This window comes from Schistosoma mansoni, chromosome 4, assembly GCF_000237925.1.
Source record: "Schistosoma mansoni strain Puerto Rico chromosome 4, complete genome".
Taxonomy (NCBI): Eukaryota; Metazoa; Platyhelminthes; class Trematoda; order Strigeidida; family Schistosomatidae; genus Schistosoma; species Schistosoma mansoni.
In genome coordinates, this window is record NC_031498.1 from 6,508,865 (window position 1) to 6,565,054 (window position 56,190).

At 33.7% G+C, this 56,190-nt stretch overlaps 2 protein-coding genes and 1 non-coding gene across 3 annotated transcripts; 1 reads left to right on the forward strand and 2 right to left on the reverse strand.

The window, feature by feature from the left end:
• Positions 1 to 4,528: 4,528 nt before the first annotated feature.
• On the reverse strand, positions 4,529 to 4,595 carry Smp_tRNA_01580_Gln_TTG.1.1. Its single transcript has one exon. It is a non-coding gene (tRNA).
• A 14,042-nt stretch (positions 4,596 to 18,637) lies between these two features.
• Positions 18,638 to 24,744, reverse strand: Smp_027500 (putative placental protein 25 (PP25); the record flags this gene model as incomplete). Its single annotated transcript, XM_018796658.1, has 2 exons — positions 18,638 to 19,286; positions 24,535 to 24,744. The coding sequence occupies 2 exons, from the start codon at positions 24,742 to 24,744 to the stop codon at positions 19,092 to 19,094; spliced, it is 405 nt and encodes a 134-aa protein (XP_018651778.1). The 3' UTR covers positions 18,638 to 19,091.
• Positions 24,745 to 24,944: 200 nt separating this feature from the next.
• Positions 24,945 to 51,748, forward strand: Smp_137060 (putative set domain protein; the record flags this gene model as incomplete). Its single annotated transcript, XM_018796659.1, has 16 exons — positions 24,945 to 25,068; positions 25,104 to 25,249; positions 25,287 to 25,455; positions 25,489 to 25,715; positions 27,999 to 28,094; positions 30,263 to 30,476; positions 31,438 to 31,562; positions 35,823 to 36,043; positions 37,598 to 37,772; positions 38,084 to 38,181; positions 39,664 to 39,698; positions 42,362 to 42,591; positions 44,519 to 44,842; positions 47,788 to 48,064; positions 48,384 to 48,930; positions 50,430 to 51,748. The coding sequence occupies 16 exons, from the start codon at positions 24,945 to 24,947 to the stop codon at positions 51,340 to 51,342; spliced, it is 3,921 nt and encodes a 1,306-aa protein (XP_018651779.1). The 3' UTR covers positions 51,343 to 51,748.
• Positions 51,749 to 56,190: the final 4,442 nt, after the last annotated feature.

The following is a 56,190-nucleotide window of genomic DNA, read 5'->3' on the forward strand; positions in this document are numbered from 1 at the left end:
AATTCAATTTCAAACTTCTAACGATGGCTAAATTTCATTTTTCTGAATAAACAATCTAATATATTCACGTTGAATTTTAGTGGTTTAAAGTCTTTCCCATCATTTTTATCTCGGAAACTGAATTTATTAATGGTATTTTTTTTAAAAATAATTATATTTGTTTCCAAAGGTAAATTTTCCGAAGTATAGGGTTTTGGATGAACTCAAATTGTATGAGGATTATGATAATTTTTACAAATTCCAAACATTTTTTGGGAGAAATGGAAACGCGTTTAAGGCAGAACGTTTTTAATCAACTAGAATAAGATTTGTATTGGTTCAAAATAGTAAATATAACTGATATTTACATTCATATTTAGTGAAGAGAAAGAAGGCAGAGACTATTACATGGAATATTCATTTGGCTTGCTTAAGGGGTCAATTTTAAACATAAACGTGGCACATATAATTAACAACTCTAAATTTGTGTGTATTTGATGCGAATAATTTGTGATTAAATATAGCTCACAATGTTGAGGTTACTTGTTGTAAAGTCAATATAAAATATGATTCGTCAGGGTCTATTACCAACTTTGTGAAGTTTTATTAGATGAATTCGATAATTCAGCTTATGAATGAAATAAAAAGATTGAATAACCACAAGATACATTTGTTTTTGAAGCTAAATTATGGATTAAACTAAGTAGTTTAAGCATTACACTTGGTGTGGAAGTGAGTTGAAAGAGAATAAGTCTCATCAAAAGGTATGAACCATTCTCTTCACCGTTTATAATGTAGGACTTGAAAGTTAAGACAGCATAGGCATGTCTTTTACGTGTAAACTTATAGCGGTAACTGTTACTGTTAAGTTCGTCTTATCAGGTTTAGCGTTCATCAATCTTTTTTACTATCATCCATCATAATTGGCATAAATATTATTAAATGTTCTCCTGTTGCATACTTAATTGATAAGTTATCTATGACACATCACATAGTTTCTTACATGACTGACATAAACATTTACTACACTCATGAGAAGTAGTTAAGATTCATTTTATCAAATAACTGTTAGTAATCAGAAATCGTTAACAAATAAAACCCTAATATTGTCATGTTCAGTTATCACATATGATCTTAGAGACTGTAGTTTACAAAATAAAATATTATTTACAAATCTCAATGATACCTGTTTATTTAATAATATGATATCTCTTTTGAGTACCTCATTGTGGTGTTTGTATGAACTAATGATTCTTTTGTAATTGATGACTATCTGATTTCGAATTCCCAATACAATACATTCATTCGTGTCTTCTTACTGATATACGATCACAACTCCTCGTTATAAATACCATACTCACTGAACACTGAATAAGATTCCAATGGTCGACACTCATTGTCTTCATTTTATTTATAATCTATTACGAAAATCATGTTATATCATCAACGAATTACTATTCTACACCTTACATGATTAACTCAATAGATCAGAGTTTCCTAGTGGAATCTCTCAAAACCAACGTTGAACCTTGTCACTTATAAGGGATTCAGCATGATAAGGTCAATGGTTTGAGGCAATAAGTTCAGTCTTAATAAGCTACTCAATACTCTGTTATTTTTAACAGGTTTACTAGTGATATCATTTGGTGAGGAAAACTTATTTTATATATAAATCTAAGGGAATAATCTGATATTGAAATACCTTCTTATGGATTACTTTCCTAAGCTATTTGAAATTTACATGTTTGTTGTATATATATATATATATATATATATATATATTATTAGCCTACTCTCAGTAGATTGATATTTTAATTTAATTCACACAAATCATGGTATGTATGTCATGATATGATAGGGCTCTTATTGAAAACAATAAACTATGTTTAATTACAGTTGATCCAAATGGTTTTTTCTAGCTAATAATTTTATTTGGATCCCTACGCATTTTTCGAAGTGACACTTTAAAGTAACAATCAGAAAACTGTTCCATCTTTAAGTGCTGTTGAAGAACAATAATTCCTTTTTCTCAGCCTCTCTTGTTTTTCAACAATACATTGAATGTATTCTGACAACTGAGTCGTTCATTTGATTTCTCACCTTGTGATCAATTGAATTTTATCTTTCTGAGCTGATCGGTTGAATCTAGATTAAAGTCGCCATGGTAACCAGATAGTGTCAAATAACCTTCATTAGCTGTAATTTAATAATTTGTATGACATGATGTCTAACTTAATCTTCACTTATTAAATGTTAATGTACTTAAGTGAATATACGAATATATACTAGCTACTGTTTCTAAAGGAATTGGCGTTTGCCTGCAAAAACTGCAACTTTTGGTATTAACATTAATAGAATACCTGAAAGTTTAGTATTACAAAAATCTACTATGAGTTATGATACGTCAATTTCCTAAGATAACTCAAATCTTACTGATTAAGCAATGTGCATCAATTCCACTACTATAAAATTGTCCAACAATATGTTTTTTTAATTGTTCTATTATACTTAACATATTTTATAAAAAAAGGGATATAATCTAATTGATTTAACCTTCCTTTAAATAAATCCCTATTATTTTTGATAATTCATCCATTCATAAAAATTACAAATGTTCAAATCGCATTATAAATGAATGTAAAATAGAAAACTAATTTATTTATTTATTTATTTAAACACATAAATATTGATACAACGGGGGAACCAGATATATATGCGCCACACAAAAAAACGTCATTTCGTTGTAATTGGGTGAGGGCTATGATAGTGCTCGGATGCCCAGACCGAAACAGGTGGTTTTCTTAGGGGTCCACACCCCGAGACTTTGACCCACAAGGCGGTGGAGCATCGTGAGGAGATGCAGTCCCATGATAGCCGGTGACCAACGATTGATTTATACGCCATTTGTCCCCTCAGGATACTGGAGCCCATGTTCACCATTGGTTTGGAGTCAGGGTTTTCTAACTCCCCTAGATGGACTTTCCGTGTCCACCGACCATATTAAAGCGCCGGACATTCGCTTTCGTCCTCTCAATTTCGTACACAAGAGTAATGCAGCGAGAAGGCAGCCAGTAGGTCTTACCTGAAAGAGGCTATATACGCGTGGCCATGTGAGAGCATTTCGAGAGGGAGAGCCGACTTTTCTCACTCTCGACCGTACCAGGGCATTTGGGGGTAATAATCAGTGAAAGAGAAAATAATGTTTTTTTCTTTTCTTGCTGTAAAGTGTATAATTTCCTCTGGTCATAAGTAATTATTCATCTATTCGATGAAAGAATTAAAATAAAAACATTTGTCATTGAGATGTGCGCTTGTATGTGTATACCTGTATATTCTTGTTGACATAATAAACTATTGAATATATATATCTTGACATAATAGTTTAACAATTAAAATGTCATTTTATTACCTTAAATTATAGGTATTTTCCTAAGAAAATGGAAAAGTCATTTAATTTATAATATTATTCTTTACAATATCAATATATGTGTTTATTTGTCAGAGTGACCTAGAAAAATATTTTAGATGATTAGTTAATTTAAAGAAAACAAAAAAAATTTTTCGGCTATTTACTAACAAATTAGTTTAGTCCGAGTATATATTTTATTTAAAAACAAAAGGAAGAATTCTAATATATACTTGAAATCATGGGTCAATTGAAGCTAGACCACCAAAGAAAACCTGGAAGCAAAGGACAACCGTTTCGTCCTACCGTGGGACTCCTCAACAGTGCGCATCCACGATACTGTCTCGCGAGATTCGAACCCAGAACCTACCATTCTCGCGCCAGAGCATTTAACCGAGTCCCATAATAGGACGAAACGGCCGTGTAGTGCTTCCAGGTTTTCCATGGTGGTCTAGCTTCAACTGACTCATGATCTCAACTATGAAAGTTCAATTATAATATCTTAACTACAAGGAAATATCCATGGTTAAAGATGGGTGACAGGATATGCACTATTGAAAAGGAAAACATTTACAAAATATCATTTTTTTGTATTTTTACAATTTCAATACATGTCAAAGAAAAATTTCTTACAATATTTCACAATTGGTGCTCAAAATTTGTTTCTGTTACAAAATTCATGATCATAAATAAGGCTACTATTATCACTATTGATTTATTTTTTGCTTGAAATATTTCGATCTTTTTTTGTTTTAAGTCTTAATATTTAAACTAAAGAGGGTTAAATCTAACTCGATATACTTGAATTCAGTCATAATCATAACATAATACTGCATTATCATTTATTTAAATTTTAATAACTCATTTGAAGTTATGATAAGATAGACTTTTTTAATTTCAAAATACGATATAGTTAGCTTGATATTCTTATGTTTTTCACTTACTTATAAACTTACTTCCGCCTGTCACCCTTCATGGAGGATTCGGGAACTTGTCGAGTGGTAGCTGGCTCGTAATCAGAGAAATTATGACAATAACCTATAAGTTTTGTAAGCAAAGATGGATAGTGGTTAGCAGTGGAATCCAATCTGCGTCCTATTTGGGACTCATCAGCTGAATGTACCTGCATCTCAGAGTTGATGTTCATTTTGGGACTCGAACCCAGTACCTTTCGCTTCAAACGCCATCGCGTTATCCACTCAGCTACTGAGTCCTGATAGCCACTTGCTTGTGAGAGACTGACTAGTTGCAGTCCTAAGCATCAATGGAAAGATTCAAACAAACAATACTAAGTGAATTTAAACTTCACCCCATCGCACAAGCAAGTGGCTATCAGGACTCAGTAGCTGAATGGATAACGCGATGACGTTTAAAGCGAAAGATACTGATTTCGAGTCCTAGAGTGAACATCAACCCTGAAATGCAGGTACATTCATCTGACGAGTCCCAAATAGGACGAAGCGCGCATCAAACTGGATTCCACTGCTAGCCACTATCCATCTTCGCTTATAATGCTTGTGAATTAAGGTTATATCGAGGCAATACGCACATTATGCACACATGACAATTAGAGACTGACCAGTTGCAGTCTTAGTTCATTTATTCGACCCGTTTCATATTATTACTGAAGTAATCCATAGCTATTGGGAATATCACTTCTAATATAATTCCATAATTAGTGATGAGCCAGTGATAAGTCTCTATGGAAATGTTGAAAGTTTTTCTAATAGACGAAAATATTGTGGAACATAGTTATGGCAATGTAAAAGTATATGAATGATTAATGCCTATAACGAATATAATTGAAAACAATAATACTGATGTAAGTAAAAACAACTTAAAATTCCCATTATTTTCCAATAGTTATTGATCAGAGAATACAGGGAAATAGAAAAATGAAGCTGAAAATAGAAAATAAAAAGACAGATGTATGATTAGATAAGGAGGATCAAACCATATCGATAAACGAAAATAATAGAATAGTCAAATGAATTATTCTTCAGTTTAATATTTTAAATCAGGCTTACCTCCAATTAAAATTATTGATGTTAATTATGATGAAATTATGAGATGATCAATTGTTTTAGACATTTACTTATCTATCATCAAGAGGCTTTTCAAACCAATCCTTTGACTACCAACATTGTGATATCTATTGTATGGTAATTATAAGAACTTAATCTTTCTTTAAAAAGTGAATTATGTAAATGAATGCTTGGAAATTTCATTGACGTGAAAAAATATTTTTCCACTTCATGTTATTTCTAAACAAGTGGATGCGTAACTGAAATGTTGTCAAAGCAAAAAAAAAGAGATTTCTGGATGTAAATAGCTAGCGAATACACTTGTTATACATTTTGCAAGATTAAGATGTAGATTTTCACAGGAAAAACAAAACTATCAAAATGGTTTGATAAATAATGACCAACACTATTTAGTTGGTTTGGCAAGAACAAATGTGAAATGTTGTGCATACATTTTATTACATCTAGTATCCATCTTGCTCATTAGTTAAATTAATGATAATTTCTTGATTTAGCAGTACTTACATTATAACAGTAAGAGATATTAAATTTCGATTATGCAATATTTGCACAGATTTCTGTTTAATATACATCCAAGTGGTAATTATTGTCCTGCTTTTTACAAATCTCAACATCAAGTATACGCTGAATAATACTATGTATCAGTTCTTGTGTAGCAATCCTTTATTTTTTCAAAGCCATGTACTGAATATATATATATATATATATATATATATATATTAACGCTACTAAACGTGAGAAAAGCTGACTTATTTACTCCTGTCACCCCTGATGGAGGAGCAAAAGCCACCCACCACCGTTCTCCATCCAACCACTTTTATATGAATTATTTACAGCTATATTGATAGTCGAGTTTGCATAAAATAAACTGAGTCGTATTTAGCAATAATAATTCAATAACTTACTGTGTAAACAGATATTTACAATATTATTTAATGAAGCATCTATAATCCTTCTTAATATGAGAATACGTGTCAAACACGACTGGCAAAAATCAACTTCATATGTCAACAACACTCGAAACGAATAAGCTACTTCTCATAATACCAGACATATACTTCAGCTTTCATTTTATTATCCTCCTAACATTTGATGTTACTCTCCTTTAAATCTAGGATTTAGGCTTTAATAAAAGGTTTACCTTATTGGGCTGTATTGAATATATAATATATAAGAAAATGATTATTCTTATCATATCTAGTTTTCAACTAATACATCGAATAAACATGTAACTTGAATTTTACGTCTATTACTTGTACTAAGGACTGAAAGTTTTCATTTCTATTCAGGTTTCATGTATTTGATTATTTTCATAGAATAGAATCGATTCATTTTATAATGTACTTTTTTACAGCTACATGCAAGCTAAATAAGTATAATTTAACCTAATATCAATTGACTGATGCTTTCAACTATGCAAATACTAAATCTCCACAAAAACCCCTTCTGATTATAATCATATGCTCACTAGTGACTGACTTCAAGAGATAATTCCTAGAGTTCTAGTGAGAAGCAGAGACCAGTAGGGTTCAAACCACGTCTGTTGTGAGATGGGGACTCACTGATGACAATTGGTGAACGGTTGCTCAACTTCGTGGACTGGTTGAAGTTAGACATTAACACTGTTGGATGCCGGCTTACTAGTCTATCGGTTAAGTGCTCTGGTGCGAGACTGGTAGGTCCTATGTTCAAATCTCGCGAGTGCGGGATCGTGGATGCGCACTGATGAAAAGTCCCATAGTAGGACGAAACGGCCGTCCAGTGCTTCCAAGTTTTCCACGGTGGTCTAGCTTCAAATGACTCATGCTTCCAACTATGCAAATACTAAATCTCCACAAAAACCCCTTCTGATTAATATCAATCAACAATAGAAATAACACAAAAGTTAATTAACTCGAATCATTTTTTTTCATGTTGGTATTTTCTTAATCATAATATTGTACTAATAGGTTAGAGAAAGACAGAATTGAGTGGATTATCAAAATCACTATTCACATCCATAGTAAACTGATAATCTATAAAGAAAATAATTAAAGAATCGATATTCAGGTCATATCTCCTTTGAAATGAATTTTAAATATCAAAAGCAAAAGAAATTTTAGGGCGTCATTTCTGTAATCATATATATATAACTATAAATACGTGCTTAATTATAATTTAGTAATACATATTTTCTTTTTTTTCCGGTGACTCAATTCTACAAAAGAAAAATTATCCGATTTTCTACTTCAATTAGTTTTCTAATTTGAATCTGTTACATCAAATTAACATTGATCTTCATATAAAATCAACTACTAAATCATAATTATACATGTATGTATAAACTAATTAAATATGAATTGAAACACTCGAAATCTAATGATATTCATCTTTTGTAAGATAATGAATGAACATGAACTCAGTTGGAGACGATCAATTTATTCTTTAACACAAAATTACGGAGTTCTTTAGTAAATTGTGAAAACCATACATTAAATACTTGGTTTGTAAATCCTCTATCAATTGTCTCAAATTTTATCGTTCATTTATTTTTCTGTTCCCATTCTCTTTGATTCGATCTTCTCAGCCTTCTGCTGTCAGGTATTAAACTTCTGATTGGTGTTACAAACTACTTAGACCTGTCAACATAGGTAGCATACACCACAATCATCAATTTAGTGACATGTCATCATAATACAAATCATTCACCAAATACCTGATTATGTTTTGAAATTTGAGTTTAAGATTGGTAAGATAATTATTCAAACTTATATTCCTTGAGTGAGTTTTTGATCTGAAACGCGATGATTAAAATGTCTATCTTTCAGTTACAAAGCCATTTGTTCATATATATTTGAAACATTTCAAAATGAGATATTAATGAGGTAAAATTATATAATGATTGATTTCATACACAGTTTATATTTCAACAATTTTTATTTTTAATATTTAGACAATAAACAATCAACCATCTTAAATAATGTACTTTATCAAAATTAAATTTCAGCCTATTTCACTAATTTCATCAGAAAATAGTGTTTTTAAAATAAATATAACACTTTTTCTATCTTTTTTCCATCTTTGCTTATAATGCTTGTGAATTAAGACAATATCGAGGCAATACGCACAGTATGCACATATGCCAATTAGAGACTGACCAGTTGCAGTCCTAAGCATCAATGGAAAGATTCAAACAAACAATACTAAGTGAATTTCAACTTCACCCCATCGCACAAGCAAGTGGCTATCAGGACGCAGTGGCCGAGTGGATTACGCAATGGCCTTTGAAGTGAAAATTACTGGGGTTGAGTCCCAGAGTGAACATCAACTCTGAGATGCAGGTACATTCAGCTGACGAGTCCCAAACAGGACGAAACGTGCCTCCTGGATTCCATTGCTAGACACTATCCATCTTTGCTTACAATGCTTGTAAATTAAGGCAATATCGAGGCAATACGCACAGTATACATATATGCCAATAAGAGACTGACCAGTTGAAGTCCTAAACATCAGTAGGAAGATTCAAAAAAATAATACTAAGTGAATTTAATTTTTTTTCTAAGTTTAATGTGCGATGTACATATTGATAACGATTGCATGTTTGCTAGTTTTAATGTACTTTCGTCATGAAATCTTGTCAGTGTTTATTTTTTGAAATCATGATAGATGTTTACTTATATCAAGTAGTCTTTTATTTATTAAACCGTTCCTGTCACTTGTTTTAACATCTGTCCTAAAAACAGTAACTAGTCATGTTTAATTTTGTACAAAAATTATAATAAATATGATGGATAGTGTAGTGGTCATTGATATTGTACTTAACAAACTGTAAAAATACTTATTAAACGATATGTCACAATACTGCATAGCTCAAATCATATAATTTTTATATGAACGAACCAATTACACTTTAAATATCTAATGCAAACAATTAATACAAACCTTATAGTGTAGATATGGTTACTTATTAACTGAAGAGTAAATTATGTCAGTCAATTACTAATCATTATTGTAGTTTTTATAGCGTTGAGATCATGAGTCAATTGAAGCTAGACCACCAAAGAAAACCTGGAAGTACTGGACTGACGTTTCGTCCTATTGTGGGACTTCTCAGCAGTGCGCATCCACGATACTGTCTCTCGAGATTCGAACCCAGGACCTACCAGTCTCGCGGCAGAGCACTTAACCGAGTCCCATAATAGGACGAAACGGCCGTGTAGTGCTTCCAGGTTTTCCATGGTGGTCTAGCTTCAATTCACTCATGATCTCAACTCTATAAAGTGACTAAAATCTCCACAAAACCGCTTCTGATTGTTGTATTTACTTTACCTATTGAATTTTAGTAAACATAGATATTTGAGAATCTCTTCTAGAACATAGTAGAAGATAATATTTACTGCTCACAAAGCCTAATTGAAACATCCAACAATTTGAAATTATGAAGTGATAATCATTAAAATATTCTCAATTTAAACAAATTTATCAGGTTCTTTTCATAAACAAAACAGATCAAATGGTTTGATATTTATCTAATAAATGCATCATTTTACAGTTGTGTTCAACTAGGACTTCAATACAAGTTGTAATATAAGATAGCATCTTTTTGTTTGTATAGTTGTTTATATCATTTATTGATTTAGAAGGGGTTTTTTGGAGATTTCAGTATTTTCATAGTTCAGATCATGAGTCAATCGAAGCTAGACCACCATGGAAAACCTAGAAGTACTAGACAGCCGTTTCGTCCTGGGTCCGAATTTCGCGAGGCGAGATCGTGGATGCTCACTCCTGAAGAGCTCCACAATAGGACGAAACGGCTTTCCAGTGCTTCCAGGTTTTCCATGGTGGTCCAGCTTCAATTGACTCATGATTTCAACTATGAAAATTAATTTATTTACTTTTTCAACAAAAAAAGGAAAAATTGCCTTTCATGTCATTTCCTGACATTTTATATTATAATATTTCTTTTCACTCAAAATATCTGTCACTAAATAATACAAAGTTGAATAGATGTGTGAATGTAAAATGTATTTTTTCTGTTTACCGGTAAATAATTCTAACCACTATAAAATATGAGTGAGTGTCTCTGAGATGCTACAAAAGATTTGTAGCTCAGGGGGATGATTTGGGTGAAGTTTTGTTCTTTGAGCTGAATGGTTTGATTGTGAAGCATACATCGTTGTTCTGAAAGACATTATCAGCACAAACTTCAAGTAGTGTTCGAATTTCCTCACATATGACTCAGAGTTTGTCCTGTACAATTATATTAAGCTTTATATTTTCCTATTAGTAAATATTATGGTAAAATTGTTTATACTGATACTTCAACGTTTATTGTCGATAAAACAATTGAAATTCAACAGTCCGTAGAGTAATCCTAACTAATATCATGTTACCTGATTACTCAATGTTCCCATCAAGTTGGATAAACAGACACTGTAGTGGGCTTTTTTGATGTCACATAGTTAGAAACGACTGATACCAACCCTTGTAACTAGATCTAGGTTGACACTAATCAGCAAAATCTTTCTTCAGTCTTGAAGGAGCTGCTATTCCCTATTAGTTGCAATTTAGCAACTTAATCAGAAACCTAACCATTAGACTAACTGTACTGCAACTTACCATCTATATTACTGATATATTTACACTATTAATTCATTAACTAGTTACTAGTGTCATGTTAATTTAATTCTAAATACTGACCAAATCCTATCGGTTCATTTTAATCTAATGGATGTAAGCCACAATTTACAATATAGATATAATATAATTGGCATGACAGATAATTCACATATCAAGAATTATATGTTTGAGCATGGTTTTCCATACTGAAGTTAACTAAAATAAAATGTATTCTATTGGATTTATTCAACCTTAATGAAGAATGAAACTGAAAATCTTTTCTTTATTAAATTTATTCATAAAAATCGCTAGAGAATGCAAATTACTGAAAGCAGTAAATATGGATATAAAATTTTATTTATCGGCATACAATTAATTTCTTTTTTGGATATTCCTTTACCTTTCCATCATATATAAGTTTAAAGCGAACCTTTAATCGTACGAAACCAAGCCATATCTCTAAAAGAATTAAACAATTTATTCTTTCACTCTCCCTTTTCGTCCGTATTTGTTCATAATAGAAGCAAACATAAACACAGTAAACAGTAATGTTCCTTTTTTTGTTGGTCTTTTTGCATTTCTCTTTTATCATACACTCTTGTTATCTCATCAATTTTATAGGTAGGTAATTCAATCATATTTATTATTTGTAACTATAAACAGTGACAGAAAATATTTATGGTAGAAGATAAAAACAAAAGAGAATGTAATGAGTAAAATTGGGTTAAAATCAGTTGGTACATATAAATATAGTTATAATTGACAAGCTAAGAAAATGAATCAAAATGTGTTGTATAGATCGTGTGTTGTGTAATATCACTATTACTTGGATAGGAAGTGTACTTAGATTAAAACATCTTTTAGCTTTTGATCTTAAGATGAATTTATGCCATTCTAGTATAGTCAACCTGTTTTATATATTGGGAATTACGAATGATCATTATACTATATTGTGAATTGGCTAAGATAACAAAGTATTTGTATTTTATCTTAATCAAGTGTTCGCTGCATAATCTAAGGAGTAAGATTTATAGAGGATCATAGATCTTCACTGATGACATATATCAAAGCCTTAGCTACGATTCAGTCTGTATACGTTTTTATGAAGCCCTTCAGTTAACTTATTTAACAGTGTCATCTAAACAGTACACATTTGTATATTTTGTTTTATTAATATATCTGTATGAACGTGTATGCTTGATCACGTGTTACGACCTACACATATATCCTTCTCACTAGCTTAACTGTTAGTTGATTTATTCGCTCGATGGATCATTCTTTTACCTTTATTATATCTATGTTTCATAAATCTTATCAGTTCATTCGTCTCTTAATTAACTCGCTCGTATTCACCTGCGTTCGCGTTCCTACTTGTATTCGCTTTAAGTCCTTGTGATCTATGCTGTACAACAGTAAAATGAAGACAACTCTTCGTGTTTCCTTCTGAAATTTGTGTATGTTGGGATTTATCTAATAAGGGTTAACACGACGCGTGATATACAAATGGTTCGTAAAACACTCGAAGATATTCCAGTATAACAGAAAGCAACTACGTCCTAGTTTTCTGTTTTTATCTAGCTGAAGTCAATATGCAATGAAATACCTCATCCTCAAATCGCAGGGAACATACATTAAAGTTATCAATAAGACGTACAAGTTCAGAAAAACCACATATCATAATAAAAACAAATTTTAAATTTAAAAAAATGAAAGCTTCAGCAAACAACCAAACTATTCATCTAGTCAAACTCACTGCCCACATATCTTTTTTCGGATTGCTCTAATATAATGTATATATATATACATTTTATTAGAGAACAATTAGAAGGCTTTTGTATTCTTCCTAGAGTTCGCTATAAATCTTCATGTATATCAAACTATTACCAGTTAAAACATATTTTTAAACCAATCACACGCGTATTCACTCTATACATATGATTTTTCTGATAAAATGTCAATAAAGTAAGAACCCTGTTTTTATTTCTACTTCAGTCTAACTAGGGTACTATTTCTTTTCAGGTCTCGTGAATTGTCAAAGGAACTCAATCGTAAATAAATTTAAGCCTTGATAATGATTAAAATAAGTACAAATAAACTTAATTCATTTGATGGTAAGCAAAGATGTTTAGTGGCTAGCAGTGGAATCGAGGACGCATGTTTCGTCCTGTTTGGGACTCGTCAGCTGGATGTACCTGCATCTCAGAGTTGATGTTCACTCTGGGACTCAACCCCAGTAACTTTCGCTTCAAAGGCCACTGCGTAATCCACTCGGCCACTGCGTCCTGATAGCCACTTGCTTGTGCAATGGGGTGAAGTTGAAATTCACTTAGTATTGTTTGTTTGGATCTTCCCATTGATGTTTAGGACTGCAACTGGTCAGTCTCTAATTGGCATATGTGTATACTGTGCGTATTGCCTCGATATTGCCTTAATTCACAAGCATGGTAAGCAAAGATGGATAATGGCTAGTAGTGGAATCCAGGATTCGCGTTTCTTCCTATCAATGGGAAAATCCAAACAAACAATACTAAGTGAATTTCAACTTCACCCCATTGCACAAGCAAGTGGCTATCAGGACGCAGTGGCCGAGTGGATTACGCAGTGGCCTTTGAAGCGAAAGTTACTGGGGTTGAGTCCCAGAGTGAACATCAACTCTGAGATGCAGGTACACTCAGCTGACGAGTCCCAAACAGGACGAAACGTGCTTCCTGGATTCCATTGCTAGACACTATCCATCTTTGCTTACAATGCTTGTAAATTAAGGCAATATCGAGGCAATACGCACAGTATACATATATGCCAATAAGAGACTGACCAGTTGCAGTCCTAAAAACATCAAAAGGAATATCCAAACAAACAATACTAAGTAAATTTTAATTCATTTTAGATTTACAGGATCATTTCTCAGTCCAGTGCGTGACAATAAACAAGTAAAACGAAGCATTAGTTCTGAACAAATATCTCCCTTTGAAGACTTGTATTACCATAAGAGTCACCTGGATTATCAAGTTAATTTAATTTCCACCATGTCAAACAATCCCTCTTTCTATAATGAGAGTTAATTTTGACCAAAAAAATTTTATTAGTTCTTATTTGAATCTTCCAAATGAATTAAAATGAATTTTTTCCTCATGGCTGCTTTTTATTTCTTTTTCCTATTTAGTTTCGATTGTTTACTGCTTACATTCGTGATTTCAGTAATTATGCTTCTTATCAAAACATAGTTTTTATAAATTAGAATGACCTAAAATCTAAGTATCCTGTCGAATATTGTAATTTGCAATTTTATAATCAGGAAGTTCTGAAGAACTCTCAGGAAGAAAAGCATGTAGTAATATTAGCAATAATTGAAACAAGGCTAGTAGAAAATTCATTACTTTTTAAATGTTGCCGTGATAAGGAGATATATTTAAAATTTTTAAATGGAGTTCATGATACGACTAAAATTAATAAGACAATCAAACCCACAGACTCATGCATATTACAAACTATGTAGGATACCGTACCCAGTTGAACAAAATAATATATTCTGTCGAATATCATCGAAAGTTATGAGTAAGCAAACAAGTCAAAGTATTCAGTCGAATGTAGTCAAAACCCCAGGGTACACATACTTCAGTTAGATATTAGATCTTATTAGAAGGAATGTTGAGTTATTGACAAATCATTTACTAGAATGAGTGTCAGTCATAAAAATGTGTAAAAACTGTTGGTAAAGTATTTAACTGGAAAGTATTGCACAGGATATAGTTGGATGGAGAATGGTAGTGGTCAGCCTATGCTCCTCCACTAGGGGTAACAGGAGTAAGTACTACGTGAATGAAATACATAGCTAAACAGTGAGTTAGCTTTTGTCACGTCCTATAGCTCGTTGAAACACCATGTGACTAAATCGAAAATCAGAACACCGACCTATATGACCGTGTCCATGTGCTAAACCAATGATATGTCAACCATTATGAGCAGCCTTAAGTCAATTCTGTGCCCTTATTGATCACCTGCATATTAACGTCTCGCCCACTCAGTTCACAACAAAAATACCGGTCTCCTCTGTGTGAATCGTATATTTCTGACATGTTTAGTTTATATACAAGCAGATCAGACCGCATCACACCATAATATGAAAAATAATGATTACCCAGGATCGAGTCAAAAGTGACTGAGTGTTCTCCGTTCGGATATAATAATATGACTAATCTTCAACTGGTGAAATTAATGTGTCATTAACTACACTATTAATTCTTGATGGTCTAGTTTGTTTTTATGTTTCAGTTTGTACATTATTCCATGTATAATAATAAGAAAGTCATCAATCACCAAAGTGTATTTTAACCGAACATCTACCATGAACTGAATATATTTTGTCTTCGATTGCATGTTATTGTTCAGATATTGTTTTCAATGACATTAATTTAAGTGATATTAAAATATAACATTAAGGTTTGATATTCATTGACTAGAGTAGTTAATGATATATTTGGAAGCGATGGCTTTTATTCATAACTCATTTCTAAAACAAACGATGAAGATAGAAGCGGTATGCATTTTTAATTGATTATAACCAACCAGCCAATCATAAATCTTTTATTAAAATTTAGAATAAATGCCTCAAGCATACAGTTGTTGAGATTCTCGAAATTGTAGCATATCATCGTCTTCTATAATACGTCAGTAATCACATGGGTTATAAGTCTAACTTATAAACATTTTCTGTTATCACTCTACTACCTGATGTTTTGATTTGCAGCTCTATGTATGGTAACGAAATGGATAAGTGAACGTTATGTTAGTGGCGTAAGAAATAGGATGATTATTATACATTCAGTTGACAAACGAACATAAAACATAGATTCTATGAAATCCTATACAAACCCACATAACCTAACGTTTCCAATATTTTAACAATATAATAACCGAATTTTTTATAACCATCCTATCAACTATATGACACGAAATTAATAAAGTATCTTTACATTGGCTTTTCTTTCATAAGTGATTAGTAATCAGTTTCGTTTATAGGAGTTTATTTAGGGTCATATGAATTATCTATTTTGTTGAGTAATAACGGTAGTTCGCATCCACGATCCCGCCTCGCGAGATTCAAACCCAGGACCTACCAGTCTCGCGCCATAGCGCTTAACCAATAGACCACTGAGCCGGCATCCAACTGTGTTAATGTCTAACTTCAACCAATCCACGAAGTTTGAGCAACCGTTCACCAATTGTCTTCAGTGAGTTGTCATCTCCACAATAACGGTAGTTCTTTATTTGCTGCATCTATCAAATCCATTTGTTATTGAATACCAATAAATTAAAATTCCATTACCCTAATTGATTTAATTTGTGTAACTATTATTCCTTATAAATCATTATAATTTTAAACTGCTTCAAGCCGAAAAAGAAACCATTTATTAAATTAAATTCACTTGGTTTTGTTTGTTTGTATCTTTCCATTGATGCTTAGGACTGCAATTGATCAGTCTCTTATTGGCATATGTGCATCCTGTGAGGATTGCCTCAATATTACCTTAAGTCACAAGCTTTTTAAGCAAAGACGAATAGTAGCTAGCAGTGGAATTCAGGACGCCCGTTTCGTCTTATTTGTGACTCGTCAGCTGAATGTACCTGCACCCCAGAGTTGATGTTCACTGCGGGACTCGAACCTAATACCGTTCGCTTGAAAATTGTTTATCTGTGTGTTTATAGAAAGGTTATTCTTATCTATTTGAATGTTATATCCCTGATATTTCCACGAATAATCAGTATCGTATTATAAAACGTTTGTAAATAAATATCTTAAGTAAATTCAAGTAAAGCCATATTCACATGTTGGATTCCAATGCTTTATCATACCCTTTAAACCAATATCATTAAACAATATGTATTACAAAGTGTTCAAAGACTAAGAGCAAATCTTCAGAAAAAAGCTATCTTCTAAAGATTTGAAAAAGAGTTATTCAGATTTATTCTTTGAGTTGAAAAGATAAACCATCACTTGTCCAAAAATTATTACATAAAGTATTGAGTAAACTCATTCGCTCATGTAATTTATTTAATTATGTAAGCAATTAATGGAAAGAAAGAGGTGAATTATAATTATTTAAAACTTGTAGTTAATGATAAGAATTAAAAAAAACAGATCTGTGTGCTAATTGGATATTTGCTCATAATTTTAACACAGAATTTTTAACTACACACAATCATGATAGTTGAAATATAGTTTTTCCCACAAATCGACATTGGTTGACGAACTATTAAAAATAATAAGATCATTGAACTATTGTTTTGTTCAAGTGATACCACATTCATAATTCTGTACTGGAATGAACTAGGAAATTTCACAATAAACACGTTAAAAGCTAAGATACAATGCAAATGTGGACTTCTAGATCAATGTGTTTCATTCACTGAATTACCAATAAACAACAGATAATAGAAGATAGTGATTGACTAACAACTAGTGAAGTTGTATAAAGTTATGTTATATCCGGGTCTCTTATCACGTATTCGTTGAACAAGGAACCACTACAATTTCTACGACGCGAGGTAAGAACATCAAGACTGGTACAGGTGGAGAATTGTTCACCCGAAAAGCACGGCGACGACTCCGGTAAAAAAAAGTACGCTCATTTTTATATCGATTTGTAGATACATTGGATTATTGATTCGGAAAAAGTCACATACATGAAAAATGCCCAGAATTACAACAAATCACATGCTGTATATAGTGCTGAACATACTTTACATCAATTTAATACAAAAATATCATATCTTGAACAAATATCATACTAAAATAATTCAATGATATGCTGAATAAAGTATTATACAGCAAACAAAACAAATAGTACTCCGAATAATCATCATAATGAGTTAGAAACGGAGGTAATGTTGAACAAAAATTACAATGAGTTAAGAATGTAAATTTCGCCTTTTCATCTCGTCATATCAGATTCGTTCAGCAAGTAATGAGACATTGTGTCAATCTGTCAGTGATTTATTGTATAAATTGTTATGCAACATAAATGTAATAAACATCCTAGTCTATCTCACCATACGACAAACCAAAGCACTGGATTTTACGATACTAGCCGAATAAGTGAATTTCAGTATTTTTTCAATAGTATGTGCAATGTTCTTTTGATAAACCTTTTAATTAAACTATTACAGTCCAATTACTAGTGGCTGACGTCAAGATTTTCCTGGATTTCCAATGAGTGGTTGTGACCGATAGAGTTTAGACATATCATCAATGTCGGTTGATGATCAACGTCTTATGACCCAAATTGGTCGAAGGTAATATTGTGTCATCGAACCCTGACTCAGTGTTCCCAATGTTTAAGTGTTCAGTGTGAGAAATGGAAGTACTGCTTTTGATCCCTGGTGAAGAGGGTATGTAAAGGTGAAGGATTCCATATTCTGACAAAACAGTTATTTAGTGCTTCCTGGTTTCCAACATTATCATAACTGAGATCAATATTTAAGGAATACAACTTAGAAAATCCTAAGATCGTTAATTGACTGAATGATTCTTTTTCTACTGGTATAGATACTCTATTTATTTTATGATTACTTTCACTCTTATAAATTTAAAAGATGATTAAATGTTGTTACATTACAGTGTGAAGATATTTATTCCAGGTAAACTAAGTGTAAAAATTTCAGATTATGGATACGCTTGCAAATGAAGTGTACATATACACATTAAATTTTCGATAATGAGGTTACAAATATATCATAATCAATATCAAACTCAATGTTATTTCAACCCCGAAATTCAGAACCATATTATGCTGACTAAATATAAAAGAAAACCATTCGATTTACATAAACTTTAGTGCAAATTGTACACGGATTATTGTTGTTCTATATTTATTGATTTTTAATGATTGATCCTAATGAAAAAGATATTCAGAGTCAATTTTAAAAGAAGTGCATTCCGATTTTGTACATGTAATAAAATAATTGATGTTGTTGATGATGGTTAAATTCATGATTTATCAAAATTGAATTTACAACAAACAAGCTTTAATCATACAAGGAGAGAAACAGATGTTTTCTCTATATTATTTTCCATCGAATAACACTCTATAAACGGCAACAAAGTGACTGTAACCAGAAAGTATTTTTAATCGAATATGATGTAAATGAGTATCGTTGATTGGTAGTTCTGTAATTTGTAGTTGTCCATCTGAATCAGATAAAGTTTTTTCGAACTTCAATTCAAAATTGTCTGGTTTTGTATGTGAACTAGTTTCAACCTGTTTGACAGGACAAGAGTAAAAATCATACATTAAGTACGGGAAGTGAATTAAAAAGTGGTTACATTACATTGAATATATAGGTGAACGCGACAAATATATTGGATAAATAGGCAGTTATAATAATATCATTAAAAATCCTCAATCCCATCATAATAAATAACATGGGTTAGAAAATAATAACATATTTGACAGAATATTGACTTCTAAAGAAGATTGATTAACAGATAATTAACCATCGATATATGCGAATATTCGTCAATATTAGAACGAGCAGTTTGACAAAAATTGGGTGCTGAATATAGAGAGGTCACTATATGTGAAAATTATATTTGAAATAATCTCAGTGATTGAAATTTAAATGATTCCAACGTTTCGTCCGGTAAACTTGTCTGGACTTCTTCAGAGTAATGGCCTGAAGGCAACGTTGGAATTATTTACATTTCAATCGCTGAGATTATTTTAAATATAATTTTCACATATAACCATTAATATAGATCTAAAAGTACAAAACGGTAGGTGAGAAAAAAGCTAGACAAACTATTTCTTGAATATACTTTGATCCTAATTCTTATGCTTCAAACAGATTTATTTGATGATAATAAATTACCGGGAAAGTTGGGGTATAGTTAGTGTGAGTAATGCACTATTCTACTGGCTGCATCTTACTTATATAATGTCATTGATTGATGATCCAAATCATTTTTAAAGTTAGATAGCTGACGTAATCCCCAAAAAAACAGTTATTGATAAACATAATTGTTTTTGAATAGGATAGAAAAGAGTGGTGGAGAAATACAATGAACAAATAATAAGGGGATTCAGCAAAGGGCAATTTCTTTTCAATAACATTATTTACAAAAGCTTTACGGTCACATTTACTACGATTTAATAAATAAAATAAGTCTATGGAATTGTAAAAAGAAATTATATCAAGAAGCATTTGGAAATTTCAATACTTGAAGTTTCCACGCATTTTATTATATATTCTCGTTTTATGATCCCGTAGACTCAGCTATTTATAAAATCACAATCAATACAATTGTACAAGTTTAGTAAATAATATTATCGAACAGAAATTTTATTTTGCTGAATTTCTTCTATATTCTTCAATGACACATTTGGTTGTCCATGTTACTTGGTAGCTAAAAATGATGCATAAAATGCCTTTTTAGAAACTTTCTAAGGTTTTGTTGAGGGATTAGATACATAAATAATTAACCGTCAATTCGTAACACAAAAAGTTAAGACTTTGAAAAGGTGTAAGATTAATGATTACTTAGATAAATAAATAATATATTTGTAATATCCCAATGAGTAGAAAAATTAGATTTTCTGACGTTTCGTGACCCAGTGTAAGCCACTTCTTCAGAGAATAAATAACCAAATTCACACTAATCCAAGTTTAAATAGTACAACGGAACAATCCCAGAATATTAGGTGATCAATCAAAAACAGGTCTGAATAAATCAATGTCACGTCATTTCATTGCAGTCAATGTAATTCATAAGTGACATGTATGTAATTTTGTTTGTATGTGTCCACTGTAAATGATGAAAAATGTGTGACCTTTGTAATGACAAAGGATAGAGTTAATTTGTAATGTAACGGTTTGAAATTGTAAATAATATTAGACTGGTTGACTAGGATAGATAGTCCAAGTAGGATGTATGGTAAGGCCTTCCTTTCTATTGAGGGCAGTGGGATTAAGCATTATATGGAAAGCTTCAGCTACTCTTCTTTCTTTGTGATTGGAAAAACCTTTCTGTAGTATTTTGATGTTTTTGAAATCAATTTGATGATTATTGAAAATGGCATGAACCGCTAATGCCGATTTAATTTGAAGTCTATCTAGTTCTACAGGATTATTAGGAGGTTTCTTTGTGTACCTAATATGTTCTTTGGCGCGAGTCATGATTTCGCGAGATGACTCTGCAATATAGAAGGCATCAAAGTCGACACAACCTAATTTGTAGACGCAGTTCTGTGTAGACATGAATGGTATCTTTTCTTTTAATCGAACTAAAGTATTTCGAAGAGTGTTCGTTGTTTTGTAATATACTTTAATTCTGTGTTGTTTTAAGATTCTTTGGAGTTCTTCAGTTGTGCCATGACGGTATGGTAAAACTGCAGTACCAATCCATGGCATTTCATTCGAATTATTGTTATTATTACGTGCTGAGTTGTCTTGTTTTAATATACTTCTGATAATCTTCATAGGAAAATTATTAAATTGTAAGATGCTAATTATATTTTTTTGTTTTTTTAGTTTGTTCTCTTCTGAAGTGATGATCTTGTTGGCTCTTCTAAAAAGATTTAAGGCTAACGAGATTTTAGCACTGAAAGGATGTGCTGAATGGAAGTCGATGTAACGATTAGAGTGTGTAGACTTTCGGTAGATGGATACATTTAGAACTCCATTTATATTTCTTTTCACTAAGGAAGCTCACCATGTTCATTTTCATTCGTGAATTTGATATGAGATGAAAGTGTATTTATCCGTTTTGAAAACGATCTTAGATGAGTCTTTTTTATCACTACAAATGTGTCATCTACATATCTAAGCCAAATTCGTGGTTTAATATGGTTGGTGAAAATCTTTGATTCTATGTGTGTCATAAAAAGATTACTTAGATAATTTACTCAAGTGATGAAACATATGAGCTAATTCCAAGTTCATATTTTTTCACGACTCTAAAGGAAAGGCAGAAGGCCAATAAAATTATGAGGTGATTAGCAATGTTATATGAAAGACTTAACACTAAATACCTACATGTAAATCTGCAGATTAAAAGTTTATACAAATAATTTTCAACTGGTCTGTAGAATTTCCAGAACGATTTTTAGCAACTTCGATATGAGAAATTCAACGGCACTTTGATAAGCATTAGAACGAATGAAAATAAGCACTGATGTCATCCATTAAAAGTTTATAGTGCAATAACGATTATCAGGGAAAAATTAATGGGATATACACCTATGTGACAAGGATCCGTAGTGAGCTATCATAATACTGTAGTAGACTGTACACTTATGGACTTGTTGAGTTGGTATTAATTTATTTGCTAACTATGGAAAAAGCCGAACCGAACACCAACAATTATTATCAGAGAGTTGTTTTAAAAAGGTGGTTACCGCATAAATGTAAATTTCAGATTCAGAGATACTGAAAACTTTAATTTCATATTGTTTATCTATATAGTTTACCACGGCTCATTACAAAGCGATTATAGGATGTAATACACTAAGCTTTGTTATAATTTGTTTGTTAAAAAGGTAGGAGATACCATTTTAAGTACAATTCACGTTTCAACACTTGCTGCTCTATATTTTCGATAAACGTTGCCTTACAACCTTTGGTCAAATTATCAAGTGCTAAATAGCTTAGAGCATAAAGATACTAAAAAAGTTCAAGAGAAAGTTTATGTAAATGTTACCAGAAGCAAAGTAAGAACAGTAGAGAACCACCAATATTTTAGTCGAAAAACCCGATCTGCTTAATAGTACTTAATAGTATGAACTTTTTAGACACTAATCCTATCCGACTACTCACTTTGTTCTATGAATTTACTTGCTTTTACGAGAAAGAAATGAGCTTTATGAACATGAAAATCTCCTTAATTAACTTAGTGCAACTTATATGCTTGCTAACGAATATAGTGAATTGTCCTTAATAAATCTTATTCCTTAAAAAAACCCAGATGAATTTACCTTTCAAATACATATTGAGCCCAGATTCTGCAGATCTACTTGCCATCAGGCGACAATATGAAGTAAGATAACAGATCTTATAAGCAAATACCATTCAATCTGATAATTAAAGGTTAATTACCTCTGGTACAAATCAATGTTTTTAAAGTAGGTGCTAAATAGTCAGAAATTAATTGAGTAATACGAGTATATTTAAATATAGAGAAAAGGCAAGAACAATTAAACCACCAAGAAAGTAAAAATCTTAAGCATATGTATGACAATAAGACAGCATGAAAAATTTGATAAAATCTTGAAGCTCGGCACAGAAATTATAAGAAAATATCAAACAACGAAATTCATGTCACTCTCACTCTGTTATAGAAGGAATTCTAAAGTCAAACACAAAATGCTAACTTCATATATATTGGCTGATGGTATCTGTGATATCCGTCGGTTACAGAAGTGGAGTGTACAACAGCATCTTTATTACTTTAATTGGAAAATGAGACATGATTTTGAGCAAACAAGTGCACATTCGTATATAAAGAAGATATATCATAATCACTCAGTCTCAAGAAATAAATCAGCAAGCCATACTTAATGAGAAAAGAGTACATTGATTGACTTAGTTCCCTCAATAATACTTAATATATGGTAATAGATTCTCACATAGACTTTAAATCCTAATTTTGTATTAATTTTGGATCAAGCTTTAAAACAGAGGGGATACATTTTTAGTATTCCAAAAATCGTAATGATAAAACGCAGAGAAGTTCTGTTAGCCCTTCTAAAAAATGTAAGTACCTAATAAGGAAGTGATGTGCCCTTACACGTTTCCTTAGACAAGTTCTATTGCTACAAAACAGCCAAATTTTGTTGATCCGAACTCGACGGACACGTGTATTGAGGTAACTTAATAACCAACTGATTTTTTAATTTTATCCGACTTAAATACCAGGTTATTTTTAAGAAAAAGGTAAAAATTACCTTGCATTAAAGTTTGTCAGTCGTCTTGAGCACATGAGCTTGTTATGGCTTTACTGAGGGTTGAAAATGACACTCTTGCATACATATCTCTACTCTTATCAGTACCACATTACCTACGAGAAAAATTTTTTTTTGAACATTGTTTTTCCTTGGCTAAAAGATAGTTCAGCCTCACGCGATCATTTTAGTTGCGTAAATAATCTTTACTAAAGATGCACTTCCCTAGTCTCAAAGACATAGCTGGTTTTTGAAAGTACTAATTAGTTCAGTGACAATAAACGATAGCCTTGGAGGTTGACATGCACGTGTAGTAAACCCAATCTCCCTATTTTTAAAATTTTCGGGGTTCAACCCAAAGTCCAATGGTCTTCACCAAAGCTTGGAGAGATTTTGGAGTGTTTGTGCCATAACCCAAAATTTTCTATAGTGGTTTCCCGAAATATGGAAATTCGGAAGGTAAAAATATCCGAAATAAACTCCATGTCAAAATTCTTAAGTGCTGGAAGTTCGAACTGACCGTCCAAATAAAAGCTGAAAAACTGAAATAGATATTATTTTGAATACATACGCAAAGAGCTTTGACCTTGCTGGTAACAATTTTGACTTGACTGACTTTCCTTGGTTGGTCTAACGATATAACCATCATCTGTGGAAACAGTCCAGTGGTAATCCAGAATGTACCGTCCCTTTTATCAAGGACATTCTCCGGTGAGTGATTTTTACCCCATGAAGTTGCGAAGCTGATGTAGCAACCACCTGATCCTGAAACGCATTCCATCAAACTTTAAATGTGCGGTGTTTTATCGTCATGTTGATAAGCACAAAAAGATCTCAGTTGAAACGTTCGAATACATGATTACTTTCTTTTATTTAATTCTTACTTATCTTCGGTTTAGTAGGGAAAAACACAGGTTTGCATTTTGAACCAGAGCGCAAGCTGCAAATATATGCGCTACGTATACCTTGGATTGTTAAATTATGCCCAGCATTTCTGATGATTACCAAGTGGGTAACATATTTTGGGCAAAAGTCGGTTCACATCCTTGGTGGCCGTGTATGGTCTATCATTCACCTGATGGAGATTCGTATGTAAAGGAGAAAGGTTGGTTACAGTCTAATGGTTAGTTGAAGTTTCAGGACGGTCATTCATATATCATGTACAATTCCTGGGACCTTTAGTAGAAAGAGCTTGGGTATCCGCTAATAATCTTATTCCGTTTTCTGGCAAAAAGAATTTTGATGAATATGTTCAAGAGAAGCTACGCACATGCAAAGATAAATCTGTAAGTGTGAGTGGCTTTTGCTCATTTTGTGTTAAAGGAAAAGATTAAATTTGAAAGCAAATCTGTTTCAAGTAACAAAAGCATTTGGATCCAGTCGTGGAAGGAAGCTGAAGTGGCGATGAACCTTACAGTAAACGAAAGGATTGAAAGGTTCGGTCGGATTTCTGTCAAACAGAAATCTAGAAGGTTAGACAAAGCTGAAGAAGGTATTTAACGTTCAAAAATTCACATATTTTTAGGGGAGCTCCTAGAATTGATGAGCAATGTTCCTTTGACGATAGAAGAAGAGGCAGAATCGTTGTCCACTTTCTTGAAGGATGAATTGGATATCCGTATGCAGAAAAATCCCGAGCTAGATAGGAAGATGCTTGAGGATGAGCTGAGATCCCAGTGGCCTGCACTTGATATCGCTGAAAAACGCAGGTATCTCCGTGATCAATTGGGCATTTTTGATGATCCCTTGCAGGTTAGTTCAAAATTTCATTTATTATTACATATTCTTTTTAAAAAATTATCATGCCTTGTAGTTCAACCTTCACATAATTTCGTATACTCACGACTCATTGATGCTAGCTCAATTTATCAGTGAGTCCATATATACTCTGACATTTCCCATTCTTCTTCTATGATACCTCTTTATTGACACTTTTTAAAGTTTCATTCGTGTTAAATCCATTAAGTCGAATGTAGTTATCGTATACTAACTGAAAATGAGTATATTTAGCTGTCCGTATACTGATATGTAAGGGTCTATTTGAATTAAACTATCAACTGTTTCATATTTAAATGAAAATACAATTTCAAATATCGGATTCCACTCCTTTTGTGATAATCAGAAAGGAATCAGTTTAACTAATAGTGTTTGAAATATTGGCCTTATTTTTTACTTCAGCATTTAACTGGAGCTTCTGAAGAGTAAACCTCAGATAATATAGTTCCAGTTGATGAAGATACTAACAAACTCCAGTCTCCTAACCAACTTGAGCAATAATGCTAGCATATTTGGGCCTCAGTCCTCTCCATCTAAATGCAACATGTTGCTTCAGGATTGGCTTGCGTCAGCGCCTGAAGTAATGATAGAGAATGATGTAGTTGGGTGCGTCGATCACTACGCTTATCTCAGGAGTCTCATCAGCCTTGGTCAGTGAGTGTCTAATGAGATATTGTCACGGATTCATAAGCTTCAGTTGGCTTTCGCCGACTTACGTCACTTGTGGAGTAGGCGAGATGACCACATGTTAACCAAATGACAATTTTACTGCACAGCAGTCTACCCTCTTTGACTCTATGGATGTGAAGCACGCTCATTAGAAACAGAAGACAATCGTAAGTTACTGGTATTCGACTATAGTTGTCTTCGAACCACTGCTTGCGTCTTTTGAGAACACCGAGTAAGCAATATCTGAGTTGGGGATAAGGTACTAGGTAAGGATGGCATATAGGTTGGTGAGTTTGAAAACCCCTCATGACTTGTTTTTCGTTTTTATCTCACTAGTTTATATTTTCCCGAATCGTGTCTTCAACGCCTATTCTTTTTAATACCACCATTACTGTTACTACCCCTTCTGTTCTTGGGTTCGGTCTAACAATGTGCTAATGGATTATTGCAACTTGAACCGATGTACATACGTACAAGGTTGTATATTGCGACTGACTGACTGACTGTCATAATAGTTTTCAACATCAATACTGTTATATTCAGTTGTATTCAACAAACTAATGTATGACCTTGCACAAAATACATTAGTTTCCTTTTCCATATATAATTTGTCAAGAGAAAGCAAATTTATTAAATTTGGTGTAGTTTGGGTGGGAAAAGTAAGTGAAGGCTAATAAGATTTTCGGAAATCTTATATATATAAACCTGAAGTCTATACGTTTTATATAATAAACGAGCAAAAAATTCCAGTCACATACCAACCATGTGATGTATTTCGATTACCTAGGTATCAAGTCAAACAAGAATAAATCAAAAGAGTCAGTAAGCAATCATAAACGATATCCCGTTGTTCCAAATTCATTTCTTACGTTTACCAACAGATCCAAGTAATTTAATACGCTTGGTCTTCAAATCTAATGTTTAGTTAATATACGCGATTGTTCGCCGTTATTTCTTCCCGTAGGTTCATCATGTAGTAGTTGATAAGAACGACCATCACTTTCATGGTGTAAAAGAACTCCGAATTCCCGGTTTTCCTATTGTTGCCTTGATCAACACCTATCAGTGCAGTTAGACGAATAACAGATCCGAGACACTCACTAAGTCCTAAGGACACATTTGTTTAAAATGCGATTTTGGATCAATGTATGTTATCCAGAAGTATTATCTAGATTCCTAGCCGAATAATATGTGACGTCGGATTTATCCTCTTCCAGTCGACTGCAACATTCTTTTTTTTCGTCGAAAAAACGTCAGTTAAATATTTGTATTTAATATAACGGGAAAAAACCGTATTTTGTTTTTTAACTTCCACTTTTATTACTAATCAACCACTTGCTATCTGGCAAGTTATACCACCTCTATTGGCTATTGTGTACACAGACTAGATTTTCAATTTACTATCGTATATTTAATTAAGTTGTTCTTGGTTCTGCTTCTGAAATCTATTCGGTTTGGATTCGAGGATCAGTTTTTCAAACAACTTGTTATTTTTGACCATCTCAATCATTTGAGCATACAATAAAGTCAGTTTTTCAGTCATGACACTTGCCTATAAGATATACTAAAATCTTCGAACTTTCTTTACAGCGATTAGAAAAAAGTCGTAAGTGCAAAGAAGCTACAGTCACCAAAATCAATGAATCTGGAACAAAATCTGCAGATCGAACTCCTAAGTCAAGTAAAGTAAGTTTACTAACAACACTAAAATCTTATATATTTGCCTTTCTTCTATGCTTTATTACTGTGTTAGTGCGTAGTCATCAATGCTTAATTAAGCACTCCTACACTTTCCTTCATTTGCTCTATTTCTTTCCAGATTCAGTGATTGTAATTAAAACATTTGTCTGTTAAGATGTTAAATATTGAAGCCTAATGTGTAATCCCTCTTATTGAAGAACTAGATGCATTGAGTTTATATACTGCCGTCTACTTTCAATTGCTATTTTTATTGTGTATTGTGATCTGGAATTAGTTAGAATTTTTAGTATATTATCGTGTCAGTCGGTAATCAAAGTCCACAAGTTTACCATTTACTTTACACTTTAAAAACCCAGCTCAGGAGCCAACATCTCTACTCACTTTTTGTGATTAAACGTTAAAAGTAATGGAAAAGTTTCTTCTGGGTAGTTGTTTGAGCACTTTCGTGCCATGACATGTGAAGTCAATCTACTAGCAGTAAAATACAAATTAAAACTGGGTGGTAAAATAGGCAGTAGTCAGTTTATGACACGGAACCGTGGTATGGAAAACAACTGTATATAACTGACATCCATCGCCCTATCATGACTATTCTTCTGGAATCAGAAATTTTCCAACTCAATGAATTAAGTCTCTACCCGAAAAGGTTCAAAATAGAAACCATCAACGATCGTTTTGTGAGACAGACAGACATCAACTTAGACCCCACCAAAGATTTCAGTTGGCCCAATTTGCGATACTGTGATTATCCTGACGAGGTGAAAATAACAAAAGAAATCGAAATAATGTATTTTCATGGATAAAAAGTAAAACTAAACCATGAGATATTTGTACAAGACAGACTGAGAAGTTATGTATGAATGAGTGCTGTAACTACAGACTTATGAAAAGACAAAACATTATAACACATGCTCTATTGTGACCAGTTTTCAGTCACATCACCCAGTTTCCAACCAATCATCTCAGCCAGCTATTTTGTACCTATCTACATGGCTCAGACCGATAGCCGATAACTTCATGGAGTGATGCCACTTTTTGGTTTGAATACCCCTAGCTTTCTTTCAGCGTACTCCTGCACTAGCCATCATCGCACTTCGAGATAGGCGGTAGTCAGGCATATGTAACACATGTCGTAATTACCTTAGTCGATGAAGATTCACTACGTCATTAACCGAGTTACTGTATTTGCCAAATACTCTATGCCCAACCTCAACATTGCTCATTCAGTCATTCCGTGAAATGCAATGCGTTGAAGAAACATATGATAGCTTTGGTAGCACGCAAGATCACCTTGGTCGTTTTTACCTTTCTTTTACGTTATTTGTAAAGAAAGAACTAATCCTCTTAACGGGAGATTTTTATTAGTTGTCTTTTCAATTGCATTATATCTTTCATTAAGTGCTATTCTTGTTCATTTGTTTATAGACTATACAACCCTTTCTTTTTTTATGATATAATCACTCCATTTGCGGGTCGCATTCGTGCTGGTCCCGTTGTGTACCAAAATTGTGTCTTAAATAAAAATAACCAAAATTAGGTAACATCGTGTCAGTCACAAATAACTTAGAACCTGGCACAAACGTATTCACTCCAGCGTAACAAAAAAGCATAAGTAATGGTGCCATCGTGTTAATAACGTTCTGATTTAACAGAGCCTTATCTGGTTTGAGGCAACAAAGTGTTTATTGTTATGATTATTAGTTTGTTGATCACTTTGTATTTATCTAAATTCTCATCCGGTTGCACTATTATTCCTCTCTAAAAGGTTTAGTGATTGATTTATCTAGTAGTTCAGATTCGAATCGAAAAATAAGACTGCATAGCTTCATATCTATCACATCGATTCTTAGTGTATACTTATTCACCTATAATCATTAAATATTTATTTGTTGACTTAATGTCGTAGAACTTATTATTCGATTCACCTACTTTGGTTCGATTTTACAGCATATTTATCTATTTGGCCTTATTTAGGTTACTAAGTGTTTATGTCCCAAAAACAAAGCTGATCTTAAAAATGATGTATATAATAAAGCTGATGATTAGTGAACTCTGTAAACTAAAGTGTAATTAGTTGATGCACTCAAATCATTTATATGGTTTTTCACGAATGCCGTTCACGTTATTGTCTTTGTGTTCCACATAAACGTTAGAAATCTGGGTCAAAAAAACAACAAACGGAAACCCAAGAATTTGACATTGAAATTCATCGTCTTATAGTATCGCCAGCCCAGTATCGTTTACAACCCGTATGTCCCGTGTGTGAGGTTTATTCTAATGCTCCTGGTCAAATGTTTCAATGTCAAGGTCCATGCGGTCGAATTGTTCATCCTCACTGTATGCGATATAAAACTCCACCACCAGCAGGTATTATAAACAGGGTATCTATTTTTTATCATTGTTTACTTTTCATTTGGTATTTTTATTGCCATCACTATTCTACTAGTTCAACAAAAAAGAACAGTCTTTGGAAATCGTCTACATCACGAACTGACTTTATCTAGTTAACTACTGGAAACCAGCGACCGCCAAAACATCTTATTCTAAAGAAAGCTTTTATTCTGGTTGCCAACTAACTTAGGCGGTTACCATAAAACAGAAACTGCAGAAATATGATTTGGGTGATGGTAATATGTCTAAACACAACTTTTAACCGTTGAATAATGGGTTCTGATCCTTCCCACGTACTTTATCTTTTGTGTATATTGACACCACTAAATGGGCAATCTTAGTGTTAAACACCTGTGAGCAGATAAAGAAACCAAATCATTCCGCAAAGTCTTAGACCCGTAGAAACTGTGGTTGCGTCTCCATGCTCAGGTGTGCTATTTTATTTGGGGTAGAATTAGGATCAAAAAATAAGTAAAAGTGATCAGTCCAATATATGGGATTAATCGGTGGAATTCCTAAATAAATCCACATCGTTTATCAAGGTGTAGAATCCTTATTTCGCGTTCACAAAACAAATGAAATAAATTTTTAGCCCAAATCCTATCTCATTATCGGAGATTCATTATATATCCTCCTTGTGAACAGTAAATATTCTTAGGCACTCGTCTCCATTGATGCTATTTAGTTTTTCTCTCCTTGATTACCCCTAACTTTAGTCATATGTAATATGACTTACTTAAATTTTACGTTGTCTTCGTCTGCTTCACTATCGTTCCTGGTAGTTAAACAATCTTTTTAGGTCAAAGGTATCGACTCAACATGGTACTTGCGGCTGTATCTGGTCGTTCATTATTTTCCCTACATTTTTTTTATCTCTATCTGTCCTTAATTGATCCCATTTGACAGTGCTTTGTATATTACCTTTTATATTTACTAGATAACAGTCGTCCTGAAAAATTCCGTTGTCCACAATGTCTTATCGGCGAGTTCCTCTGTTCGATATGTGGTAAACCAAGCGAAACAGGATCCAAAGATGGTGCTGGTCAGTTATATGCTTGTCAGGTAGATACTTGTAGCATTTTCACTTTACACCGCATCCTACTCATGAATAGCCACTGTTTCTTTTTTTCATTTTCATATTTAATGTGCTAAAACAGTCAACCAAAGCTTATTAAAATTACTTGACATAGGCGTAACAGTAAAGCATGACCAGTCAATGTGTTCTGTATTGAGTCATTTGGTATGTCCATAAACACAGACAATATATAGACACTGTCGTTCGAATATGACTCCCGGACAAGCCCTCTCCCGACCGTTACTGCCACCTTGACGTGGTGGTCGGGCTTTCCTATCGTCATGAACCAATCGGGCTGGGACAATCGTTCCCTAATGTCCCACCATGCCAGACCTGTCGGTTGAAGAGTGGTAAGACTGAAAGCAGTAAACTCAAGGTCCGAAGGCGAAGTCGTCCTGTAGTGAACAAAACACCGGTTGGGGACAATCGAATGTATTTAAGCACAAATTACGGACTATCTCAATAAATTCTGAAAACCATACAATGGACAGTTAATTTGCAAATTACCAACCAATAGTCTCGATCTTCACTGTTTCTTCTCTAATTCGATTGTTCGTGCATTTTCCTACCGATTGCGCTTCGTTTCAGTTCTTTCCTCATCGGTCTTCTGCCAAAATACATTCTATGTCTGACCACTATATACTACTTATATGGATATAAATAGACTACACCACAGTACTACTGACTGCACAAGGGTGTGACGCAGTAAGGTGTTTGCCTCAGATAACCAGCATAAAAGACGCTGCTGTCTTTTCACAGAGGAAAGGTGGAGTTAGAAAAAATCGACCCGAAAAATGCACACCTCGCCTAATCCCACGGATTTCCGTCTCTGACAGTTAGTTCTCAACAAGCACGAAATTAACACAAAAAGGACGAACGTGACTGTCCTCAAGCACTTGTCCTTTGGCACTGCAGTCATGCTGTTATAACTGTTATATAATTTCTCCTTACTATGACCCAGCTATTCCTATTGTTTAGTATTGTTGGACACCAATACACTCGACAAGTCCCCAAATCAAAGCACAGTTGAACAGGGTAGAAATTATATTTGTAATTAGTTTCCCTCTTCAATTCCAATTACTCTTCCTACCTCGACCATCAACTCTAAACTTCCTTTTTTGGCTTCTTCCTCAATGTCACCATGGCCAACGATTCTAGTGCGCGAAACACTGTCCCAGGTCTATTGAAACCTTGCTCCAAACTATACATTGGGACCTTCAACGTACGCGCCCTATGTCAAATCGGCCAGCAGGTCCCCTAGGCTAAAACCCTAGAATCTCGGAAGCACACATACAGGATCCTAGTGTAGTCATCCATAGCCTGAATGAAACATTGAAATGAGCTTTCCGACATCCAACAATGATAGTTTTTCCTGACTTAAAAGCAGCATTTGACTCTGTAGGCCGAGAGGTTCTGTGGCAGCGTCTGTCATTCAAAGGTGTGCCTCAAAAGTACATAAACCTTGTGAAGGCTGTTTACTCGAACACTACCAGTCGAGTGAGAGCTTATGGCGAACTGTCATCTGATTTTGCGACCTCATGTAGTGTCCGACAAGGCTGTCCACTATCTCCATTTTTGTTCAATTTCATCATAGATCTACTGCAAGAAATAACTTTCTCGTCGACTGAATTTTCAGGAATTGATCTTCTACCAGGAAGTCCACTTATCGACTTAGAATACGCAGATAATATAGTTCTGTTTGGTGAAGACGCTGATAAAATGCAGTCTTTTGGTAGCACTGAGCAACAATGCCAGGATGTTTGAGATGCGTTTCCCCCCCTTTCTAAATGCATGTTGCTGCTTCTTGACTGGTCTGCATCAACACCTGAACTTGAGATATGGAGTGGAGTAGTTGGACGCGTCGACAGCTTCACTCATCTTGGAAGTCTGATCAGCCTTAATGGGTTGGTGTCTGACGAAATCTCTGCACGGATTCAGGAAACTCGTTTGGCTTTTCCAACTTACGTCACCTATGGAGAAGGAGAGATATCGGTCTATCCATTAAAGGGAGAGTATACTGCTCTACAGTTCGTTCTGTTTTACTTTACGGCTACGAAACGTGGCCATTAAGGTTAGAAGATACTCGCAAGCTATTAGTATTTGATGGCAGATGTCTTAGAAATATAGTTCACATCTGTTGGGATCACTGTGTAAGTAATAGTGAGGTTAGACGCATGATATTAGGGAATGATTGTGGATGTGCACCCACTGAGATGGTTGGGCCACGTTTTACGTATGCCTGAACACCGATTACCACGACGCGCAATGCTGACTAGTGTTAGAGACGGAAGAAAGTTAGGGGCGGCCAAACCAAAACGCAGCATCAGTGCTTGGAGTCACTAACTTGTGGTCTGAGCCATGTTGGTAGATGCAGACTACTTGGTTGGGGTCCGCGCGACTATTCTAACCATGGAGAACGTGTATACATTCTCTGTCTTCCCTTAAACCGTGAGATTAAAATTGCTTTATACCTTTCTACGAACTAATTCTCCCTGTATCATATCCTTATACACAATCTTTTTTTATATATTACTACCATTGAAGTAACTACTACGAATCTGTTGTTCATCTTTTTGTGCTTATGAGGTATAGGAACTTGGACCGATGCATATATGTGCGTGGTCCTTCACTGTAACTGACTGACTGGGACATCGTCGTTCGAATATGACCTCATTGTTAACTGTATGTATTTTTCAAACATTAACTCTAGTAACCAATAAAGGTAAATAAATTCCCGTCTTATATCAGATCAATCTAGTTCTAGAAGTGAAGTCACTGAATAACTCATTTGTTAGTCCCACAAGGAAAAATAAAAACGGGTCATTGCTGTTGTTTATAAGTATATTTACAATGACCATAAGAACTGATTAGCAATATAATACACTAACTCATAAGCAAACTAAGCGGGAAACATGAACGCTAAAAGTAATAGACTAAAAGATCTACAACGTGGAAAATTTTGGTCAAAGGAAGACGAATTTAAAATTTGTTAAAGAACAGGTCATTAGCTATGACATTGCCAGGAAGTTAACAACCTGTACTTTCTAGATCTGCTTAAAACTAGGTTATCCAGCTCCATTAAATATCGACACTGGTTGTTGTTTTGGTTTTTTTTCTTGATAATAGTTGGTAGGTTTATAATGAAAACCTACTTACAATGCAGATCACTGTGATAATATTTAATGAATTGCTTTATAGTGTTAGTTTCACAAAACTTCTTCAAATACGGTTTCCCATACATCACTTCTTTGTGTATTGATATGTTCATCCCAAGCTTGACGTTTAGTCTCAGTCATAGACAAATAAGTTCTCTAATTTTAACTTGAGCTACTCGTTTAGGAAAAATAAATGACAAAGTAATTACAAGTACATCGTAGAAAGCAATTTCCTACAGTTGTAATTCTAAGTTATTCTCTAGACTGTCGAGTACATAGTCTTGGTTTCACCAAAGTCAGAACAAGTAAGCTATTTGGCTTAATAAACTTTATCTGTTTCTAAAACGTAAATTAACAACGTTAGTATACAAATAAACAGCACAGTCTATTACATAGGGAAAAGGAGAGACATAAATAACATATCGAACAGTAACTAGAGCATAGGAAAAATGAGTCAACAAGGCGAATATTGTTTTACAATGAATATAAAATTGTGATTGGTTTATAAACAAGATATACAAGTTCAAAGAAAGATCATGTGGTGATGAGAGTTTCACTTTATCATTGGTGGGTTCGTTTATCGATCTCACTTTACAATATTTTAACTAGGTTTGAAAGGTTGGAATTACATGTGTATCAATTCATGCTCTGAAACCAACGTTATTTCCACAAAAACCAATGACTTTCTATTTGTGACCAAATCATTGAGTTCTTTATTGAGATTATATGAAGCGTTTTTGTTCAGAGCAGTATATCAACTATCACATCAATCAGTTGATAAATAAATAAAACAATAAGTAGCCGGAAATGGGCTTATGTTTTACGACTAAATGTATTTTTCAATTTAATGTCTTATAATTAGATCTTTCACAAAAGTACATGAAGTACGTACAAAATTGAATTAACAAAGCTAGGTTCACTAGTTTTATCTAATTAGTTGTCTTGAGCACTCTGGATCACCGCAACCCTACAATAAGTACCTTCTTTACAACGCTGTATTAATTAGTTACATGTGTTATTGCAGTAGATAATGAGTGATACCGTGTGATCACATCCACCTTACATTCTGTCCACTACTTTTATTCTCTTCAGGTTATCAATTGTAGTAGGCATTTCCATCGAGATTGTCTATCTGGATGGCCTGGTATTCTCACAAGACCGTCGGATAACGTAGCTACTCGGACTACAACCTTTCAAGTTCTTCGTTGCCCCGCTCATACTTGTAATACATGCTATTTGGAATCCAATGAAACTAATTGTCACCCAGTAAAAAAGCCATGTTCTAGTGAAGGACCATTTTTGGAATGTGTTCGGTAATTTCTACGTTTTCATTATATGCAGTGTATACAGTTTCTCATATATGAAAAAGATGCAATGATAACGGAAGGTTTTAGAAAAGATAGACTAAATTTTTCACACCTGCCAGCGGCAAGGCATAAAAAGTTGTCCCTTACACTCTACAATCATGCTCCCCATGTCAGTTTCCTTTTTAGCTACCTCAAGAGGAAATACCCTCGGTATGGGTAAATGAAAATGGCAACTGTTCACACTTCTCTAACAGCACTCGAGATCTCATTGCTCATGATCAAATCTATTCTTCGCTTCCTAGTATCTCCTCTACTCCTATTATCAACCCTTTTCCTCTGGCTTCACCTTTTTCTCCGATCAAAACCAATAATCACGGTTTTATTTAACGAAATGTTATTCATGGTCTTATAAAACTAAGCTGTCAACTACATGTTGGTGTTTTCGATTACCAAACCTTGTATCTAATCAAACAATAGACTTCATTTGCTAAGACTGATGAACTTCGTGCCACTAACTGACTGACTAAGTACAGTGTGTGTATGAGGGGTAGTGCAAGGTCCGGTCCCCCAAAGCAAAGTAAACAAAAGTCCGAACCTGTAACTTTCTGGTTAAAACCCGAGTCCATTGACCTATAATCCATCGCTCTACAAAATTCTAAGTATAACTTTTGATTTCCTTGATTCACATAATTGCTTGCACTGTTAATACTGATGTGGTCTCATATTTTTTGTAAGAAACGTTACCGTTATTACAGTTATTGGAACTCACTAAATCCGTATTATGAATCAAGGTATATCTCATAGGTATATGACTTAAAGTATTTCACTATATCCTTTCAAGCGATACCACTTGTAGTAAGTACCATTTGATCTAATTAAAGATTCATTATAGATATTTTAAAGTGGATAAGAAATATTCCACAGGCTTAAAAAAAGATATCTTCTTGGTTGTGCCACTTCTTAATTCTGTTAATGTATGAAAATGCTTCTGTCGGCTAAATTACCACTTGTTTGTTTTAACATGTGTGGAATATTATATTATATTATATATTATATTTTCGATGAATTTCTGCATCTAGAAATTTATATTCTAAATAACTTATTCTGAACTTTACTCTGTTCATAGTCTTGAATAGATTGTCCGCGCCATTGTCCTAATTTTTACTCCTCTCTTGGGCTTTCTTGAGTTTTTCTTTTGAATGCTATCATATGAACTTAAGGATTCTTGATTATCTTCCTGTATATAATAATCTCACATTTTATAAGACTGATTGGTTGAGTTTTCGTTGGGGAATGTTTCTGATTCTTAAAGATTCGATTAGAACTCATTAAAAATTGAATTTATTAAAATAAATATCTTAGAATTTCTGAATTCCTTACTGAACTACAATTTTCACTATAGAAAGTTATAATCTTTATTGACTTTTAATACTAGATCAAATAACATTAAATTTCCATGGTTCTCTCACTATAATGAATAGTTTCATTGAATTCCATTACATATATTTTTATTTGATGTATAGCATCTTTTTATCATATTGATTTACTGTAATATTTTAGATGTCCAGCTGTATTCCATACAGGTGATCTATGTACACCAGCGGGTTCAGTTGAAGTTTCACTTTCTCATATTGTATGCCCTAGACACTTTGATGAATCTCTATTAACGTTGTCGAATTTTAAAACCCAGCATCCTAATTGGTGTTTCCATTGCTTTAAACATGCTCCTGAACGTGTAAGTTTTATTTATACTTTTCACTGCGTACTTTTTTTCATTTAGTTTAGTCTACTTCTTTAAAACTCTTCACTATACCATATGCTCGATATGACTTAACCTATGTGATACAACTGAGTCACTGACTCTCGTTCATTACTTTTTGTTGATTTCCATCTAATGGACCTTGTTGAAGTGTATGGGAAATAAACATAAATATTGCTGTCTTTACTAATTTCATCAGTAACAGCATGTCAGTTCACATAAATTGTATCAGTAACGTTTTTTTATTTAGTTTTAATTAAAAAGACGTTTTTCATTCCGTTTCATAGATCGAATGTCAACTCTGTCCAACCACTTATCACAAAGATTGCTTTGAACCTTCACTCGGCATTCTAACTGATGATAAATTCATTTGTCAATCTTGTCGGTGAGTTTGTCCTTTCTTTTCTCATATCTCTTGGTCATGGCCATCATTATTAAGATGCACGTGAAGGTTAATATTGTACAGTTTGCTGCAAGACTATAATCTGTGAACGAATCAATATCAGTTACGATGGCCCCCTTAGAACTTTCGCGCAAACTTTATTCATCTATATGGCTAATTAGGATTCTGTCCTTATAGTTAATGTCGGTTCATAATAAAAATCGTAATCCTAGCTTCTAATTTTAATTCATCACACTAATAACTTTATTTTGAACCTAGTAAGTAGTTGAAGTCCCTCAAGGTCACTTCAGGAACTCTTGAAGGTTGTCTACATAATATTGTCACACCCAGTTTCCTGTGAAATCGTTCAAAAATAAGTTAGGCTTGTGTGTCACAATTGCATCCTTCAAAAGAATGCAAAGGATGACAAAGGAAACGAACGTTTCAGAAAGTAGTTATGATTATAAGGTAAGTTATGAGATATCGCTCAATATAGATTTTCAGGGGAGTACAAATAAATGTAATCGCAAACCACACAAAAAATATCTCAAGGGATAGTGAGAGCATACAGCCATGCGTCTCTCTCTCTCTCTTTCGGTCGAAATCACCGATCATGTTGGGGTGGGTTTACTTCACTTTCACCTTTCCTACTTATTTTCGACAACGGCAATATTCTGTAAACTTTTGAGGAAGAAACCTTTTGATGATAATGGTGTAGGTCATGTACTTTGCCCAATAATAACGTATAATATTTTCCAGAAACCGACAGAAATCTTTATTAGCACTCATTCCTTAATAGTAAGCTGTTTAAAATAGTCGAGAATTTTGTACGTGTAGGTGAACTGTATAACGCCTCTTCTAATTGAATGAAATCTTGATTGAGTTTTCAGTCTAATTGTATTGATTAGTACACATTATTCTTTATATTTTTTTCCAATGTACTGCTTGTTTGTTTAGTTCTTGCTCTTTCATGCTTTCACAGTAGTCATATCGCTTTTTGTGGATTGATTGCTTGATCCTATTTTATTTATACCAAACGTTTTTATGTATTATAAATAAATTTCAATGACCTTAAACTTAACTGATCATTTTAAACATTTCTAATCACATCACACTTATTTCATGTTGAGAATACAGTCAAATGACATATGATCAACAAATTGGTTACTTTTTTCCGTTCAACAAAGTTGTTTTTCTCTATTGATTATCCTTCCTATGTTTGTGTGATTTTGTGTCACCTCTTTTTTAGACGTGGTGTTTTTCCCAGATATGCTCAAATTATTTGGCAAAAATACCTGGATTTCGTTGGTGGCCATGTGAAATAATTCATGCTCGTAATGCCCCGATAAATATATTAAATATGGCTCATCCAGAAGGTTCATTTCCTGTACATTTTCTTGGTTCAGAAGAATATCAATGGATTAGTCGTAATCGTGTGTTTCCTTATGAAATTGGTTTACAAACAAGTTCAGCAAAAGATACAAGTGGATCAAATAAAATCGAAAAGGCATTTTCACGATGTAAGTTGAAAAATAGAAATGTTTGTCTTGTCATTATTCAGTATTGTATTCATGATCTTGTACTTGATTGGCTCCTTTCTAACACTGTACTACCACTGTTTATTTATCAAAAGAATCATCTTACTGTATTTTATACAAGTACCTGTATATATTTTATTAAAATTTATGATGAATCTGATACAAGACCACCATATCTCAGTATTATTGTAATGAAAGATATTCTTCTTTTTTTACACAGTTGAATAGAATTATTTTGTTGCTGGTTTTATTTGAAACTGACATTTTAGTTAATTGTATGGAAGGAAAATTCACTTTGTCTTAAATTATTTGTAGTTTCTTGATTAATCAAACATCATTTAGTGTGTTGTAAATTATAACAGATAAGTATATATTATAAGTCAATTGACTTATATGTGTTTGTGAGGTTTCGTTGAATGTTATATTGTACATGTACATTTTTCAAATTCTATTCCGTCATGCATGCAATTATTACTGGGAATAAAATGACATCAACTTCATCAATCTACTTAGTGTATTGTCATGTTATTATTTTTTTTTAAAACATATATTTCCATTACTTAAAACTTGTCCCATAATTCGATTATAAATTATCTCTATAAAAACTTACATAAAGGTTGAAACTGTTCATACATGTTGACTCGTTACGTTTAATACATCGTTGATAACAATCGATCAGTCATGATAAACGTATAGCCTCGTACGAATGTTGGTTACTTCAAGGTACCATGTAACACTACCACTACAAGATGAATACCAGAAGAGTTAAAACCATATTGTAATAACAATAATGAGAAAGACTAAGTATTAAGAATAAGGTTTAAAAAGGCAACCAAATGGTATATATGAATTAATACTGAAACTCATGACGTACAGATATTCGAAGAGTGAATACATCTATGCCATTGTGACTGGCTTTTATCCATGTCGTCTGAGGTTCCCAACCGCTGATCGCGGTTATCGTGTGAACCCTAACCAGATATTCTTCATCTACTAACTTGACTCAGACTAACAGTCAAATGGTTTTATGGAGTGATGCCACATTTTGGTTTGGCCGCTCTTACCTTTCCCTTAACTTACTCTTATATCAGCCAATATAGGCTGTCGAGGTAGGCGGTGGTTAGACATATGTAGCACATGTCATAACCACCTCAGTCGTCGAAGATTCACAAATTAATGACATTTAAAGTTTTATAATAGTTCAGTAATCAAGAACAGATTCATTCACCAGGTAGGCTAAATGTTGTATCAAAATGACAAGTGATATGTTCAAAGATTTCAAATAAGTTAAAAATAATTTTCTTTCATCTCACTGAACATATAAACTACTTTGATGTAATAATAATTAAATATTACTAGATTGTTGTCCTAGCAGTAACATTATCACGAAAATAACTGACATCTTTGCCCTAGATATATTTTATATGGTGTTTCGTCAATTTCCATGCCAAGTGTTGATATGAAACAAATAGTCAGTTTATAGCATAATACCGTAACCACAAAAAGAACCTGTGTTAGCTTAATGTTTGTTACGGTTTATCACAGTTCCCATGAAATAATTCACTAAGGAATGTTATATTCCACTGTACGGTATGTTATTTAACCATTATTTTTTTATTGTCTCTGCATACAATACTATCAGCAAATGTTGTCCTAATTAGTTTTCTAAGGGTATACAGAAGATTAAAACATCCAATTCAGATTATACAAAACTGGTAAACTTGGACTCCAAAAATTCTTTTGTGCTATATATGCGCTATGTCATGTATATGCACATAAAACAATCTATCATATTTAAAGTGCATTCACTCAATAATTTTTTTTCAAAATAGCACCGACAATTAAAAAAAATAGATTATACTTAATGGAAATAATTGCAGATAGAGATACAAATAAAACAGTTATAGAATGTCAAAAATCAAGCATAAAAACACTTTTAATACTGAATTCAGTCAGTTGGTCTTGCGCAGCGAACTTGTCACAAATATGCGTCTCTTTAAACTGTCATACTACATTTGCACAACGAGATGTAATTATCATGGCAAATATCAGAGTAGTAGTAGTACGACAGATTAGGTATAGATCAGTCAAGTAGAAATAATAAATTCATGGAATAAAAAAAGATAATTTTGAAACTCAGGATCTAATGAGGAGATAAAGAGTGAATGTATTTGCACTATTGTGACTTGTTTTGATTCATGTCACTCAACATCTTCAAGCATTGGTTACAATAATTGCACAGACTCCAACACTGAATCAACCTTAAGTTATATTATCTCAGATTTCTAAAGAGTTTCAGTATCAATATAATTGTTTAAATTCTCCCCTCAATGAAATATGAATGATGCAAACAGTTCAGTTTCATACATCCCTACTTCTGCGTAACCCATCTTTAGTTTTCTTATGCTTTAAGTTATAACTATCTACAGGGTTCCCAATACTGCTAGTACTTATGGAATGTGCTTTTTTTAAAGGAACAATTATATATATTCTCTGCCAAATAGTCATGCGTAACCATTTATTACCTCATATAGTCAACAGACGGTGATCTATTAATTGTTTTTCTTAATATTGTGTTATGTAAAGTGATTTCATTTTGGTTGCAAATATTTATTCTTTTTTCTGTTTCATAACTGAATTAATAGCCTTACATCGAGCTCCTAAAGCACATGCTTTATATGTCAATCATGTATTAAAACAAGGCCTACCACTGATTTCAATGCATGCTGAACAACTACCAGAGAACGAATTATTATCGTTAAACGCATTAAATGTAAACACAGTAATTGATCCTAATATGCAAGATCATCAATTACCTAGTGTACTTGAAAGTTTCTCTTTCATTGAAGCCAATATTTATACAGACGAAAATTTGGTAAGTGAATTTCCTTTTTATCTATCCTGGTGTAATTTTCCCTATAAAATAAAATTGCTTATTGTCAGTACACGTATTATTCAATATTCAGTATTCTGAAATAAGGGAAAAATGTGTAGCTATCAGGGTTTGGATATTTTCAATAGCTTTGGGCCTACTTCAAATAAAAGCGAGTAAATATTTCTTGACTGAAATCCTACATACGTTAGTTTAAACCACTACACCACATTAGCACTGTGAGATAAAACTATCAAGATGAATCCTGCAGTAGTAAGATTGTCAGTAGTAGTAATACAACAAAACGGGTGTGAGGAAAACAAGGAGCAAAGACACCACCCAATGTCTCTAATCATTCGTTACGATTCGCTGACCCCAACCAGCTAATCTACCTCTACCTAGAAGGCTCAGTCCAATTGTTAATGACTCCATGGACTGATGCCATATTTTGATTTGGTTACTCCTAGCTTTCTTCCAGCCCACTCGTACACTAGACATCTACCTTGAGAGGTGGTGGTTGGGCATGCGTAACACATGTCTCAACCGCCTCAGTTGATGAGGATTTCCCACCCTACCATCCTTTATGCCATCCTTACCTAGTACCTTATCCCCAACTCAGATATTGCTTACTTGGTGTTCTCAAAAGACGCAAGCAGTGGTTCGAAGACATCTATAGTCGAATACCAGTAACTTACGATTGTCTTCTGTTTCTAATGAGCGTGCTTCACATCCATAGAGTCGAAGAGGATAGACTGCTGTGCAGTAAAATTGTCATTTGGTTAACAGGTGGTCATCTCGCCTACTCCACAAGTGACGTAAGTCGGCGAAAGCCAACTGAAGCTTATGAATCCGTGACAATATCTCATTAGACACTCACTGACCAGGGCTGATGAGACTCCTGAGATAAGCGTAGTGATCGACGCACCCAACTACATCATTCTCTATCATTACTTCAGGCGCTGACGCAAGCCAATCCTAAACCAATATTTTGAATGTACCGGGCGAATATATATATATATATATATATATATATATATATTCGAATACATCTAGCGTTATTATACCATCGTTATCATGAACCCAGTGGATGATATACATAAAAATACCAAAGAAATGTGATATACCATTCGGATAATGTCGCCGAACCTCATTCCACCTGTCAAGTCTTAAGTCGAGACGCATTGTTTTTAACCGATATCTAAAAGTTCTCAGATCATTGCCATTTTGTTTATATACTAGGACTCCCCTTTCTATTTACTTTTAGTCAACTCAAAACAAGCGAAGCCACTTTTAGCTGATGGCTATGAATAAATTAGTGTAGTTGTTGTTCGTTACCCACACGTAAATAGTTCCATGTCATCCCTGCATAGTCTTTTCCATACGCCTTCATGATTTACATGACTGTTTTCCCTAATAATCCCTGTATTTTGTGGTGAATCGCTGAACCCCAACCTTCGTTGAGCAAATGAATTGTCCACTCAGCAGCTGTATCTAAGTCTAAACTAATTTACGATCCATAAGACTATAGATTTTCAAATTATTTTTTCATTTGATTTGGTGTTTTATTTGTATCTTATTTGTTTATACGATCAAACACACTTTTCGTAATGTACTTTCACTCATTAACAATTCTTACCTTGTATCAAGTATTACGTTACACTTAATTTATGTTGTTGTAGAGAAATATTACAATTAATTTGATTAACCTTTTACAAATACAATCAGACATTTGTGATTTCGCGAAATATTTTCAGTCTTGAATGGATAAAGTTTTGATCTAGTGACATTCAGTTGGTATGTATTAAAGTAATAACTCATATATTCTCATCTAAAACCGTCTATATGTATTACAAATTATATTCCATGTTCAATTGTGTTTTATTGATTCTACCTCATCGTTTTGTTCGTGTTTTTATTGTTGTATTTTCAGATTGATAACATAAAAAAGTCATATGAATCTCTTACTGTATGCTCTTGTAAGTCGTCTCTTGTTATAAACGGTGAGACGATCACTGGCTCTAACTTATGTTCAACTAATAATTCATGTCATCATTTCTTATCTAGAGTTGAATGTAAACCACAGATTTGTTCATTTCTTGAAACAGATTGTGGTAATCGACGATTTAGTTTACTTTTAAACGCTGCTTATACTACTAATACTACCACTACAAAACAAGATGATAAGTATTCATTTAATGTTGTACGAACTATTAACCGAGGATATGGTTTGAAAACTTTGACTTCATTTCAGCAAGTGAGTACAAATGTTTTGTGGAATAATTGGTAGAATAGGTTGAGTACTTTTTAATTCTTTCGGCATATAAACGATTAAAATAATTCATTTTTATTGTCATACTTGGTCTCCACCACCTATTGGGAAAGCGATCACTGCACACCCAATTCGTTCTACATTAGGAGTACATCCTATGACGGTTCAGTCGTTTTAATGTATGCATATGTTATGACTTATGGCCCTGCTAAATATCACGTGACAAACCACCAACCAAAATATCGATCTCCGTGACCCTGCCCCTTAGTCAACCAGTGAAGCGCTAATCCACACTAGTGGCCTTGATTCAATTTTAAGTCCTTATCAGTCTTCGATTTCGTAGCTTCTCGCCTCGCTCCGCTCGTTGAGTCAGAACACAATACTCAGCATCCCTTATACGAATAATATGTTTCAAACACACGGAGTTTATATACAAATAGACCAGAGCTCATCACACGACAAAACAAAAAGTAACGATCTTACATGAGCAAGACAAAAGTGACTATGAACAAGGATGACTGTAAATAATAGATTGAAAATAAATTAAGAGTGGTGAATCGTATTATTTTAGTTGATGGGTAAGATGAAATATATATATATATATATATATATATATATATATATATATATAATCTTTACTTTTAATATTATACGATAAGAGTATATAAAATAATAGACCATAAATTAATATTGGCATTTACCATTCATTTAGTCTACGTTGAATACAACACCTCCCCCGTTTTAAAGATCCGAAGGAAGGTATTCACATGGTTTTGCTTGTTTCCACTTAAAGTTAGATCCTGAAAGATAAATATAGGTAATTTCAAGTTTCCGATATTCTCCCACCCACGAAACAATGTTGGATTTTCTTATACCCAGGTTACAAATGTGACTTTATTGACCTGATCTGTTTCAACGCAACCCATACCTTCTTTATATGTGAGTATTTGGGTCTGCGTGTAATACATAAGGCTTGAATAACCCCGTTATTCAATCTTGACTTGTACAGGTAGTATTATAAATGGTCCTTTTTACATCTTTTATATAGAAAGAATAAGATGTTATTATTTCAGTCAAAATAAGGATAAGCACATCTTGTATTTCGATTTGTCAATAATAGAGCATGTGACTCATTCGAAACATTTCTCACACTGACTAGAGAATTCACCTAAAGTTATTGCATTATGAAGATAAACAATATTTGATATGACACTATCGGAAGTGTAGTTAGATTTGAAATCATTTAGAGCTAGCGCTTCACATTGATCAAGGCTTTCACTAAATACGATTACATCATGAAGACAAATAAGATCTGATATGACATCATAATTTGATTTCTCTGAAATATGTTCCTTAAATTTATTAAACATTTCATTAAAGAATAATGAATCATTAGAACGATCAGCACCTAACAAAATTGCATCATAGTTCCGATCAGGATTTGATTCATCCGACATATTTCCTTCAGATTTATAAGGAACTACGTGAACCATTAAGACAACTTACATCTGGTAAAATCGCATGAGAAATCTGATCAGAAATTGATTCATTAAAAACATCTGTCTCCTAATGATTCCGAATTTCACTTGATATTCTTGCACCCATTGTGCTGCTTCGATTATTTTCTCTATATAAGTCCCTCAAGGTTTCTGAATTAATATCACGTGTATATTTAAACTTGATTTCAAGTAATCTAATATTTGTATGTGATATGCTTGAACGCTATTACAAGTTCACCGTACTTGGTAAACAGAACAAAGGTCAAAGATACAGTGAAACGATAGGCTATTCTAATCCGTTGTCCCCGGCCCTGCTAACTAGATCAAGAAGTCTTGAAAAGGCGTAGAAAATGTATTCTACAAGCGCCTAGAAAATATGAGGTCACTACACTAAGCACACAAATCAAGCTTATTTATACAATGATAGAAATGCCTTTGGAAGAGCCACAGAATAGCGTACTAAAAAAATCCGTCAACCAATGACAGTCAAGGATTTCCGAGTGGGAAATGTAAGCTGTAGGTCAACTAAGCGTCTCTTGGCGCGAAAACATAAAATTACAAAATTATGACCTTTTCCAAGTGAGTTTTGGGTATCTAACGTCCTCAACAGTATGGCGTATTTTTCATTTGGGATTATACAACTCTATTATACACCAAATTACCTCTAGACTGAATTCACTTAACAGGAAACATGGATAACTTTTTATCCTCTTCTTAAACATAGCTAATCAGAAAGACGCATTCTAAACGTGACCAAAATCATAATAAGAAGGCGATCAGGACAAAAAGTGTATACTTATACATAGTTAAGATCGATATGACTGCTCTATTAAATGGGGCTTTTCTCGTCTCTTCAAACTTTTATTTGCTTTTTTAATCGCTCAACATGGTAAAATTATCTAACCACTTATCAATTTCATAACTATTGCATAACTTCTTTTATCTTGATTATGAACAGTGGTAACTATAACACCTGTTCTACTCTGGATTATTAATTTCCAGCTTTGATCTTGACTATGTTTATCTGTACACATTGTGTCCTATTCTTCTTGTGAAAAAAAATTTTGAAGAGACGAGAAATGCTTCATTTAAGCGCGCAGTCATTGTTTTTAATCTATTCTAAATAGTAGCAAACAAGCAGGAAAATAGGCAAAAGGAAAGGACATCTGGCGTGAAAAGATATGTCCGGTATAAACAAGAATTTTAATTTTTAAGATGACAGTAATAAACTACCAACTGATTGCAACATAGTATTCATAGTCATTTGAGCAATGACTCTGCTTCGAATCCCCCTGTAATTGAATTTTTCTTTAGTTATTTTGATGTATTTGTATAATGACGTGATTAATTCATAATTTCTCTAGAAAATAAATGTTTCATCTATTTTTGTTTTATCACTTATTAGAACTAACTGTTCTATTTCTTTTGCAGGGTGATTTAGTTATAGAATATTCAGGAGAAGTAATAGATATTGCAGAAGCTAACCGTCGAATTATCGAAGCACTCGGTCCTAATGCATTGTCTAGCATAACTTCATCACGTAAAGGTTTCCATCCACTCTCTGAAACCTATTTAGCACGATTCAGTTCACGGTTAAATTTAGTTTTGGACTCAGGAACTAAAGGCAATCTGAGCAGATTTATCAATCATGCATGTGAGCCAAATTTAATTGCTGAATGTTGGACAGTTGATGGTTATCCACGACTTGGTAAGTTATGTCCTATTTACTGAATTTTATCCGTTTTAACAGTTAAATTCATGATCTAGACCACCATTGAAAACCTGGAAGCACTGGATGGCCTTTTCGTTCTAGTATGGGGCTCCTCGGCAGTGCGCATCCATGATTCCGCATGCGGGACGAAACGGCTTTCCAGTGCTTTCAAGTTTTTAATGGTGGTCTAGCTTAGATTGACTCGTGAATTCAACTGTTAGCATACTACAATCTCCATATTGATTTTATCCGATTGTCAAATAAACATTATTTTCAAGACATTTTTTATTAATTCTGTTTTATTTGTCAACTGTAGGACTTTTCGCCTGTCGACCAATTGAAGCTAATGAAGAATTGACAATTAATTATATCGATGCTCAATTTCTCTCAACTGGTCTAATGGCTGCTAGTTGTCTATGTTTATGTGGAGCTGATTCTTGTATAAGTACATTACGTCTACCAACATCATTTAAACTATACGAAGAAGTGATAGTAAATGATACATTACAAAATGTACATATTATAGAGAAAAGAAAATCTAAAAAACTTGACGAATCAACACTTCCTTTAGAAGTATCAACTATAAACAACAGGTGTAAATCAAAATCACCACCTCCTGTGAAAAAATGTGAAGCTGTAACACCCTCAGTAACTTCTCTTTTAGCTGCGGCCGTTTCACAACTTACCACTACTAAACAACGTGATCGTGTTCCACTTATTAGTCCAGTAACAATGGCTGCACGTGCTACATCATCATCTATTTCTTTACATAAAAATCACACAATACAAACAAAAGTAGAGGGTAATGCTGAATCGAATACAATTGGTTTTAATCCTGCTGTTCATGAAGACTTTTGTTATAGGTAATTTAGAGTTTAACTTTTGCATTTTTCCTGTAAAATGACTTTCAAAAGCATGTTTTCCTGATTTAGCATCATAGATTGAAAAACTACAAGACAGTGTAGAGATAAACAACAGTGTCATTGTTCCCATAAAACACACATATATCAACGATGAACATTAATGTGATCAATATAAAATAGTACTTTGTAGAATACAGCACCTGTAAATCCTATCAACTTGATGTATGAAATAGTACTTTTTTATCAGTATAAGGAACTTTATGAAGATTGTTGGATTTTCACCAGGAAGTGAATCCAAGCTTTTCGGTCTTAGCGTCTAGACCACTGAGCCAGTATCCAGTGGTACATATCTGACTTTTACCAATTTGCGACATTCCAGGACCACCTATTACCTGCTTTGGATACTCGGCATAGTAAGAATCCACTTCATTGCTTCTTACTAGAACTCTTGGGATCACATCTCAAAGCTAGTCACTAATGAGCACATGATTACTTTTAATACTAGTAATAGGGGATTTGTGGAGATTGTTTGATTTTCATCTTAAGCTAGGACGAAATAAGTTTGCAATGATCATCTAACTAGGATCCGTCTGCAATGTAAACTATGAAAGAGTACATACTTCAGAAACATAACTGTAGCTAGTTTGGGGCTCCTAAATGTGTCTAACAGCAGATATTCATATCCACCCATCAATTAAGTCTGAAATAAGAACAAACTGAACAGCTAGTCCTCTGTAGTTTGTGGTCACTTGTCATCATCTAGAAATACGTAAAATATTAACGTCCTACTCTTTGATGTTATAAAAAAACCATTTGTCTAACTACTGACCTCCAGTAGGACTATTGTATTCATCCTACCTTCCACCTGGTACTTAGTCTAAAATCCATGTTATGATCACATTCAGTATAAATGACAGAATGTACCAGAACTGATTTACGATTGTTTACTTTTTTACTCTAGATTATGAATTGTGTAATTGACTTGTAACTCATATTCGTTATTTGACTGAATATTTTAAACACACATGAAATAACTTTAGTTTCTTGATACATATTAATATACTCAGTTAGTTGTGTAATTTTTTCGACATATATTTATCTGAGACTTGCTGGTCAATCCTGAGGACGATTATCTGTTTGATGATGTCATCCACTTCAATAGTTTTGTCGAGTCCAAACTGTCTTACTTTGGCGTCATGGTTGTCTTAATACATTGTTTCTTCACTTTGACGGTTGAATAAATATTACATACACATGATCTTGTTTGCTGATCAGTTAAATATGTCCACCTTAAATACTGATTAACCGAAATTGAAAAGCGATTAGTTGTAAATTGAGTTTTCTAAAATCTCAATGGAAGCAAAACTTATTTTTTCGTGTAATTTAACTACTATCTACTTATTTTCCTTATTTACAGAAGTATTAGCTGAACTTATGACAATATTTGTTTGTATTTGTAATAATTATTGGCTATTTTTTCTTTCCTATTACCTATATAGATGTGGTGACGGTGGTGAACTAATACTGTGCGATAAATCAACATGCTCTAAATCATATCACTTAAATTGTCTTGGTCTATCTGTACCACCATTGGGTATATGGTATTGTCCATGGCATTATTGTGATTTATGTGGTCATCCCTCAAACCATTTATGTTGGAGATGTCCGAATTCATATTGTGAAGAACATGCTAATCATAATTGTATACAAGTTGATAGCTTAGATAGTGATCGCTGGAAATTGGCTAAATCCAGTCTGAATGAAGTCACCAATCCCTCCATAGTATTCAGTGTTCGATGGATATGTTCAGATCATGTCGGTTTAAAAATATATGGACCGGATTACCGACCTGTACTGTGCTCTGACTCAAATATTCCCACTAAAAAAGTTGCTGCCAGTAAAAATTCAGATAAATTGTCTACTGAAGTTAAACAAAATGGTGGAGAGAGCAATCTAGTACCCTGTTTCATCAACGAAGAAGAGAAAGAAGTTGAAAATATAATTCCAAAGACACCTAATGTCAGAGATTCGAAAATTACCTTAATAAATGATGACACTACCGCTTCTACTCTTGTCACTACCACTACATCCACAACAGTTATCAACTCTAATGGCGATAGTAACCAAAAACTAGAACCCAGACGCTTAGAGCCTCTTAAAGTGACGCTAAAGCGCAAACTTAAAGCTGAATTAGCAGCCAAAGAAAATAATTCAGTGTCCGTTCTAAATGATGAAAACAATGTACCAAGCAATTTAATGGATACTATTTCTAATAATACTAATTATAGCAATGCTGTGACAACCACTTTGAGTGGCAACAATCATGTTGGTAATCGTAAACGCTTATCAATTACCAGTCCTTTGATAGATAAGAAAAGAACTCGTCTGCCAAGAGATAATACTTCAAAATAGAACAATTGCATTTTTCCTTATGGTAACTTATTTCCTGGAGGTTATTGTAACTTTTTTTGGGAAACAGTACAGTTTACTCCTATTTTAACTAACATTGTTTATATGGCACCAGTTACCGATATTACTGTCAATATTATTGTTATTATCGTTGTTACTACCCAGGGTATATAGATCCTGTAGGCTCGATTTGTTTTTCCTATTTTAAGCTTACCTTACCTCTTATACGCCCATATATATATATATATATATATATATATATATATATATATATGCCACTGTGTACAAACCAGCAAAATATTATATTGTTATAAGTACAATATGTTTATGTTCAGATTTTATTTCATCCGTACTATTATTTCTCTTTTACAGAGTAAGCATTTTATCTTTTTAATAAAGAAGCATTAACAAATATAACTGTTTCTCCCTGTTGTAAAATGTATTTCTTTGTTGTCATTTTCAAAATAATAGGTTTTTCTGTGTATTCGAGTTAAAATGTATACTTTATTTTAAACTTGTGACTAAAGTTTACTGAAAGAGAATAATATTCATAGTTAACTGATCCTTAGAATTTAGCTTCCCTATAAATTAGACGTGAGCAATCATGCCACAATTATTAGTTTGTCTAAAACCTCAAAATGGAATGTTTTCTGTTTTACCAATTCTTATTCGTAAAACATTTCAGACTAGTTCATCTCAGCTCTCAAATGAGTGTTAGTCATGTTTATAACACAACGTACACATGCTTTGGTTTTTAGAATCTCTTACCTTCCTGAAACGAATAAATGGATGTTCAATGAAGTGTCTGTGTTAGAAGTATATTTATTACTTCGACTTATAAACGTTCCAAATTACTTTTTTCCTAAATAACAATTCGCAGTTGCGGGCAAAATATTCATTTCCGATAGTCTGACGGCTAAGTAAAACAAGGTACTGTGAGAGATTAACTGTTCAATATTACGGTATCACTTTACCTAGTGGCATTGATTACTGTTTAACTAATGAATGGATAAACATTATACGTAAAGCCAACGGGATATGTCAGTGGTACATGCAAAAATAAATCGGAAGCTCAAGGTAAGCTAAACACTAAGTGTGAACGATTATCCCGACCATTGCTACTACCTTAACGTGGTGGTCGGGCTTTCCTATCGTGATGAACCAATCGGGCTGGGACAATCGTTCCCTAATATCCCACCATGCCAGACCTGTCGGTTGAAGAGCGGTAAGACTAAAAGCAGTAAACTCAAGGTCTGAAGGCGAAGTCGTACTACTGACTGCGCAGGGGTGTGACGCAGTAAAGTGTTTGCCTCAGATAACCAGCGTAAAAGACGCTGCTGTCTTTTCACAGAGGAAAGGTGGAGTTAGAAAAAATCGCCCCGAAAAATGCACACCTCGCCTAATCCCACGGATTTCCGTCTCTGATAGTTAGTTCTCAACAAGCACGGAATTAACACAAAAAGGACGAACGTGACTGTCCTCAAGCACTTGTCCTTTGGCACTGCAGTCATGCTGTTATATAATTTCTCCTTACTATGACCCAGCTATTCCTATTGTTTAGTATTGTTGGACACCAATACACTCGACAAGTCCCCAAATCAAAGCACAGTTGAACAGGGTAGAAATTATATTTGTAATCAGTTTCCCTCTTCAATTCCAATTACTCTTCCTACCTCGACCATCAACTCTAAACTTCCTCTTTTGGCTTCCTCCTCAATGTCACCATGGCCAACGATTCTAGTGCGCGAAACACTGTCCCAGGTCTATTGAAACCTTGCTCCAAACTATACATTGGGACCTTCAACGTACGCGCCCTATGTCAAATTGGCCAGCAGTTCTCCTAGGCTAAAACCCTAGAATCTCGGAAGCACACATACAGGATCCTAGTGTAGTCATCCATAGCCTGAATGAAACATTGAAATGAGCTTTCCGACATCCAACAATGATAGTTTTTCCTGACTTAAAAGCAGCATTTGACTCTGTAGGCCGAGAGGTTCTGTGGCAGCGTCTGTCATTCAAAGGTGTGCCTCAAAAGTACATAAACCTTGTGAAGGCTGTTTACTCGAACACTACCAGTCGAGTGAGAGCTTATGGCGAACTGTCATCTGATTTTGCGACCTCATGTAGTGTCCGACAAGGCTGTCCACTATCTCCATTTTTGTTCAATTTCATCATAGACCTACTGCAAGAAATAACTTTCTCGTCGAATGAAATTCCGAGGATTAATCTCCTACCGGAAGGTTCACTTATCGACTTAGAATACGCAGATAATATAGTTCTGTTTGGTGAAGACGCTGATAAAATGCAGTCTTTTGGTAGCCTGAGCAACAATGCCAGGATGTTTGAAATGCGTTTCCCCCCCCCCCTTCTAAATGCATGTTGCTGCTTCATGACTGGTCTGCATCAACACCTGAACTTAAGATATGGAGTGGAGTAGTTGGACGCGTCGACAGCTTCACTCATCTTGGAAGTCTGACCAACTCCAATTGGTTGGTGTCTGACGAAATCTCTGCATGGTTTCAGGAAACTCGTTTGGCTTTTCCAACTTACGTCACCTATGGAGATCTACTTGGATTGTTGAGAAAGTCTTAAGAAATTACATTTATCTTCGAATATACACGTATTTTTGGAGTTGTATTCAGCATTTGTGATTGAATATTTCTGTATTTAACTTGATTTTCGAACAATATTACATCACCACACACACCGATAAAATATATACACATAATAGTGGTAAAACCACTGCAACAAATGATAATTTTCATTTTAAACACAGGTTCTCATTATTAGCTTACAACAAATGAACTTCTAACGACAACCAAATATATTACAAAATCCCTGGATAACTGACGTACTACATTTAAAAATTATAAAGAAAATATATGACTAATACAATTATTCTCTCCCAAAATCAAAAAAGAATACGAAAAATATGTTTCTATCAACATCAAAACTATAAGGATTAGTCGATGAAGCGAAATGTAACTGACTGTACCCTCCATAAATTTGACTCCTGTGTTAAGAAAAATGTTTCGGAGAAAATGTGGGTAGGATGTTGTTCAAATTTAATAGTACCAAACACATTTACCAAAACCAATAATCGGTCACCGCTTAGGCTTTCTAAAGATGAAAAACAAAAACAATTATTAACAATGATGAGGTCCAAACAATTAACAAATATGTACCAGAGAAAATAAGACCAAATATTATCGAGTATATGGTTTTAGGCAATAGGAGTAAATAAGGGTCATCGATTCGCATCCCTTTGTCTAATCATGACACGACGCGCCAAGTAGTTTATGCTTTTTGGTAACGAAATAACTCATGAGCCAAACCAAGTAAATATTTATTTTAAGGTTAACCTATAAATAGAAATCAAGAGGACAATCACATCAATGCATGAACTATCCACCTGAAATAGGTTTGGTTTGGTTAGTTTACACTAAATCTACTTACTAAGGAATAAGACATTCAAGATATACGGTAGTCTACATGATCATCTATTCAGTTATAACTATAACACTACTAGTTCTTTAAAAAGCTGTTGCAGTCAAAATCTGTGGAAATAAAAAACAACAAACTAAACTGATAATCAGTATATGGAAATTTAATATGTTTTCTTAACATCAAATGGTACTCGTCCAGTTTAAAAACTAGAATTCGTTCGCTATTTGATCCAACTTCAGTAACCAAGGTGCATGTCATGATTGAAAACTACGTTATATGGCTTGTAATCTTAAGAATGGCGGACCGTTGTAATCTATCCTAAATCAATATGAAGTATCATTCATCGATAAACAAATTTTTTTAGTTAACATTCTAGTCACATTAAGTGATATTCCATACAGTTCCTTCTTCAAAAACAATCGTTTCTTCCGACTACTTCCCTATCTTTGATATGCTTTGGAAGCCCAGATTATTATCCCCATAATTTTTTATTTCTTATTAATTCTCCTGTACGTTATTTATGTTTAAGTTTTTTAACTACTCAATGGTTAGGCTTGAGTTTAAAAAGTCAGTAAATCATCCAACAGCTAAATAAAACGAAATCTAAAATCCTAGTAACTAAAGATAGTAAAATAAAACTTAGTGTTGTATATAACAAATTACAAAATTGGGAATAAGTACCAATTCATCAAGTGCAAACTTACTATGTACTGGTTGACAAGATAACGAGTGTAAGGTGCATGTACTGTCTGGAAGTTTAGAAAAGAAGTCAATCACTAGTTTTTGACCTTCCACGCGATTCCCGTTCCATAGAAGAACAACATTATCCATAAAAAAACCAGGCAAATCGGGTCTGTTCGGCTTGTCAAAAGCACGATAGTACAAAGCACTGAACTTTTCTCCTGCTTCTGATGCCGTTTTCCACAGTTCGTCATCATTACTAGTAACTTCTGTAGTTTGACCCATCTAAGCAAGGATAATAATTCATTTCCGAAAAATCATCAGGAAAGCAAGTATCACAAAGGATTTATTATCAGGTATACTTTTTTCTACAAACCGTTTAGTAGATTATATACTAACTTATTTATCGGCCAAATAATTTCTAACATGAATTTGCTTGTGATACAGATGATGAAACATCTGTTAACACCCAAACACGTGCTGAATCAAGTTCACACTGAGTTAAGCAGCAATCGGCACACATGACAGTAGTAGTTGGATACAGTGAGGAGACGATGTTGTGTGTGAGTGGGACTAGGCAAGTGACTGTGACTGGTCGGTGTTGTGAATGAATTAAATGAAGTGTGGAAGTAACAGGGCACACAGGAGTGAGAATGTGGAGAGTGTGACTTGGTGATTGTGGTTTTGTTTGTGGTTGTAGTACGGTTTTTGTTTGTTCGTTGT